At 37.2% G+C, this 63510-nt stretch overlaps 4 protein-coding genes across 6 annotated transcripts in view; 3 read left to right on the top strand and 1 right to left on the bottom strand.

The window, feature by feature from the left end:
- Positions 1-7617: 7617 nt before the first annotated feature.
- On the top strand, positions 7618-24856 carry LOC132104066 (voltage-dependent calcium channel gamma-7 subunit-like). Its single transcript, XM_059509266.1, has 6 exons — positions 7618-7841; positions 14362-14557; positions 16652-16738; positions 17392-17532; positions 22464-22609; positions 23470-24856. The coding sequence occupies exons 2-6, from the start codon at positions 14362-14364 to the stop codon at positions 23923-23925; spliced, it is 1026 nt and encodes a 341-aa protein (XP_059365249.1). The 5' UTR covers positions 7618-7841; the 3' UTR covers positions 23926-24856.
- Positions 24857-27578: 2722 nt separating this feature from the next.
- LOC132104065 (voltage-dependent calcium channel gamma-4 subunit-like) lies at positions 27579-37699 on the top strand. 3 transcript variants are annotated; one of them, XM_059509263.1, is made up of 6 exons: positions 27579-27781; positions 30174-30458; positions 32501-32728; positions 34714-34797; positions 34953-35093; positions 35754-37699. In XM_059509263.1, the coding sequence occupies exons 2-6, from the start codon at positions 30428-30430 to the stop codon at positions 36539-36541; spliced, it is 1272 nt and encodes a 423-aa protein (XP_059365246.1). In that variant the 5' UTR covers positions 27579-27781; positions 30174-30427; the 3' UTR covers positions 36542-37699. The 3 variants fall into 3 exon arrangements, with proteins under 3 accessions (XP_059365246.1, XP_059365248.1, XP_059365247.1); XM_059509265.1 differs by lacking the exon at positions 27579-27781 and adding an exon at positions 29912-30045; XM_059509264.1 differs by lacking the exon at positions 27579-27781 and having other exon boundaries at positions 30062-30458.
- Positions 37700-47348: 9649 nt separating this feature from the next.
- Positions 47349-50928, bottom strand: cacng6a (calcium channel, voltage-dependent, gamma subunit 6a). The gene is made up of 4 exons (XM_059510216.1): positions 50177-50928; positions 50007-50081; positions 48749-48886; positions 47349-47642 (listed from the first exon to the last, which is right to left on the bottom strand). Exons 1-4 carry the CDS (start codon positions 50571-50573, stop codon positions 47422-47424), a joined length of 831 nt encoding a protein of 276 aa, XP_059366199.1. The 5' UTR covers positions 50574-50928; the 3' UTR covers positions 47349-47421.
- An 11096-nt stretch (positions 50929-62024) lies between these two features.
- Positions 62025-63510, top strand: part of LOC132104857 (zinc finger MYM-type protein 1-like) — a 2915-nt gene continuing 1429 nt past the window's right edge. The window contains exon 1 of the mRNA XM_059510384.1: positions 62025-63443. Coding sequence (XP_059366367.1) covers positions 62245-63443 — 1199 coding nt within the window. The 5' untranslated portion in view covers positions 62025-62244. The remainder of the gene's footprint in view (positions 63444-63510) is intronic.

Below are 63510 nucleotides of genomic sequence, written 5' to 3'. Positions count from 1 at the left end.
TTGGTCACCTTCCTCCTTGTTAGTAATTGATTGTTCCCCACCTGTCTCCTGTTCCCTCATTATCCTTCTGTGTATTTATACCCGGTCTGTCTGAGTCTGTGTTACGGAGTCCTTGTTTAATGTTGAAAGTTTATTCATGTCCGTCATCTTGCCTTGCCTTGTCTTTGTGTCTTGTTTATGTTTGGATTTGGATATTCTGGTTTTGACCCTGCCTGGACTGTTTTCCCCTTTTGGATTACCCTTTAATAAATGACTTACCTGCGATTGGTTCCTTCTCCTGTGTTTTCTGTAACACCGATCGTGACAGAAGGACTCCGTCAAAGTAGGAACCAGCGGTATGTCATTTTTCCGTTCCCCAGCCAAGATGGCGGAGCGGCGAACCAAGTACCTTCGGTTGATCGCCCTCCGCCAAGAGGGCAATGAAGTGGGTGCCCTGGCTCAGGTGTTCTGGTCCCTGGCCGAGGGCATGGGCTACAACGATGTGGCCCTCAAGGACTATTTCAATGGCGGGCTGGATGATCCAGTGTCTCAGGAGAAGATGGCGCAGTTAGAGACACTGGAATTCTGGGAATTCGTGCGCTACCTGCAGCATCGGCTTCGGTGGGATGCCCCAGCCACTTCTGTCTCTTCCGGCGGGGTGGTCGTCAGCCCAGCACCACTGCCCAGGATGGCAACCAGCCAAGCGCCACAACTTAAGATGGCCGCCAGTCCAGCACCACTGCCCAGGATGGCTACCAGCCAAGCGCCACAGCCCAAGATGGCCGCCAGCCCAGCACCAATGCCCAAATTGGCCACCGGTTCAGCGCCACAGCCCAAGATGGCCGTCAGCCTAGCGCCACAGCACAAGATGGCCGTCAGTCCAGCGCCACAGCACAAGATTGCCGCTAACCCAGCGCCAATGCCCAGATTGGCCACCGGTCCAGCGCCACAGTACAAGATGGCCGCCAGCCCAGCGCCAATGCCCAAATTGGCCACCAGTTCAGCGCCACAGCCCAAGATGGCCGTTAGTCCAGCGCCACAGCACAAGATGGCCGTCAGTCCAGCGCCACAGCACAAGATGGCCGCTAGCCCAGCGCCAATGCCCAAATTGGCCACCGGTTCAGCGCCACAGTACAAGATGGCCGCCAGCCCAGCACCACAGTACAAGAGGGCCGCCTGTCCAGAGTCATGGCCCAAGATGGCTGCTTGCCCAGCGCCGTTGCACAGGATGAGAGTCTCAGTTGACCCTCCGGAGTCGAGTCAGGTGCCAGTTGACCCTCCGGAGTCGAGTCAGGTGCCAATTGACCCTCCGGAATCGAGTCAGGTGCCAGTGAACTCTCCAGAGTCGAGTCAGGTGCCAGTGAACTCTCCAGAGTCGAGTCAGGTGCCAGTGAACTCTCCAGAGTCGAGTCAGGTGCCAGTGAACTCTCCAGAGTCGAGTCAGGTGCCAGTGAACTCTCCAGAGTCGAGTCAGGTGCCAGTGAACTCTCCAGAGTCAGGGCTAGTCACCGCTGATCCTCCAGAGTCAGGGCTAGTCACCGCTGATCCTCCAGAGTCAGGGCTAGTCACCGCTGATCCTCCAGAGTCAGGGCTAGTCACCGCTGATCCTCCAGAGTCAGGGCTAGTCACCGCTGATCCTCCAGAGTCAGGGCTAGTCACCGCTGATCCTCCAGAGTCAGGGCTAGTCACCGCTGATCCTCCAGAGTCAGGGCTAGTCACCGCTGATCCTCCAGAGTCAGGGCTAGTCACCGCTGATCCTCCAGAGTCAGGGCTAGTCACCGCTGATCCTCCAGAGTCAGGGCTAGTCACCGCTGATCCTCCAGAGTCAGGGCTAGTCACCGCTGATCCTCCAGAGTCAGGGCTAGTCACCGCTGATCCTCCAGAGTCAGGGCTAGTCACCATTGACCTTTCAGAGTCAAGTCAAGTCACCGGTGATCTTCAAGGACTGAGTCAAGTCACCGGTGATCTTCAAGGACTGAGTCAAGTCACCTCTGATCTTCATGAACAAAGGCAAGTCACCTCTGATCTTCATGAACAAAGGCAAGTCACCATTGATCTTCATGAGCAAATGCAAGTCACCAATGATCTTCATGAGCAGTGTCAGGCCAGCACCAATCTTCTGGAGTCCAGTAAGGACACCAGGGGATTACCAGAGTTTCGTTGTCCCATTGATCCAGCCGCACGGAGGTCTGCTCCGCCTTGGGGGGCTCTGGTCCTGACCACATGGCTGTGGTGGTCTTCTGCTCCGCCCTGGGGGCCTTCCGCCCTGACCACACGGTTGTGGGGGTCTTCCGCTCCGCCCTGGAGGACTCTGGCTTCGTCCACAAGGACGTGGTGGTCTTCTGCTCCGCCCTGGGGGGCTTCCGTCCTGACCACACGGTTGTGGTGGTCTTCTGCTCCGCCCTGGGAGGCTTCCGCCCTGACCACACGGTTGTGGTGGTCCTCTGCTCCGCCCTGGGGGACTCCAGTCTCCACCACACGGACGGTGTAGTCTTCTGCCCCGCCCTGGAGGGGCTTCATGTTGTTTTTTGTTTTTGTGTTCACTCCTGTCCCTGTTCCTCTCTGTGAGCCTGGCCCTCCATCCCTCCCCCTGAACCTCCTCCGGTCCTCCTCCCTCCTGGTCTCTCTGTTTTGTGTCTACACTTCTGGTTTCTGTTCCCCATGATTTTTTTTTTCTGGCCCTCCGTCCCTCCCCCTGAGCCTCCACCTGTCCGCCTCCCTCCTGGTCTCTGTTTTGTGTCTGTCGTGGAGCGTCTGGGAGCCGCTCCGTAGAGGGGGGGTACTGTCACAGTGTCTGGGTTGTGTCCCTGGGTTTCCACTAGATGTCCCCCTTTCTCACGGTGTCTGTCACCTTATCACTTCCTGTTCCCTTATTTGGTCACCTTCCTCCTTGTTAGTAATTGATTGTTCCCCACCTGTCTCCTGTTCCCTCATTATCCTTCTGTGTATTTATACCCGGTCTGTCTGAGTCTGTGTTATGGAGTCCTTGTTTAATGTTGAAAGTTTATTCATGTCCGTCATCTTGCCTTGCCTTGTCTTTGTGTCTTGTTTATGTTTGGATTTGGATATTCTGGTTTTGACCCTGCCTGGACTGTTTTCCCCTTTTGGATTACCCTTTAATAAATGACTTACCTGCGATTGGTTCCTTCTCCTGTGTTTTCTGTAACACCGATCGTGACAATCAGGACACAACTCTGTATAATGACATGGGTATGACACAGGTATTACAAGGAGAGGGTGACTTATGAGGACATAACCCATGTCCCCATTTTTCAAAACGCTTATAAATCATACAGAATGAGTTTTTTTGAGAAAGTAAAAATGCACAAAGTTTCCTGTGAGGGTTAGGTTTAGGGGTATGGTTGGTGTAGGGCCATAGAATATACAGTTTCTACAGTATAAAAACCATTACGCCTATGGGATGTCCCCACTTTTCACTAAAACAAACGTGTGTGTGTGTGTGTTTGTGCATAATTGTGTTCAAAACATTGTTGCATGTTCCTATAATCTGTCCTCATTTATATAACCTTACACGGGTACTTATGCATTTCCCGCTCTCCATTCACACTGACTGGACTGTGGGCTTCTCCTTCTTGCCTCCCCCTGTCCTCTTCCATCAAACTCTGACTCTCTCTCTTTCTGTTGATTTCATGTTTTAACTCACCCCTACTTCCCGCCTCTCTCTTATGAGACCTCTTTGAAGTCACGGTTGTCACAGCAACCAAATGATAGTGAGGGGATGTTTGCGAGCCATTTCTTTTTGAAACGCTGGGGATTCTCTGATGGGCCTAATTCTATAAATCAAACTCAAAATTAGACTTTTTTTCTTGGCAAGTGAATAATCATTCAAGCACAATGGTAAATGTTCACCCAGATTTGTCCTATTTCCCCCACTAATACGTTTAAGGACATGTCTGTAATCAATGCGTGCTGTGAAAGCCGTTTCAAATGTCACTACAGTCGTGACCAAAAGTTTTGAGAATTACATAAATATTAGTTTTCAAAAAGTTTGCTGCTAAACTGCTTTTAGATCTTTGTTTCAGTTGTTTCTGTGATGTACTGAAATATAATTACAAGCACTTCATACGTTTCTAAGCCTTTAATCGACAATTACATGACATTTATGCAAAGAGTCAGTATTTGCAGTGTTGGCCATTCTTTTTCAGGACCTCTGCAATTCGACTGGGCATGCTCTCAATCAACTTCTGGGCCAAATCCTGACTGATAGCAACCCATTCTTTCATAATCACTTCTTGGAGTTTGTCAGAATTAGTGGGTTTTTGTTTATCCACCCGCCTCTTGAGGATTGACCACAAGTTCTCAATGGGATTAAGATCTGGGGAGTTTCCAGGCCATGGACCCAAAATTTCAACATTCTGGTCCCCGAGCCACTTAGTTATCACTTTTGCCTTATGGCACGGTGCTCCATCGTGCTGGAAAATGCATTGTTCTTCACCAAACTGTTGTTGGATTGTTGGAAGAAGTTGCTGTTGGAGGGTGTTTTGGTACCATTCTTTATTCATTGCTGTTGTTTTTGGGCAGAATTGTGAGTGAGCCCACTCCCTTGTATGAGAAGCAACCCCACACATGAATGGTGTCAGGATGCTTTACTGTTGGCACGACACAGGACTGATGGTAGCGCTCACCTTTTCTACTCCAGGCAAGCCTTTTTCCAGATGCCCCAAACAATCGGAAAGGGGCTTCATCGGAGAATATGACTTTGCCCCAGTCCTCAGCAGTCCATTCACTATACTTTCTGCAGAAGATCAATCTGTACCTGATGTTTTTTTTTGGAGAGAAGTGGGTTCTTTGCTGCCCTTCTTGACACCAGGCCATCTTCCAAAAGTCTTGGCCTCACTGTGCGTGCAGATGCGCTCACACCTGCCTGCTGCCATTCCTGAGCAAGCTCTGCACTGGTGGCACTCCGATCCCGCAGCTGAATCCTCTTTAGGAGACGATCCTTGCGCTTGCTGGACTTTCTTGGACGCCCTGAAGCCTTCTTTACAAGAATTGAACCTCTTTCCTTGAAGTTCTTGATGATCCTATAAATTGTTGATTTAGGTGCAATCTTAGTAGCCACAATATCCTTGCCTGTGAAGCCATTTTTATGCAACGCAATGATGGCTGCACGCATTTCTTTGCAGGTCACCATGGTTAACAATGGAAGAACAATGATTTCAAGCATCACCCCTCCTTTTAACATGTCAAGTCTGCCATTCTAACCCAGTCAGCCTGACATAATGATCTCCAGCCTTGTGCTCATCAACATTCTCACCTGAGTTAACAAGATGATTACTGAAATGATCTCAGCAGGTCCTTTAATGACAGCAATAAAATGCAGTGGAAAGGTTTTTTTTGGGATTAAGTTAATTTTCATGGCAAAGAAGGACTTTGCAATTCATCTGATCACTCTTCATAACCTTCTGGAGTAAATGCAAATTGGTATTATAAAAACTTAAGCAGCAACTTTTCCAATTTCCAATATTTATGTAATTCTCAAAACTTTTGGCCACAACTGTACATCTGTGATATTTGATAGTGCAATAATTCATAGAAGGAGGTTTGACTGCAGATTTTAGGCTGTCCTTGAATGGTGATATCAGGTCAGTCAACAGCACTGTGAGTTATTTTTATCACACATGTATTTGGTTTCCCCACCAGGGGTCTAAAAATAGACCAAAAAAAAAAGTAGGAATGGGAGGGATGAAGAGGACAGAAAAGAAGAATGAGTGAGTGAAAGACTAGCCTGTTCCTCCTCCTCCTCCTGTGATCTCTCTACTGGAGTGGATCGATCACGAAGACCATCGGAGGGTCTCAATCATGAGACCACCATAAAGTGAATTCTTTATTACATACTGCCAGTGGCGAAGCCTTTTATTGATTGATTGGCCATACAATGAAAGTCTAATTTTGTTAACACAAATTTTTCAATATACTTTTGTGTTTTGAAAAAAAAAAATCATACAGGTTTATTTGGGTAAATAAATAATGACAGTGACAAAATAAATTTTTGGGGTAAAATTTCCTCTAAGTTAAAACTATTTTTAACATCGCTAAATGAACCTTACTCCATTAGATTACACAACAAAATTGTATGATTACTATAATTCTCTGCTGTTTGGCACATTTCTTACCCATACCTTCTTTTTCTTTTAATCTTCATCTTTGTTTTTGTTTTTTAACTCTGTGAGACAGTCAGAATGATTACCAAAGCATAAAAATGAGAATGCCTCAGATTATCCAATGAATTATTAACTCTAAATCTATTTTTCATCTCTGTTATTGATCCTGGCAGAACTGACTGAATGTTAAATGTCTTGAACTCAGACACAAGACGTACCCAAGGAAAAAAAGGTGGGTATGTGATTGTACAGTACACTGTCAGAAGAAAAAAAGAAAAAGAAAAAAATACCTTTGCTGTACCCCTAAAGGTAACAATTTTGCTTGTTTTTTTCTGAATGTGTATGTTGCATATGCATTATGTTTTGCTGTAATCTAAATATTTCCCCCTGACCAGATTTTATTCACCTAACTCATCCCAATGCACACATGCACAAATGCACCACAAACATCAGAGCTTCTCTGCTGCATGGACAGGTTGGGAGTAAAAAAGCCCAAGGCTGTGCAGTGCAACACCTTAAACCACACACACACACACACACACACACACACACACACACACTTTTTCTTTAGCACATATTGGTTTATCACATACAGACACACATAAGCTGCATACAACACACATGCAGTGTTGTAAACATCTGCTTATGGGCTGCAATCTAAAACTCTACGTTTCCCACAGCAGAATTATCTTTCTTTAACTGCGGTACAGTGGGCATCTGCATTGTGAAACGAAACATCTGTTATTCACCATACTTTCACATGAGTTTCACACAGGAGTTTGCAGTTGATCTCTCTAAGAGAACATAGTTTAATTTAAGACATTGTACCTGTACATTTTGGGCAATTTTGATATTGTTCCTCATTTTCATCACCACGTAGATTTTTATATTTCAAATCACTTATTAATATTCTGCTTTTCTTTTTTTATGTTAATGTGCACTGTTAATCATGCTTTGTTTTGTTTTAACAAAAGTGCATATATTATTTTCAAATATATTTTATATTAAATATAAAACACAAACTTTTACGGTAAAAGAATGTTTCTTATTATTTTTTATATCAGTTATGGAATTTGGGTTTGTGTATTTTTATTATTTTGTACATTATTTGAATGTCTTGTGTACATAAAAATATATTTTACAACAGTCAATATATGTAATCGTATGAAATCTATATATTTTCTATTATATGTTTTTAAGACGGACATATAAAAACAGTAAAGTATATTGTTAGAATTAAGTTTTTGTACGTAAATACACACACACAAACACAGACACACACATTTAGTAATTCCAGTAGTTCTTTCACTTTGTGAACACACGCGTAAATACGTATGAGCACGTATGCATGTTTGTTTTGGACACAATTTTTGTTGTTTCGGGAACAATCTGCCTATTACATGTTCTCCGTATTTGACTCGCATGCCTTCACCGACACACACGGACCAAAAACTAACCATGACCTTATTGAGCCTCATCAGCGTCAAACTACATGAGTGAAACTCTCTCTTCTGTCATCCCATCCTCACACCGTTCAGCCAAATCACCGCAGTGCTGAAAGAGTGATAGAGCGAGAAAGAGAGGGAGAGAACACGCGTGTGGGGTGTGTGTTCGTGTGTGAAAGAGCGAGTGAGGTAGAGAGAGAGGAAAACTGCTAAATCTGTCAAGGTTTCCCAGGCGATCGGTTATTCCTCTCGACGCCTGTGCAACGCTGACTCGGGTCGGGTCGCGTGCAGGAGGGTGAGTGCTCGCGCTCTTCGTTCTTTATGCACGTTACCATCGCCGTGTGAGCGGCGCGTGATTAGACGGCATAGTTTGAAGTCGAGAGATCGATTTTTTTCCCCGGTGCTTTCGAGCCAAGTATGAAAGATTCAGTCAGTTCATATTCTATATTCCTTAAATTTGAGTATTTCGACTGTGGACCACGCCATATAGCTAGTGAAACGCTTATTTTATGTTGTTATTTTTGTTTGTTTTCAATCATTTTTTAATTTTTGTAACCATGACGGAATTTTCTCAGTTGTTAAATGTGAGTTTTGCATCCTTTATGTGTCCATAAATGTATTTTTTTATTGTCGTACGTAGCGCGATGCTCCTAGTTACGCTCATATTTTAGGCTCGTGTCGTGGTGGGACTGGGTCTGTATGTGTCGTGGATGTTCTACAGTTCTCTAGTGCTGACTTTGGTAACGCCACGAGGAAAGAGTATACTGCGGTTGTGAGGATTTAAGAAGGTGTAGTCACGCTGTTTGTATGTGTGTGTGTGTGTGTGTGTGTGTCCCACTACTACATAGTGGGGACCAGTTTACATACTGTAGATATGATAAATAATGTCCTAACGAAATGTAATTATGCAGAAATGTTCAGGTCAAGGGATAGAAAATAGCATTAGCTGAGTATTTAAACAAATAGGAAAGTCCTCTTAATAATAGACATTATTTATAAAATATGTGTTTGTGAGGGTCACATTTACCTATGTTGTAGGGACCAAATGGATGCAAGGATAGTACAGTCTTAAATCACATGCTTTGTTGTCCATCGAGCTGGTCTTATGAAGAAACTGGCTTAATAAGTTTTTTTTTTTTATGTAAAACTGCAGAAATGTCACTGTGAGGTTTGAGGTAGAGGACAGAAAATATCATTGCAATACATAAACAATAGAACTCCACACTCTTAGAAATAAAGGTTCTTTTTTGGAATCAGTGGTACAATGAAGAACCTTTAACATTCATGAAAACTTTACATTCCACAAAAAGTTCTTGGAAGTGGAAAAGGGGGATTTAGATTTTTTTTTTAAATGTTCTTCAGACTATGACAAATTGGTTGTTTTGAGAACTGATTACTCAAAAATTCATTGGGGAACTAAACTGGTTCTTCTATGAAATTGCTCTAAAAAAAACCTTTTGGATCCTTTATTTTTAAGAGTGTAGGGAAAACCTTCTTTATAATAGTGTGTGTGTGTGTGTGTGTGTGTGTGTGTGTGTCATTGGGAGCTCTCACATGCATGCAGGCCTGCGCATGTGTCTGTCCTCTGAGATATTTTAGGCCAAGGTCTTTCCCCAGATCCTGTCCTTTTTTTTCCCTCTCAGTCCTTTTGCTCTACTTGAATTCCATCCTTCCATAAAGCATGCATTTCTCTACTAATTTTCCTCCTACACTCTTCCCACATGCCAGTTGGCCTAACCTACTGACAAGGGAACGTATTGCCATCTCAACAGAAAACTATTCCCCCTGGGCTCTTGCTCCCCAGCCGAGTGGACACACCATCTGTGGAACCCACCCCGTACATCACGAGGGCTGTCTTCCGAAATTTGGTCATGTCTGGCATATATTGAACACCCTCTGATATAAGACCTGTATTGCCCATATCCCCTGGAAAATATAAAGGATGACTGGATATTGTTCTGTTGTGCCGTATGTCTATTAGTGGCCAATATTATGTTATAGTGTTGTTAATGGTCACATCAGTCAGGGTTTTATTATGTTCTTAAAGTCTTTAATGGACTGCCAGATTTTCCACCCAGTGTAGATTACAACACTGTACAGTTACTTTATATACCTTTAGGATGACATTCTTTTAGGGTGGGCATAAAAACGTTTTTTGAGGTTTTTAAACTGTAGGTGTCATATTTGAATACTTTTTCTAGATTGTATTTTTGTTATACACAAATATGTTATGGTCAAAAATAAAATAGTACATCTCTAAACCTCCAGAAACCCTTCTTAATCAACATTACAGAGCATTCTGCGAGAGAACACAGGTTTGTGTGTCGCCTGATTTCAGCACCACGATGACGGACAGCTCCCAATTCCCTCACTGTTTTCTCTTCCACCCTGCAGCCTTGATTCATTATCTTTTTTCTTTCATTGAGTGTCTTTCTACTCACTTCTCCCTTCATGGCTTTTAAAAAGGGTAACATTTGGTACCTGGGCATTTACATTTCAATAGCCGTATCACATGACCAGCTGATTCTGCAGTATGCACATATTGACCTCTATGATTTATTCATGTATTTATATACATACATACAGTGTTGGGGAGTAACTAGTTACATGTAACTTAATTACGTAATTTAATTACAAAATAAATGTAACTGTAATCAGTTACAGTTACTAAGAAAAAAATTAGTCATTCAATTACAGTTACAGTACTAATGAAAATGTTAAAGATTACAGTGGGGATTACATTTGAATATTTACACACATCCACATACAGATTTAATTGATTTCTTTCCCAAATTGAACCGACTATTCTATACCGGCCCTATAATTTCCGCGATGCAGAAACATAGTCTGGTTAGTAGAATCCAGTCATAAAAACGGGATTGCTATTGCCTAACGCAGACGGAATATGCCACATTTTGGACAAATATATCAAAAGTACACTTGAATCAAAGCATATGCAAAGTTTTAATATTTTGCTATAAATCCAGAGACAAAGGTTACTGTTGTTAAACCATGCCACAAATTTACATATTTATTTATTTAAAAATAAATACAAATGGTAATCCATTTGCAATAATAATAATAATAAAAAACATGGTTACTGTACTTTTACGTAATAAAAGCAGTACATTTTTGTGAGGGAAAAACATGACTCATGTTCAGTATTAGGATTTTATATTGTAGTGATGCACTCATTTTGACATGTAGGCAATTTAGAAAGTATAGTTTTGTTAAATCTTGAGTGTTAAAGTCATGAGGTAGATGGATAACAGGGCAAAATAAAGAGACTGAAAAGAAAAATGAAGTGAAGGTGAAGTTCAGGAGAGAACTTTTAATTATTTTGCATGTCCCCAAACTAAAGATTTAGATCTTTTTTATATCAGGTCCATACAAAAAATAGTGTTGTCCATGAATTTGTTTGTATGAGTTTGAGATTTCCCGGTCTGAAATTTTATCCCAGTCCGCCCCATGTGGAAATTAATGAAGCAGACATGCAGACATGTGTTCAAATTTGATCATCTTAATTCAAGTGATGAAGGATTGTAAAAGTCTGACAGTATTGAGCACTACTGTAAGGTTAAACCTGAATGGTGTAAATGTTTGAAGATGATTAACAGTTGCAAATAAACATTTATTAGAGATTTTGAAAAGTAATCAAAAAGTAATCAAAAGTAATTAGTTACATTACTTTAATAAAGTAATTGAAAAAGTTACACTACTATTACATTTTAAATAGGGTAACTTGTAATCTGTAACCTATTACATTTCCAAAGTAACCTTCCCAACACTGTGTGTATATATATATATATATATATATATATATATATATATATATATATACATACATATCTGTTTAGAATGACCATAGTGCAAATGTTAGCATTTTTATTATACTTGGCATTAGGAATTTGAGCAATAATTTATTATTATATATATAATAATAATAATTATAGTAATTGTAAATATGATAGTAAATAATAATAATAGTAAAAAAAATATATATATATATATATATTATTAAACAGTTTGTTAAAATATTTTAATATTTAAATTAAGTCTAATCTGATTTTACATTCTTTTTATTTTACATTTTCTAAATTTTTAATTCATTTTGAACAATACAAAAAAATATTTAAATTGACTAAAATTATTTAAATTACTAATTATTTTAACTCAATAACTTTATTTTAAATATTCTAAATATTGTTTAAATATGAAATACACATTTCCCTCGTTTTTCTATGGGCACCGAATCCAAACGTAGTTTGAGCAACTAATTTTTTTCAAGCAATGAAGCAATTATATATATATATTTATTTTTATTTTATTTATTTTTTTGCTGACTGGATGATTTTTATTATTATTATTAATATTTTATTTGTATTGATTTATTATTATTATTTTGTGCATGGCTGACATTTTATTATTAAAAAGTACTACTGTTACAATCCTGGTACCCCAAGTGCTAATTCTTTCTTCAGAGTAGCTTCATTATTTACCATATTATCTTTCCCGAAGCCATTTTTCTTCACCTTTAACTTCTTCAAAACACCCCTTTTCTCCTCAGCTCTGCTCTGTCAATGCTCTATGGATTATCTTAACCCTCACACATTACCACCATTCAGTATGAATCCTTCATTCAAATCAAGCAGGCTCTCAACAATAACCATAGAAGATTTCACCAACAATAATTATTGTGTTCTCTCCCTGCCAAAAACCAAGCCCCCCCCCACATTTTTTTTTACATTTCCAGGCCTCTAGTCCACCAGCTATATGGTGCCATTCAGTGAATTAAGGGAATTGTGGGTTATGTGGAGGCATGCCAGACAAGTCCTTACTCGTGGTTCAGAGCGTGAGAGTAACAATCCAGGAGGTATTTCACTGCAAAAGCTTTCTGATACAGTTCACATTCTCTACATTTCTCGATTTGTCTTTCTGATGGACTCTTTCAGTGTTAACCTTCAAGCTTGGGTGTGTAGATCTATTCAACAGATATACATAAGTGCAGTAGGTAGCTGTGATGTGTTTTTTTTTACCACAACCCTGGGTTCACCCTTGCCCTTTAACCTTAAAGGATGAATTAGGCTAGTGATCTACACCTATTTGTCAGAATGCAGTCCTTGTAGGGACTAGTTGATTAATAGTCAACATTGGCACAGTGGGTAGTGCTCATGCTCACATGGGATGCAGAATACAGTTTGTATCCCAATCCTATTCTTACTCTCTTCCTGGACTTTCCTCTCTATTCCATGCTATTTTTTATGGCAAAGCCATAAAAATAAAATGACTAATGATACATAGTGTCTTTAAGCCCTCATTTTATTCTGAAGATGTGCCTCACTGCACATTTGCCCCTAATCATTTTAGTCATTCACTGATTAAAGGACACTGTTTGTCCTTCATCTGTTTCTGTTGATGAGTCACACACTAGTTCAGTAGTCGATGGAGAGGAGTTTTTCATCAAGCCCTTCAGGCAAAGCTAATATAACAATTCTTAAATTGCAAATGGGTTGATAATGAAACAAAACCCAGTGTTTTTTTTTTTTTTGCTCAAATGAAGTACTGTAAGAATGTTGTATCATCAACACTTTACAATAATTTTAATTAGTTAATATGAGTTAACTATTTTAGTTAATATGAACTAAGCATGAACAACACTTCTACAAAATGTATTAATCAGAGTTAATTTCAACATTAACTATTGCATTATTAAAATATAAAATTTTGCTTGTTAACATTAATGCACTGTGAATTAACATGAACTAACAATGAACAACTGTATTTTCATGATCTAACATTAACAAAGATTAATAAATACTGTAATGAACGCATTGTTCATTGTTTGTTCATGTTAGTTAATACATTAACTAACATTAACTAATGGAACCTTATTGTAAATTGTTACCAATTTATTTTTTTATTTTTTTGACTATTTGACACTACAAATGTAAGCAGCAATATTATTAAACAAAATGTATCTGCTTAATTTCTCAGTTGCAACACCAATCATTGGTTTGATTCTTCGGGAACACATATATTACAGGATGTGACTGTCAATATATGTCATGTGCTATTTTAACATTAATTTTAGGTGTAATAATTTATTTATTTGTTTCTTTATCTAGTAAGTCCTATATGGGGAAGTCGTGGCCTAATGGTTAGAGAGTCAGACTCCCAATCGAAAGGTTGTGAGTTCGAGTCCCGGGCCGGCAGGAATTGTGGGTGGGGGGAGTGCATGTACAGTTCTCTCCACCTTCAATACCACGACTTAGGTGCCCTTGAGCAAGGCATCGAACCCCCAACTGCTCCCCGGGCGCCGCAGCATAAATGGCTGCCCACTGCTCCAGGTGTGTGCTCACAGTGTGTGTGTGTGTTCACTGCTCTGTGTGTGTGCATTTCGGATGGGTTAAATGCAGAGCACAAATTCTGAGTATGGGTCACCATACTTGGCTGAATGTCACTTCACTTCACTTCAATGTTTTTCACCCAGGACATACACTATAATTCAAACATTTGGGACTAGAAAGTATGTATTAGAAATCTCTTGTATCATTTTAAATGTTCTTACTGTCACTTTTGATTGAATTAATGCCTCCACACTGAAATTATTATTATTATTATTATTTTAAAATAAACAAACTTACTGAACCCATACTTATCAACACTGAATGTGGTATCATTTGACTAGTGCCACTTACCAGCAACCCAGAGCACCCATTCAATGCCCTTTCAATGCAACCATCTACTATATATTAAACATTATGTTATATTTTAAAATATTTATTTACGTATGTTCTTCTCTCCCATCTTTCTAGATGAGTTCATTTAGCACAAGGGCACTGACGCTCCTGTCGTCTGTGTTTGGGGCTTGTGGGTTACTCCTGGTGGGTGTGGCTGTGTCGACGGACTACTGGCTGCTAATGGAAGAAGGTATTGTTCTGCAGCAGAACCAGACCACAGAGGTGAAGATGGCTCTGCATTCTGGACTCTGGAGGGTCTGTTTTGTAGCTGGTAGGTGCCATTACAGCTGCATCATCTTCTTGTCATCACCTGACAAGTGTGTTGCTGACACAGATGACTGATTACAAATCAAATGGCAATTGATTGCATCACTTGGTCTCGACTTCGACTCCTGCATCAGGTGTTGCACGCAAATCCACAGTTGAATCCCTATGCATCGGTGTATCATCAGATGACAGTGTTTTGGTTAAGTCACGGTTTATTTGCCGGGTGTTCTGCTGTGTTATGCAGCTGGTCTTCAGTGTCCCTGTACAGCACTGGTGTGGCATCCTATTGCATCAGCCTCCCAAATCATGCCAGACATTGAAACAGGAACTAGTGATGCTGTGTGGGCAAACCACTGTGAGATGCCAAATCAGTAACCACATCAAATTCCTAGGCTAATAAAAGATGCATTGAAACATGCATTTTCGACTTGCTTATGGAAATTACATTTTTATGTTGCTTTGCATTGCATGCTGGTTTGTTTTCAAGACACTGACAGGAAGTGCTGAGGTGGACTGAAACGATGCCACACCAGTTGGCTGCGAATGGCTGACTAAGAGAAGTGTGAAATAGATCTCAAACAGGATCTATTTTTTTTATATGTGTGTGTGCCGAGAGGGAGGTCTAGCATGCCCTGCTTTTCATGTTTGTTATGCAGAAGTGTCATACTCATTTAGTGGCCATTCATTTTTGATCTTAAAAGTATCTTTGAAAATTAAATTTAGTAAAGTTAAAATAATTAAAATGATAAAATATTTTGTCTAAAATAAGGGTTTTCGAAATGAGAGGAAGGGAAAGGAAGGGGGTGCTAGGATAGAGAAAAAAACTGCTGAGAAAAAAAAAATTGACAATTTATTTCAGACGTTAAATCTTCAGTGTCAAAGTTTAAGATTTTAAATATGTTTTAAATATTAAGAATGATATGTGTAACATAATTATGAATATTTTCCCTACTAAAGATGGATCAGTCTGAATTGTGCTTATTTTAAACTTTTGACCAATTTTAGGAATAAGAAGAAACTTCCCCCAAGATACTTTGCATTCACTTGCAAAAGTACTGGCAAAACCTTTGCGTTCTCCTACAAAACCTTTGCATTCTTTTAGAAAACGTTTACATTCCCCCAAGAAACTTTGCGTTCACTCTTAAAACATACAAAAATATTATTCCCCTGAGAAATTTTGCATTCACTTGCAAACCATTTGCAGTCTCTCGCAAAACGCTTGCATTCCCCCAAGAAACTTGTAAATGTACTGAAATACTGTATCTTATATTATTTCCATCACAAAAGTTTTGCGAGCTACTGCAAAGTTTCTTGGAGTAATGCAAAAGTTTTGTAAATATTTTATGCTGTAAAAAAAAATGTGTGAGCACCAATGTTCAATACAAAATTTTGTAAAGTATTAGAAATTGGAATATTCAGTCATTGAATTATATTCTGTATTTGCAAATATACAAAACATGCAAGTTTTGCGAGCGAATGCAGAAGAATTGAAATATATTTTGCCCTCCCATTTTATTTCATTTTCTGTCTTTCTTTTGTTTCTTTTGTTTCTTTCTTTTGTTTTTACCATCACCATGTCCCTTTAGAGGCTCTGTACAGATATACTGTAAACTTAATTAAAATAAATATTTTCAAGATAATATTTTAACAGATATTTCTAATAATTTGTAAATTATTTAATTAAATTGTCTTGATATCAACATTTTCCACACTAAATGCATACATAAAAATTATTATATTTTAGGAAGGGGGCCTTATATTTGGGTTGTCCTTAGCATCAGCAAGGGGGAAAAACTTACATGCATATAAGGACAGCCACTGGTGCAAAAAAATAAATAAAATGCATGATGCTTCTGTGGTGCAGTGTATATGTTTAATGCATGTGAGTTTTCTCACCTCTCTTCTCAGTGTTTAAACAAAAATCATTGCTGTGTTTCTCTCTGTTTGTCCCTGTCTCCCCTACTGTCACTGTCAATCTCTGTCCTGCACTGCCTCTACACTCTCTCTGTCTCTCTTTGTGTCCCTGTCTCTCTCTTTCTTTGTCTCTCTTTGTTCCCCTGTCTGTCTCTCTCTTTTGCTGTCTCTCTTTCTATCTCAGGGCCAGAGAAGGGGAGATGTGTGGCATCTGAATACTTCACCGAGCCAGAAATAGAAATCACTACTGAGAACACAGCCAATATACTTAGTAAGAAAAAGAAATGAACATTATTGTGTATGGAATATGAATACAGATGGTAAAACGATGGTGTCAGTATAAGATATTAAATACAATATAGTTTATGTCAAGTGCTGTAGAGGAGAATATTCATTCTGATATACAAAAAAAAAAAAATGTGCATGGACAATGGCCATTATATTATTATTTAAATTTATATATATCTATTATTTATTTTCATGCACGTCGTGGATATTTTAGGTGCTCTAACTGGTGATGTGCCTTAATATTGGAGCATTTGTAATCACATTTTAGTATTTTAAATAGTCAATTTTTATATGTAGAATTTAAAGTTTTTCAATATAATATATATAAAAACTTATTTTAAATAATTACAAATTATTATATTATATTACATTATATAATATAATATTTAAATGTATAAATATATAACATAATGCTATATTTTAGGTGGTGTAACTTGTAATTAGATTTTTTTAAAGTGTTTTAAATCATCTTTTAGTTTGACAGTTATTTTGAATACAGTTATTATTGTACAATTATTTATCAATAAAAAAAATGTAAAAAAGTTAATAAAAAGTTTCAGATGAAGCAGCTCACACTTGATTCAATGACTTTGAGTGACTAATTCTTTTTAAAATATTTTTTTCTGTCTCTGTTAGAAATGGTCAGGACGGCCACCCCCTTCCCAATGGTCTCACTCCTCTTTGTCTTCACGGCCTTTGTCATAAGCAGCATCGGCCACATCCGTCCCCAGCGCACCATCCTGGCCTTCATCTCTGGAATCTTCTTCATCTTATCAGGTAAGTTGTATGTACTTTGTTATATGTAAATGTAATGTATAAAAATCTGCTAATCAGTTCTTGTTTCCCATGATGCTCCTACTTTTGTAGCCCATAGTTGTGTATCTGTTTACATACTCTAGATTAGATACTGTTTGTTGATATCCAGTTTCAGTGGTGAGCCAGGTAATTCTCCACAACTCGTTCATTCCAAATCAGGCTGAGAATCCCATTGAGAAGTTTGCATATTTAATGAATGGTGTTCCCGATATCCAACTATGGTAATGTGTGGTACACAACATCAATAAAATACTCCTTTTTTTTATCACAAACTGTAATTAATAAGAGGACTCTCTCTGATCCAGTTGACAGAGCTCTGCCTAACATCTGTCATTTGCATTCGGCTAATAGAAACAGATCGTCAAGAATGTCAAAGTGTGTTAAGATTTGACTAATTTACATCCAAAATATGTCTTACAATAGATCTGGTATGCATTAATGTTTTGAAAGAAATCTTTAAGCATTAGACTAAATACATAACAGATATATGTAGGTCTGGATTGATACCAAAATAATAGTTAAATTTTCTCAAGTTCATTCAGACTGTGTTGGAGAGCTGTGAATTTCACAATACTTAACGTGGCTTGAAGACAGCTATGTGGCAGAACTATATCAGTTGATTGTATCAGTTTCCTGCTGACACCTGTACAAATCAGCCTCAGGAACAGATTTCCCATGAAGGGTCAAGAAAGCCTGTGTTTGAACAGTTCTACAGTAGTATGCTGGAACGGGACATGTTTTTAAAAAGCACTCTGGAATATTTCATTTTGATTGCGGAATGCTGAATTCAGCCATATATTTTTGTATGACTTTTACTCATCTGTGTAAGTGATTGTTGTCCCAGGCTCCCTGTTTCCTACATAGCTGTGCTTGTTACATGTCTTTCATATTACTCCATGGTCTCTTCTCAAATAATAAAAAGTTTAAACTCATATCAGCTCCATACAGGATGCAGCAGTGGTTCTCAACCATGTTGACTCCCTCGATAGGCTGAGATAATTCCTCTGGTGTGTCTGCCATTGAACTTTATATAAAGTCAATCAATCAATCAGTCATAAAGAAGGTATTTTCTTATTTTTAAGAAATCATATCTTTTTTTACAGAGTGTCAGTAATGAACAGTAATGAAATGTGATTCATTTTGATTACAGATGTTCTATGAATTTTCTTCTTAATTAACAAATTAATTGGAAAAAAGAAATATGATGTCAGTTTTTGGCAGTTTCCAGCATTTTTTTTTTTTATATATATAATTGTAAGAAATCAAGGTGAGGACCCCTGGTGGCCCAGCACCCTAGTTGAGAACCACTTGAACACAGAAAATTATTATTATTTTTTATTTTTTTTGAAAGAAATTAATACTTTTATTCAACAAGGATATATTGGACTGTGTTGGTCTAAAGTGACAGTAAAGGCATTAATAATGTTAAAAAAGAATAATATTTCCAATAAATGCTCAACTTTGTTCATCTAAAAATCCTGGAAAAAATTACAGTTTACACAAAAATACTAGGCATAAACTGTTTTCAACTTTCATAATAATAAAAATATTTGTTTCTGAAGAATCATGTGACACTGAAGACTGGATTAATGGCTGCTTATAATTCAGCTTTGCCATCACAGGAATAAATTACGTTTAGAAATATATTACATTTCCATTTAGTCATTTTGCAGATGCTTTTATCCAAAGCGACTTATGACTTGGGATACATAAAGCAATTGTTTTTAAAGAGGCAAACAGACCAAGGACGTGCTTGTAATACCAAGTTTTAGACATTGTTCAAATAAGTACAAGCTTGAAAGAGAAGGAATAAATAAAGAGAAATACCTGTTTTTATTTTATGATGACGTCAAGTAGCTTCGAAAGCGCTTGAAAATTGTCAGTTATTCAGCATTCCGGATGGGGTGGGAGAATCATTCCACCAGCCAGGAATGGTGAATGAGAATGTTCTGGAAAGTGATTTCGAGCTTCTCTGTGATGGTACCATGATGCGTTGTTCACTAGTGGATCTCAAACTTCTGGGGGGGGGGGGGGGGGGGTGGTGTATATTTCGTAATAGTGAGTGGAAGTACTGCATTTGAGGTTAAACTATATAATTGATCATTGTCCCAGGTAACTTATTTGCCACAGGTCTTTGCTAACTTAATTTATCTCATATAACTCATTGCTTCTTTATTCTCACATGATATGAAAATTTCAACTCAGAAACTTTATAACATTCACAGTACAGCATTGTTATCTTGCATAATTTATTGATTAATTGCAGCACTTTATTTGCACTTTGTGACACCATTTACACGCCAATCAAAACAATCAACATTTGCTAATTAGAATACAGTAAATTGTTGAGTGGCTGTTAAAATCTAATTTGCTTCAATGTCTTCATTAGATGTCAGGAAGTGAACAAAGAGGCAAAATCAAGGAATCAGCAGCAGTGAGAGAGTCAAAAATTGGCAAAGCCTCTCAAGCATTTGCACAGAGCCGGGTCAACATGTCTCATGTATTGCAACCGATGTGGCTTTAATGCACGCACCACTGCAGTTTAATAATAATGGATTCAGTAGTATGACTGCAGATTCCTGTGGCAGCACCGCCAGCCGTCCAGCGCTGTTCCGTGTAATGCTGCATCAGGCGCTAATGTTACATTTAGCTCAGCATTTTGTACTAGAGAATTATTAATAAAGCACAAGACACCACAACAGCGTTGTTGCAAAGTGCTGAACACAGACATGCACAACACTGAAAAAACTAAAAATGCAGAGTCTGTGATGTTCTAAACTGTAGTATACAGTAGTGGTATAGAAGCAGGTAGATCCAGTCTTTTTGTATTCTGTTTGTTCTTGGTTGTTTCAGAATATATACCCTAATGTGATGCAGCAGTTTAATATCCAGTGTCTTGCATTTCTAATGCAAAAAGGAAATATGTAAGCACATTCCTTGTTTGTATTCGCAGCATAGACAGCTGGCAGTGACAGACTGCAATAATGTGTTTGATTACGCTAGAGGCTTTTCCTTACCGCTGTCTCCCTCTCTGTTTTTTCCCCCTCCTGCACTCCATAATTACCGCAGCAGAGCTTTCTTCATCATAACACAGCAGCATTTGAGCACGCTATAAATGTTAATGCCTCCTGGTATATGACAGGTTTCGTGTTGGTGTGCTGATTTATCATTCCCTCTCCACACAGAGCTTTCATAAGAAAAAACCGTTGCCTTTTCAGTGGTGTGATAGGAAAACACTGTGGCATCAAGTGCGCTTTTATCTAAATATATACAAGGCATATTTGTTGCTTTCATTTGTCATATTCATTAAATTCTTTTAGTGAGTATATACTGTAATAGTTTTTTTCCCTTTACTAATGTGAAGGTGATATCTCAAATTGTGCCGCTTGTTGAGGAAAAGTGGAAGCACATTAAGAAACCACATGACAATCCCTTGGCAACCATACACAACTGCATGGCATGGCAACTTCTATTCAAGCACTATCACGTTTGCTGAGTAAAAATAGTAATCGTGTCAGGATTATGTCACAGTAACAGAAGCTGTGTTCTATCTTGTTTTGCCCTAGTTAGTCTCCTTGGTTATTAATTAGTCCCACACCTGTTTCAGTTCTCTTTGATTACATACCTTGTGTATTTAAGTCCTGAGTTTCCCTTGGCTTGTTGCTTGTCCGATCTTTTTTATGCTAGTGAGGTTGTTTCTTCCTAGTGATCTCCTACATGCTACCTGTGTGGATTTATCATTATAGACTATTTATTTGTATCTTTGTCATTGTGTGCTCTTTACTACAACCACCCAGCTGTAACACATTGCTGGTACCAAAGTTATTTTCAAAAGACTTTTCTCTCAGTAAACCAGTAAGCAGCCACAAAGAATGCTGTAGAAACAACACAGTTATCACCCATAACACCCTGAAAACCACAAAATAATGCACCAACAGCACGTTGGTACACCTTTATAATGCCTTATAACAACTTTATAACACCTTATACATAAATAAATAAATAAATAAAAACTCCCCAAACCAGCATAAACCAGGCTTTACAGGGCTTTATGGTTTATGTTTAGCTGATCAGGCTACAAGTCCAGCTAAGCACAACTTAAAAAAAAAGAAAAAAAAGAAGGAGGAACCATCATAAACAAGCTTAAAGACATTACATCAGGCTGGTCTTCTGGCTGGTTTTAAAGGGTTTAAGAGGACTTTTCAGTTGGTCAGGCTAGGAGTCCATCTTAAACAGAAGCTTGGTCAGGCTGAGAGACCATATTGTGCTAAGACTGGTTTAAACCATCTGCAAACCAGATCCTTGTCAGGCTAGTCTTTTGGCTAGTTTTTGAGGGTCTTGGAGGGTTTTCATCTGGTCAGGCTAGGAAACAATCAGAAATTTTGTTAAAAATCCTTTATCTAATTTGGTGTTCCCAGTAAAAAATGACTGGCCTTTTAAAAATTTCTTGTAAATCTCATATTATTCTAGATTATTGCTAAATATTGCATTCAGTTTTTTGTCAAATTCTTTCAATTAGCACAGATTTTGTATTTCTTTTCAGCATTATTTATCTGAGCTTATGCACCTCAGTTTTTAAGGTAAAAAAATAAATCAATCAATTGTGGATAATTTTTGTAATATTCACTCATAAACTGAGGTGCATAAACTCAGATCAGTGTGGTCTATGATCAGCCAGTTATAAAAAGAAATACAAAATCTGTGCTAATTTACAGAAAACAAGTGTACAAAAATAACAAAATAGAATAACAAGAAATTTACAAGCGTTTTTTTGAAAACCGATGATTTTACATGTTGTTTCCAATGCAATCTTTTATTGTTTATATACTTATCTTGATTGCCCCCTTTTCTGCTGTGATTGACTGCCTTTTCCTCTTTTCATTCTCTCTCAGGTTTGAGTTTAGTGGTCGGTCTGGTGCTGTATATCTCCAGTATAAATGATGAAGTGATGAACAGGCCTCGGGAGGCAGAGCAGTTCTTTCACTACCATTACGGCTGGTCATTTGCCTTTGCTGCCAGCTCCTTTCTGCTCAAAGAGGTCAGTCACAGAGACAAGCGACTGTTAACACTTGAGCTGACTGCATGTGTACTCTTATCACAGAGCTCAGTTCATTAATATGCAGCTGTGCTTCACTGCTGTTAGCTGCTACACCAATAGGTTTTCCCTCATCAGTTATGCATTCATTTTAGCCTTTTGCTGGGGTGAAGGCAACACATTTCCATTATGCTGCATATATGCTAATTCACTAAGTTCAGTGCAGCAATTCATAAATGCCAGCATCTAATGTCTGCAGCAACCTCAACTTAAATTATTATTATTTATCAGAAATCTTTTGTAGCATTGTAATAGTCTTTAGTGTCATGTTTGATAAATTGAATGCATCCTTTCTGAATAAAAGTATTAACACCTAAATTAAATGTACTGATCCTAAATCTATGATTTTACCATTATTTATTTTTCAGTCCTTTTATGACATTTAAATTGCACTTGAAAGAACCCAGAATCAAATCATTACAGAATTAAGCAGTAAGTTGACTATGTTCACAAAATAGCATGGCCTTAAATGCCTTATTACTTTTACAAAATGACTACTACATAATAAAAGGACAGAAATTCTCTTTGAAATTGTATCACATGATCACAATCTGCTTCAACTCTTTTTAAGAGTGCAGTCTGCAAATGTCAACTTGCAGTAACATTTTGGCTTGATACTGTACATTGTGATATATCTTTTTAGGATTCTTTGATTAACAGAAAGTCCAAAAGAACTGCATTTATTTTAAATCGAGGTCTTTCATAACATTTTAATATAACAGTTTATTCAATACCCCACCCCAAAAAAAGACACTTTTTGAGTTTTAAATGAATGTTGTGATTGACTCGTTTTGTTTTACCAGGGTGCTGGTGTCATGTCTGTCTATCTCTTCATGAAACGTTATGCCGAGGAAGAGATGTATCGGCCCCACCCTGCGCTGTATCGCCCTCGCCTGTCTGAATGCAGTGACTACAGCGGCCAGTACCTGCACCCTGACTCATGGCCTCCTCCTCAGCGTGGACGCAGTGGCTCCGAGGTGTCCAGTGACATCTCCATTCAGCTTAACCAGACCACGCTGCCTCATCCGCCCAAAAGCAGCGGGCCCTCCAATCCACCCTCTTCCTCGGGTCCCTCCTCCAGGGCCAGCTACCACCTGCCACCTGCTTCCTCCTCCTCATCCACTTCCTATCCTCACACTGTCCACTCATCCCATTCCGGTGGCCGTGCCCCTCAGTCCCTCCCAATGGCCACACCCCCATCTGCTGTCCCGCCCCCTCTCTACCACACGCATATGCGTATGAGCGCCTCCCCGTGTTAGAGTTTCTCAGTTAAGATACTTAAACAACAGAAATATGGGGATAACATGAGATAAGAGGATCAAACTCCAGAGACTATGGGATCAAAAGGGTGCTAAGTTGAAAAGAAGTAGACAAGGAAGCACTTCACTTAAAATTCTGTGCCTGAATGAAGTTTAACAGATTCTCAGAGCGAGATTAATAAGTGAGGGAATAGCATTTATACATATAGAAAGAATGTACGGTGGAGAAAGAAAACAGGAAAAGGTACAAAATACTGACTTTCTGGAAATAGTTGTACACATTTAAATTTGTATGTAAAATGTTTAAATCTTGTTGCACACCCTAACAGGTTTCATCCCTTCATACCTCATATATCATGAGCTCCATGAGGTTATTTATACCACTTCTTGTTTATACTAAAGCAAAAAGACATGAATGTGCCCCAAAGGTGGCAGATTTCTTTAAATGGTGTCGCAGATTTATTTCAACAAGCAATTTCTGTATATAATGTATCAAGAGCAGTAGTCATCTAGCGTAGTCCAACATATTTACTTGTTTTATCATGTGGGCAAAGAAAAGATTTGTCCTTTACTATCAATTTGTAATGTTTTTAGATTGGTACATCAAGGAAGATGTGCTACAAAGCTGGCTGATGTTTCTTTACTGGGATGTTGAGGGCTTGGCCCCATGGCCCTCGATATGCCTTGTGTTCTCATATAAAAACAAAAACAAAAAAGTTTTAAAAACGTTTAGCGGTGGTATAGCACGTTTGGAACATTTTAAACATATTTACCTTGACCAGGAATGAAGGCTGACTATATGAATTCACTGTTCAATCATCATCTTAAAAATCCAGTCGTTTCTTCTCGTTTATTATTGCTATTATTACTACAATGATTAATTGAATTGTTTATACAAAATTAACAGTTAACATACATATATGTATTTTAACAGAAGCTATTGTACATTAATCCTGTGCATATTGCAGCAGTGTTTCTGAGATCATGATTTAGAGTTGATGAAAAAATAACAGATTCAAAAGCACAAAACAATGTGCTGTGGGTGTTTCCCACCTTGAGAGCTCCTGGGATATTTCGCCATCTACTGGCCAAGCAGTATTAGTGCATCAAAGAAGCACTGAAGTACCTTGTATGGTACCAAGATATATGAATCTGTTTTCGATTTATTGACTCAAATAAGACAGATGAGTCAGCACTTCCATACCTTGTGCCTGCGGATGCTGCATCGATTGAGCAATGCAGTAAAGACAGTTTAGACCAATAAATCAGTCCCTTTTCCCAATGCATAAATGTTGACCTTTGTAGAAAAATATCCTTTAATAAATATTAACTCATAGATATTAATATAGTGACCTGTGATGCCCTTAAAACTGACATTTTAATGCACAAAAGCTTGAGATATTTTCCAGTGTGTTATAACTGATAGAGTTCATTATTATGTGTAAATAAATACAGTATTATAATCATAAATAGTTATGAAATATGAATAGTTATGAAGAACAGGACTGGATCCTGCTGGATAGTAAAGAAATACATAGCATAACAATTTATATTATAGCCATATTACAAGTGAAATTTGTATTTTTAGAATTGAAGGTATGATTTATGGAAAATGATTTTTGAATCCCAGTATTTATTCAAGCATTGCTTGAACAAATTTGGTTTGCTTTCAAGTCTAAAATGTGAATAACTGTTTGTTTCGTGTCTTTTACTAATAATTGCATTATAATGAGCTTTCTGCTATTACAGTTCCAAGTGACATTTGTTGTTGTTGCGGTCTGCGCTGAGGGTCTGGCTTATAAATATGTATGTACCATTTTGCATGACAATTTTTCATCTTCATACCCCTTTCCTCTCAAGCGTTTTTATTTTTATTTATTTATTTTTTGCCTTTTCCTGGTTGGCTGTCCTTTGTCTTGATTTGTCTCTCTCAATGTCCCATTAAGCTAAAGCTGCCTAACTCATTTGACTTGTCTTTTCCTCTTTTACCCATCATTTCTCTCTCTTCTCTCTCTCACCCTTCCTGTCTTTAGTTTTCAGTTATCAGTATTGCATGCCTTTCATTCCATAGTGCCAAAGCAATTGTGCCTGATTTAAGATGATGATGATGACAGTTATTATTATTATTATTATTATTATTATTATTATTAAAACTGTGGCATTTCTTCTTTGTAATCTGGAATTTGCTTAATAAAATTAAAAAAACAAAAAATGCATATTAAATTATTATTTTTTTATGTCGAGTGCATTTCTAATACATTTACTGTATGCTTGTTCATTAATTTGATATAAGCAAAACAAAAATACAGAAATAATTTTTATATGATAAAAAAATTATAATTAGAATGTTATTATTGATGAGAAGCAAGTGTTTTGTGTTTTTTATTTAAACAAAAAATTCTTTAAAAGAAGGACATATAAAAACAAGTCTAGGTCACATTTTACCCCAAAACATATAAATAAAAATGAAAAAAAAAAGTTTTTTAAGACTATTAAGTTTTTGAAGTTTTTAAGATTTGTATAAGGTGTATAAGGATTCACGGTCTCTAATACATGCATCTCTCAGTGAGGGATGTTTGAAGCACTACACAACTGAGTGCTGATAATCAGCATTTCTTCTCTACCTGAAGATGTGTAGGCGAACAGTGGCTGAAGTCTCTCTCTCCCTTTTTCTCTCTCAGAGGAAAAAACATGGAAGAACATGAGCAAATAAATACATGAAGCATATCTTCAGCATTTGCCAAGACATAAAAATAATTACATCACACGGCGTACTAGATTAAATAGTCACATCAACCTGCTGGTGTCCTTACAATTTGAGAATGCCACTAATCGAAATATATACTGTATATTAAACCCAGCTTATTTCCACCTTGATCCATTAACAATCTTGCGAGTTTGGTTGATCAAGTCTGATTAATTGGCCAATATTTGACTATTTGGAATCATAAATTGTTGCCATTATTAATCTCCTGTAAAAAATAATATCCCGAGTAATTTCTTATGGGGGGGGGGGGGGGGCAAACTCCAGAGCCTTACCTTACCTCCACCTGCCTTATTGATATCAGGTGGTGTTATTTCCTCTTTATGTGTGTAAATTGATATTGTGAATGCTTTTCTTTACAAATATTATAAGTAGGCTAACTTCACATGTTGCAATTTTGTATATGCTCTAATTGCTCTATTATCAGTTGAATTTCTCTACATATAGGCTTTGTGTGTGTGTGTGTGTGTGTGTGTGTGTGTGCGTGTGTGTGTGTGTGTGTGTGTGTGTGTGTGTGTGTGTGTGTGTGTGTGTGTGTGTGTGTGTGTGTGTGTGTGTGTGTGTGTGTGCGCGCGCGCGCACGCGCGAGGGAAAATTTAATTAAATATGACTTGGGCTAGTAGGGCTACCATAAATAAGGTACATTCTGACCAAAGCATGTCATATAGACTGTCAAATCACTGTCATTGCTCTCATTAGTCATATTAAACTCCCTTTCCCTTTCAGGTTTTAAATGGCTTAAAATGTGTGTCAGGTAATGAAAAAACAAACAAAAAACAATTACAAAGAAAAAAATGTTATGTGCCATTTTAAAACTAATTCTGAGATGGTCAGTCTGCCTACAGTCAGTCCATTCTTCACATCCTTTGTTCGATTAGTTCTGGTCTTTTCATCCTGCAGACCTGTTCCTAGAGAACTGGGATTTGTCTCTTGAGCAATAGTAAGCAAGTCCTGCTAACTCCTGCTTCTCCGTCGTTTATTCATATGAACACAACTGTCTCTTAACGCCCCCTCACTCACTCACCGCCTCTCCAGAGCCGCCTCAAGAATTACTACCAAAAAGCAACAGGAATACATGTCTAAACTGCAAAGGTAAGGCGAAAAAACATCAAGCAGTAACATTTTTATACAATTTGGCAGATTTCAAACAGATTCCTTTAGATGTTATTATAGAATATCGGAAACGTGAAATTTAACTGAAGCTCTGTGGTCGCTTTGCTTGACTCGTGAAAGCTTCAGTCGATTTTTAAGCGATTCATTCGACTCCGTTTTTTTGCTTTTTATGTTTAAAGAACGTGTTTATGCTGTTTCTGTAGACAGTTGTTTGTGAATATTGTGAAATCGCTAAATCGTTTCGCGTCTCGATGGTAGATGATGCGCGGACTGAACGCTCTCAGGAGAAACATCTGCCTGTCATTTTGAAGGCTGAGCTGAATCAGTCATTTGTTTATGTTGTATCATATCCCTTTAAGGCCAAAACAAAAAATCATTGATCGATTGAGTGTCCGTTGGCTCTGCAATATCGCTACGTGTTGCACTAGTCAGGTGGCACTGACTTATACAACCAAGAGATGTGATGTTAATTGACACGTTATACTTGACCATTTAGTTGATAAATTAAATTTATGCACGTATATTATATCATAATAAATGTAAGTTCACTTCAAAATGATTGGATGCTTTTCCATTAATTTATTCATTCATTCATTTATTCATTCATTTACACCAAAGATGCAAATGTCTCCTGGTGCTTAACCTAGTGCCAATGTGTTGTATTAAAAATGCGGTTACGTTTAATGGCTCTAAATGTTTTTATATGTGACAACAGCAATAGTGGAAGCAAGGGGAACTGGCACGTGCAGTTTAAATCACTGGTTTAGAGAGGATTATATCTCTATCTTGTTGTATGAGAGGCAAGGTTGAACCATTCCTGCAATGCGCTTGAATCCTCAGTTGTTTGATGTTTCCATGCTGGGAGGCCATTAGTGCCCTACAGAAGTTCATTCATATGTGTCATTAAAACACTAGCTAGCCTTTTCTCCACAAACTAGGCTAAAATGTGGACAGAGGATGGCCTGCTGTTTAGTTCCCCAAAGTGTTTTTATATTATTTCAGCATTGTATAACCTAATATATACAGTATATATATATATATATATATATATATATATATATATATATATATATATATATATATATATAGTAGCTTAATAAAAATATGATTAAAAATAGAGATGAATGGATTTTTTTATAGGATCTTTGCAGGGTCCAAAAGTTTTGTGAGCAAAAACTGGATGAACTATAATGAGATTATAGTATAAATAAATAAAAAAAAGTAATTATATTGTATTTTTCTTAGTTAGAATAATATATTAAATCTTATTATTTAATATAAAATCTTTAATATTAAATAATAATAAAAATCTCCTTATTTCTAAATTTTATAAAATCTTCCTGTCACCAAGGTATATTATATGGTAATTAATATTAAATGTATGAGAAATTTCTTAAGGATCTTTGCAGAGCTCAAATTTTTGTGAGCCAAAATTATTTATATTATATTACTTTAATTATAGTATAAATTAAAATATTATTTAAATTTACATTACATTTAGTCATTTAGCAGACGCTTTTATCCAAAGCGACTGACAAGTTATTTAAAAATATTATGTTAATATAGTTACAGATATAATCTTCTTCTTAAATTCAGTACATGCATAATAAACAGAAATTTTCAATAAAGAGACTGAACGTTGCATTCATTTATTATATGTTATTAATTATTAATAAAAGTATGTGTGAGGACATTTGTATAGAACTATATTGTGTAAGGATGTTTTTTATCTTATTTTATTAATCTTCCTTTGTGTGTGTTCAACTATGGTGTTTGTTAACTCTTTGGTTTCCTGTTTCAGAGAATGACCATGAGTGACTAGACTCTGAGCAGACAGAATAAAACTCTAAGTAATCGCCTATTAGAGTCTGAGCTTGTCATGGGGGACAGATCTGCTGTCCTCACTGTGCATGTCATTACCGCATCACCACACGGTCAGAAAAGTGGCCGGTGAATTCAGAACATCTATGACAATCAAGAGTTTGGCAAATCATGTTATGATGAATACAGTCCCCCCCCCCCCCACACACACACACACTAGCATCGCCTCAGTCACCAACATCACACACACCATCCTGTTCTGTTCTCGACTTCAGAATGCGCTGTTGCCATGGTGATGGAATTGCGCACGCTCTGTCTTGCTTTCTCTCTATTCTCTTTTTCTTTATATATCCCTTGCTCTTCCCGCGGATGTATGGGCGACAGAACTATCTAGATTCACCGCTCGCCTGGATGAAATACATGTATTGCTGTCATGATAATGATCTTTTAATGGCTAGAATGCAATCTCAAGCTGTTTTTTTCCCACAGCATGCACCTTAAACATGTTGTGTCTCTTTCAGCTCTGTTCTCATTGTTTGTTTCTCCTCAGGAGGAAAAGCAGTAGGATTCCTGCCATGAAATCTCTCTAAGAGGAGAAAAGCAGCGAAACCTAGAAAATCTACATCCACCCACGGGCAGGAGACAGGGGGAGAGAGAAAGAAAGAAAGAAAGAAAGAAAGAGAGAGAGTGGAGGGTAACGTGAAAGAGGGGAGAAAGAAAGAGCGAGGGATAACAGTCGATGGATGCTGCTTGGACACTTTGGTCGGTACAATCTTCAGTGAAAAGGACCGGAGAGCTGCAGGGATGGATGGGAAGGGAAGACACATTCCTCCAGGTAATCGGATCTCATTAATGGCTGCCGGTTGTGTGCAGAGACCACTGTGTCTTATGCTTGTTGTCATGTTTAGTGAAATGCACTTGAGTGAGAATCTGAACGTGTTCTGCTGGATGACGGCATCATTTTCAGCTTACTGTTGTCTAATCAGGGAACTTTCTTGCAGACATCTTCACATTTTCCAAAAGTGTTCATTGCCAGTCTTAGTTTATGCGTTCTGCTTAGTTTCGCATGAGTTCATTGTGTTCTTTATTTCTCCGATCTCTGTTAGGAATACTTGATTGGTCAATTGTGGAACTGAGCTGTAAAATGTTCTTTGGCCGCTAAACCATGTATTTGACTGTTGTCCATGGAAACATGCCGGTGCTACTTTCATGTCACTCAGATCATAAAGACATTGCTATATTGAAACATTTGAGCTAACTAGTCCATAGAAAAAGTACCTTGAATTGCAGAATAATTATAATATAGAAATTCATATTATAAATATATAATTATAATAAAACTAACACATTTTAATATTTTTTAATATGTGTAATATTATATGAATATGTATTATTACTTCCAGAATAATAATAATGAGATATATATATACACACACACACACACACACACACATATATATATATATATATATATATATATATATACTATTTCCCTGTTATAAAGCTAATCTATTAATCTTTTTTTTTTATAATCTCTCAAATCAGTATTTCATATCTACATATATTTTTATTGAATAATATACTATTTATTTTATAATATTTATAAAATAATATATTTCATAAGTAATGTACACTCTGGACATTATTGCAAAAAGTTGGGGTTTATTTTGTGATAATGACTGGCTGGCTGTATATATGGTGAACATGATTTCACCAAGAATAATATGTTCCTTGATCAACATCCTTATCAACCAATCAGAATTGAGCTATAACTTTTCAGGAAATGTCAGATTTAGGTTTACAGTCAGGGTTAGGTGCTTCTACACTCTTGTTAATCAGCTATCATTTCACACTGATTTAAGGAATAAATTATGGGTAGGGTTAGGTTTAGGGGTGGGAATTGGGTTAAGTCTGTATTTTTGGACAGTAATGTTGATCCAGGAACATGGCAAAATCACAGCGACCGTATACATATATATATGTGTGTGTGTGTGTGTGTGTGTGTGTTATTTTGTAATGGTCAATACAATATGGGAAAACTCTCCAATGAATACCTTAATATGCAATAATTAATTTTGTTCTTTTTGAATTTGCACACAAAAAAAGAAGAATCAGAATATGGTGGCCATGTAAAATCAATTGAATTTCTATCACCAAAATAATTAAGTTGTATTAAACATAACATGTCTCATGATTGTCACATGTTCTTGTAGCACTATTTGAGATTCACTGAACAGAGATTTGGGTACAACTATGTATTTTTTGCAGAATGCATTCAGTCAGCTGACATATTTAGCTTTATTAATCAGAAACAGTAGAATCTTCTGCAAGAAAGCACTGGACCATAGCCCTAAATATCTTTCGTCCAGATCAACATGCTTGAATTGCTTCTTATAAAAGATCTATCCATGCAGAGAAATGCTCAGTTGCAACATGACTGTTCACAAGAGGTGTCTGGCAACTACGTGCCCAATGGGACTTTAAGCAGTTTGGTTATGATCTAAAAGCCGTGACCCTTTTGACCTCTGCACTTTATTCAAGTATTTTTTACGCAGTTTTCAACAGTGTTGCATTGGCATTTGCTCACCATCACAGTAACCTATATTTGGACACACTGATGTCATTTTGATTGCATCTTGGTTCAAAATGTCCTCACAAAATTCAACGTGAACTGATCTCCCAACACTTGATGATATGTTCTGCAGGATCACACATTCATCTACTTCTTCCTGTAACCTTGGACTCCAATTACAATCCTTCATCATGTTTTTTTTATGTACACCCATCTTTTCAGCACTGTCCACTTCACTCAGCTTTCTGTTCACACTCGTTTAGCTCCTCGTTTAACCAGAGCCGTGTTTCTGTTCATGACTTCAGCCATGGTGTGGTGCGAGCGAGGAATTCAGGTGCTTCTCACCACTGTGGGAGCATTCGCAGCCTTCGCCTTGATGACCGTGGCCATTGGCACGGACTACTGGCTGTACGCTCGGGCCTTTATCTGCAACAGCACTGCCAACTCCTCTCAGGATGACCCCCACAACAAGGACAAGAAGGATCCTGGAGCACTCACTCACTCCGGCCTCTGGAGGATTTGCTGCCTGGAAGGTAAGTAAATGGCTGTGTTTGTGTGTGGGGGCGAAGGAATGGGATGTGTATGGAAGGGGAAATGGTGCATAAAGAAGGTCCCCACCTGAGCAGGTTGTGCTAGTGATTCATGGAATTCATATTGCAGAGGGGAAAATAGCTGGATTTGAGATTGTATTATGTGTTATACGGTCCGTGTCACACGATTCTTCAGAAATCAATATACAGTACTATACTGATATGATGCTTAAGAAACATTTATTATTATTATTATTATTAATGTTGAAAACAGTTGTGCTGCTTGATATTTTCTCCAGGTTTCTTTAATGAATAGAAAGAACAGGATTTATTTGAAATAGACATTTTTTGTAACATTGTTAATGTCTCTTTTGATCAATTTAATGGATTCTTGCTGAATAAAAGTATTGATTTCAGCCTTTATGACATTTCAATTTAAATTGTCCTTTTCTGAACATTTAAATGGCAAAGAAATCAGAATCAAAGCATTTTAGAATTAAGCAGTAAGGAGACTATATTCACAAAACAACATGGCCTCAAATGCCTTATTGCTTTTACGAAATGAGTACAACATTATGTCAACATCATTTTTTAGGTTTAGGAAGATTGTTGTTACAGAGAAAAACAAAACCAGGCCAGTGAGTCAGAACTCTGACACAAACTGATTTCACTGTCTAGCTTTAGGGTTACTTTAAAGCTATCAGAAGCATTGTGGGAAGTGCTGCCTCCAGATCCTTTTAACCATTTTAACCACTGGGCTCTGCAATGCGGGGTGTCCATGTTAAGCTAGTTGTTTTAACAGTACAGTACCTCCTTTGCTCTAGCCAGGTCTCAAGAGACAGGTTTGAAACAGAAATGGGCTGTATTATTTCCATTTGCATTATAAAACCTAGAAGAGTACATGTCAATGGCTATGATTATGTGGTGACTCATTGCAGGTCAAAGGTGCCATGCTGCTTTTGTTGCATCTGCAGCATAATCAAACCACACAAAAACAAAGTCATTTTGACTTATTATATTGCTCACTTTGGTTCTCTGCTTTATATAGCGCAAACTGATGTGTTTTCTTAAGGGAAATGTTCTTTATAAAATTGATCTGTCCTCTATATAATAAATGTAAAAATATTCATAAGTTTTGCAAAAAATAACTCTGTTGCAAAACTCTCTACACAGTTTGTGATTCTTTTTGAACAATTGATTAAAAGAACTGGTTCAAAAGAGTCATTTGTTCACGGATCAAACTACATTGGTCGCACTATACACATGCATAAAAAAATATTTCAGTAATTAAAAAAAATAATGTTTTATTATTTCACTTCTCTGGCTGTTTTTATTTTTATTTTATTTTTTCATTTTTTTTACACTAATTGATGATCATGGCAGTGCAGATTCTGTGTTCAAAGTGAAAACATATTCATATTAATGTTAATGCCTTCTTAATCATCCTTAGATAATAGAACATTTCTACAAAAGTAAAAATAAATATATAAATATTTTATCCAAAAAAAAAAAGGTTTCATACAGAATTCCTCAAGATTCTTGGCACACAAAAAATAAAAGGCTTGTTTGCCATCCTGTGGTATGAAATCAAAATATCAAGCACTGGGAGACACTGGGCGTATGCAGTAAACCAACATGTTGTCTTAAGTGAATGGTTTATATCACACGGGAGAGCACTCCATGACGCCTTTGACCTGGGGTGACTCACAGCCATTGACATCTACTCTGAATCCATTTCCAACAAAACACCTCAGCGACTGTTTGACTGAACTCCATTCATACCTTTTTTTTTCTTTTCTTGTAGCCTTTTGTCAGTTTTATTTATAGGGACATTGATAAATAAGATAGGAAATGATTAAGTGAGAGTGGATTGGGAAATTTCAAACAAGTCGCCCAAACAAGTGTTGCATCACCGATGCCAAATACTACATTATTTAGTTTTTCAGAAACCAGAAAATATGGTGACACTTTTGAATGATTCTCTTTAGGATTAAAGAGAGGAGTGTGTTCCCAGATTAATCATTTCCCAGATGAGGCTGATTATGACCAGGATGCTGCAGAGTACCTTTTACGTGAGTCAGGAGTGTTGATTTGTGCATGTTTTATAATTAAAACTAATTTGTGCATTATAAATATTGGGGTACAAGAAAACCAATGCATTTGAACATACTTGTTTTTTATTTTATTTTTTTTTAATTTTTGTCTCTGCTTTATTTTTTCTTCTCAGGTGTAGTCAGGGCCTCCAGTATATTTCCTATCCTCAGTGCCATATTATTGCTGCTAGGTGGAGTGTGTGTGGCTTCTAGTCAGTTCTACAAAACCAAAAGACACATTATTTTGGGAGCAGGCATTTTGTTTGTAGTGGCAGGTAACATTTCTCATGACACATGTTGGATCCTAATTTACAGTCGTTTGTATTGGGGTGAATTCACTAAACTTTTTTTTTTTACGCTTTTGTGTGCCTTATTTCAGTACCTATCTAAAATCCAACATATTAGTATTGTTAGTGTTAACAAAAACTAAAGCTTTAAAAGATTTTAATTTTTCATTAATTGAAATGAAGCTGAAATTAAAAAAAGAATAAAATGACAGATGAAAAACATTGATGATGAAAATGTTGCCATGGATGAAATGAAAAAGTGCTAAAATTACTAAAACTAAATGAAATAAAAATAAATTAAAGTTAAATAAATCTAAAGCCAAAAAAAAATAAAAAATGACAAAAGCATTACAAAATTACAACATTTTAATATTAAACTAAAATGAATCTTTTCGGAAAAATAATTTCTATGCAAACTAGATTTATTATAGCGGTATTAATCAATCAGTGCTGTTAGTCTGATGTAATTAATATTTGGCTGGTATGGTTAGAGGTAGATTTATTAAACAGATTTTAGAACTATGGCATCAGAGGGTGTGATTCATTCTTAGTGAATTCACCCCAGAGCGTTTGAATCCTTGATTTTTATTAAAAACAAAACTGTTGATCTGAACAAACAAACAAACATTTTGTTTTGAATTGATCCAGGCCTGAGCAACATCATAGGTGTCATCGTATACATCTCAGCGGCGCTCAGTGACATCTCTCCCAAAAAGGATGAGGACAAGAAGTGGCACTACTCCTACGGGTGGTCCTTCTACTTTGGCGGCCTGTCGTTCATACTGGCAGAAGTGGTAGGTGTGCTGGCCGTCAACATTTACATCGAGCGCAACAAAGAACTGCGCTGTCGTTCGCGTACTGACCTCTTCCGCAGCACAACCTCGGCTGTGTTACGCCTGCCGGGATATCGCTTCCGCCGGCGCTCCTCCCGCTCCAGCTCACACTCCACAGCGGAGCCGACCCGCTCCCGCGAGCAGTCCCCCACCTCCACCATTGCTCCCAAGAACTTCGGCCCGCCCCTGGCTGCCGGCCCGCCACCATTTTCAGTAGCAACGCTACCCAATCCGCATACGCACTCCGGAGGGGGGATGGGGGATATATCCATGTACACGCTAGGCAGGGAAGGTAAGCCGCCCATGTACGGTACAGTCGACCGTGCAACGCTCTACCAGCTGCACAATTACTTTACCACAAAGGAGGGTGGAGGAGGAGCGCACATGACAGGAACACTGCCTTCTCAGTCCAAGTCGAACCTGGCTGCATCGACCAATGCCACCCTCAGTACCTCGTCTTCCTCCGGCCCCCAGCAGCAGCCACTGTCTACCGGCTCCTCCGCCACCATGGAGCGGGATCGAGGACTGGGTACCTTGGATCGACTTGGTAAAGGAGACAGTTCAAACACTAACACTCTCAACAGGAGAACAACACCTGTGTAACGAAAGGCTGGAGGGGGAGGGAAGAGAGTGATGGGGAAAACAAGCGATTACATGAATTGAAAGTAAACTGGGAAGGGGGGAGGGACCGGAGATTGGAAAAAAGCAAGAAAGGGCTGAGAAACAGAACAAGGTCCACTTGCAAGACAACAAACAAGTGAATAAGAAGGCAATACATCATTTTTTTTCTCATTTTTGAACATGGTGACTTGAGTAACATAATTCCATCCGCACTTCTTATTGATTCATGTTGAAATAATCGATGTGTGTGATGGTGATCTTTCGGTTCTTCAAGCTCTTTCAATTCCAGTGCTTTATCATCGGGTTATGCCTGTAACTTATTTAGCATTCCAATAGAGTTGTTGTTTGTTTATTTTTTTATTATGCTAACTGTCATTGCTGGGTTAACTTATTCATTATACATTTTAATCAAGGTATTTTGTTTTTGCACAATTATTCATCATCATTTTAATTTATTTCCTTTCGATTGATGAAGTCAAACTGTGATTTTTTTTTTTCTTGCACATGTTGACACTTTATTTCACATGTCATTCAGTGTCAAGCATGTGTTAATTTTGCGGGAGAGTAACGACTATTACTATTATTATTATGACTTTTTTAGTTTTTACAAAGATTGTTAATATCTAGATCTGTGGAATCTTTCATTGTAACCGTAAGTGTACAAGTAGTTAAGTCTTCATATAAATATATTTGATTTATTTATCATATTAACAGTCTTAATATTGCTATGATGGCATAATAATTGTAAAGAAACTGCTTTTGAGACTGGAAGTCAAAAAAAGAGAAAAAGAAAGAGAATACAGAAGTGAAAGACATTTATTCCAGGGGAGCAATACATATACCTAAAAAACCTCACAAGAAAAGACAAAAAAATCTATTAAATATATAGTATATTATGATTATAAATATATATATATATATATAATTTGGTGTGCGTGTGTGTGGGAAAAATTTTTTTTTGGTAAAATAAAATATGATATATTCTATGAATGTGTAAAACAGATCTATGTGCATACTGTTAGCAGTTTTGACTGCAGCATATCATTTTCATGTTTATTTGTAACTTTGTATGCATGATTCATATCTAATATATGATATATTCATAATGCTCTGCCTTTTGCATCACATTTATGTGCTCATGTGGATGGATTTGGGATGACAGATGATGGTCAAAGTTAGGGTCTTCATCAAGACCCATAAGACCAGAGAGAGATTTGATACACCACACTTTATACACGCATATTATTACACGAAAAACAGGCATTTTCCAGTCAACAACTATGGTAAGTGCATAATGTGTATCCAAGCATAACACATACAGAAATACACAAATTAGATTAATTTATTTTTTACTTTATTTAAAGAAATATATTTGCACTTGATATTTCCCAGGAATCTGGCATCACCTGCAGTACCTCAAAAATACTCTCTAGGTAGACAGCCAAACACACAAGCCTTCTGGAGACGCACACACGAATAAAGTAACTAAAAGAAAGCAACGCATTATTGCCTACGTCTAGCTCAAGGGAAGGACATGACTGAAAGAGATGATTCTCTAGAGAGTCACGTTCACTTATATTTATATTATATATATATATATAATCTGTCTGAGGGGCCTCTTTTGTGTGTGCGTGTCCATCCACTCCTTCACAGATATTTATGTTCAAAAGAGCTGTCATTAATCTGCTTTACAGTTTAAATCCGCACCAACAGCACTCCTGTCCAAACCAATGGGCACAAAATACAAACAGCAGCACACATCTTAAAGGGGTCATATGATGCTATTTCAATTATTTTTCCTCTCTCTTTGGAGTGTTACAAGCTCTTGGTGCATAAAGAAGATCTGTATAGTTGGAAAGTCTAAAGTCTCAAATCCAAAGAGATATTCTTTATAAAACATAAGTCAACCACTACTACCTAAAAGGGCTCATTATAACATGCCCCCACGTGTCTATGTCATGATGTGGGAAGATTTGCATAAATCCGCCCAAACATTCACGCAAAGAAAGAATGCATAACTTTTATTCTCACTGTTGCCCTAGGCGCCATATCGTGAAAACGCTGTGTGTTTCATTGTGTAAGCGAAACTACTTTGTTTGGCCTTCCAAAAGAGGACAACTAGAAGTCAGTGGTTCAACACTGTTCCAGAACAGTTCAAACCAAATATTCAGATGTGTGCAGTGCATTTTGGGGAGGACGAGGACTGTTTCCTGTGAGAGTAGCCTATCACTGTAAATAATAACCAGCAGCTGTTGTTGCCAGAATTATATCATAAAAAATACAGTAACACCGTTTTCTGTTTAACAGTTTTATACAGTAAAAATACAGCAACACCATTTTAGGTTTAACGGTTTTACCTTAAATTTAAATTTACAATTGGACGGTAATGATATAATAATAATATGCCAACTTTTTAAAGTAATGAAATCTGTTTTGTACCTTTGTATTACACTGGTAACCACAGGTGGTGATGAGAAAAATCAAGTGATGAAACAAAGCCCATTACAAGCAGCTTTTAAATAATAAGATACATAGGAGGTGCAGAGTGTCATTCACACAGACACTAAATACCATCATGGTGAGACTCAATAAACTGGAATATGCAATAAACATTAATTTAACAACATTATATGTAACATACAACCCTAATAAACATAACAGATAAGAAAAAAATAAGAAGAAACAGCTATTTCAAAGAAAAAACATAAAATTCAAACAAAATGCAACGCAGAGAATTCTGGGAACATAAGTTTACGGTTTCGCTCTGTAAAGTTTACAGGAAATTACCGTTAACCATTTCACAGGTTTGTACTGTAGCATTTTCACAGTTTTTTACCATTAAAAAATTTATAATTTTTTACAGTGTACAATGCCAGTGTCTGTTCCTATAAAGTGGGGCAGTTCCAGCTTTGCACGGACAGTCTGGTGCTTCTGACTCAGAGGCTGTAAGTATGTTTTCATATTTAAATGATTTGCCACTGATGATTCAAATGTGAGTTTTGAACAGTGTAGATGTAAAACAGAGTAACAGAGAAATGTTAGCATTTATTGTTTGTTGTTTCTCCGATCTCAAATGCAGACATGGTTTTATGTTTACGCAGCGTGATATGCAACACAACTTCTAAAAAGTATAAGTCAGTCATTATAATCAGTAGTTATGTCCCCACTGGATGCAACAAATGCCTCGTTTGTAATAGGTTTTATTGGTTTTGTCTTATCATGCCTGAACACATGGCATCACAGTATGTTAAGGAAGCATATCATTTTTGTCACAAGCTTGAGGTATTCAGCCAATCCCAATGCTCTGGAGAGCTGGCCAATCAGTGTACACCTCGCTTAATAGAACAATGAGCTTTGTAAAAAATCTATGCATTTCAGAAAGGCAGGGCATAGAGGAGCAACAATAATATACAGAATGTGTTTTTTAAACCTTAAACCACACAAACACGTTGCATTACACCAAATACACACACAAAAAAATATTTTTAACAACATCATATGACCCCTTTAAGTGACAAGAAGTTTAGGATCAAGCTCTAATGCCATATCACACTAACAAGCTAATAATACATATAAAAATAACAGCACAACAAAAATTTCATGCATCCACGCCAATAGGTGTCAGTATAAAGATCCACCAAAGGGATGAAGAAGAGCCGGTAAAATTTGAGTTTGTTTGCAAGTTACTGGCTGAACTGATCTGAAATTGCTTTGAAAAACTGTATGTGAACAGACTAGCATGTTGCATGAATTTACAGTATTCATAAAATAGTAATATCAAATGGACCCCCACATGGCCATAGAACAGGATTTGTGAATGGCGGTGAATTGATGCAACTGACACTTGTAGGTCACATGACTGTAACAGGAAGCAATTGTAAAACACTCAATTCATCCAGTCAGAAACAAGATGACATTTGTGATGACACTTACTGTATCTGTACATGCTCAGTATGATAATCTCTCTGCCTGTGAAAAAGGCACACAATCATTTCACCTCAGCAGACATTTTTAACAAGAGGTATCACTTTTTGGATGTACAGTATTTTTCTTCTGCTGTCTTAAGTTTAGATGGAAGAAGCAAAAAAAAAAAAAAAAGAAACGCACTGCAAATACCCACAACATAACCAAATACAGAATTTTATTTGCAGTGAGTTTCTATGTGTTGTGAGCATTTGCAGCACGTGATGTCAAACTGGTGAAATTGTTTTCTTAATTTGCAGGTGCTTTTTTCTATGTGCAGCATGATGAGCTCTCTCAGCCACCGTAATCATCAGCTGATTAATGTGTTTAAGTAAAAAATACAAAGTACACAAGTCAAATACACAAAGTACACAAATCAAGTACTTGGGTAAAAAAAAAAAAAAGTATTGATTTATAAATGTTTATTTTATTTTTATTTTTATTTTATATATCCTTCTGCTAAAGGTAAGTCGTTAGCCTACTGATATTTAAGTGTGCAAAAAAGTGAATCTCATATAGTAAATATAAATGTGGAAAAACTAAATGTTTGTTGCCAAATATAAATAGCATTGGCTCAATGGGCAAAATGTGTTAACATTTTAAGAAAAACTTTATGCAAGCATACTAATTTTACATCATTTGAAATTGCTACAGGGAGATACATGGGTATTCATTTGTGTTATTTTAAAGTTATATTATTTAACGTATATAGCAGACGCTTTTATCCAAAGCAACTTACAGTGCATTCAGGCTATCAATTTTTACCTATCATGTGTTCCCGGGAAATCGAACCCCCAACCTTGCGCTTGATAACACAATGCTCTACCAATTGAGCTACAGGAACAAACAAAAAGAACAAACAGGAAAATAAAACAAATAAAACATATAACAAATAAAACCTACACCATTCAGATGGTAATATACAAATATGGACACATTCAAGCATTTCATATTGTGTTCTTAAACAGCCCTTTACGGCAGCTTTAGTTCGCAAAGAATGGACAATCATGACCTAAATATGATTTTAATTTACTATAACAAATTCTAAAATTCAGCATTAGTAACTTTCTTTTAATGCCATCAGTTGTGCCTGCACTCAAGCTTTGAGGACCACCAGTTCTTGGCTCATTTTAAATCAGAGTTGTGAATTCACTGAATTGTTTAACTGGATACTCTAACCAGATCATCTGAATCAGTGTGTTGTGGATTCGAGAAATGCTGCAATCTGCTCGATTTGTGAGCCAATTTATCAGGTTCATTTTTCGATTTCTCTAGTTCAGAATAACAAGGAACAACATGTTTTGATGAAATTTAGAAGAGTAAAAAGCACTGTGATTTGGAATGTATGAAGTAAAAGTAAAAGTTTCCAAAAATAAAAAATACTCCAGTCAGGGCCGTCCTAAGCTAACAAGGGGCCCGGTGCGAGGTTGGAAGAGAGGCCCCTCACTCAGTTCACTTTCCAGGGGAGGACGGCTGTTTACACCTCTGGCTACCACTAGAATAGTATTCTGCAAAAATAGTAACAGACTTTTGCTTTTTGAATGCATATGATGCCTGACATCTAAAATAATAATAAATAAATAAATCTTAAGTAACATAATTATATACTACAGCAGTAAATGATTACTTTGAGATAGGCTTTCATTTGAGATACAGTGGATTAATATGACTTATTTTTCAGTGTTACAATTTCCCCCAAACTGTGTTACAATCACCCTCACCAAGGAGGCAACTGTAACACTCTGGCTTCATGCATTTAATTTAATATTATAGTCTTGTCCTTATTAGTGAAAATATATCAATTGTACACCTATAGTTGTTTCTTCACTATTTGTTTCTTGACTAGTGTATTTCAAGCCGTCTGTGAGTTAAGGAAAATTTAAAAAATGTTACAATTGCCCCTGGTCTCCTGTAGTTTGCAAGAGCCAATTATACAACACACTGAGGCTATAAAAGTGGACTAGTGAAAAGATTTGTTTACCTGTTCAGCATGATGACGTTTAATGTCCCTGATAACCTCTGTAGTCCCATTTAGCCACTTGCAAGCAATCTCCTTTTTTAAGACACATAAAAGCTTTAAAAAAAAATCACTGATGTTATTACTGATGTATTTCATTTCATAAATTAAGCATGAAAATATCTTGGCTTGTGTTCACCACAGATCTTATTTTAGGCTTTTTAACCAGAAACTCATTTTATTGACTTCAGGATGTGGAACCAGAAGGGCTAAAATGTAAGCCATGTTTAGCGCAGAGTTTCAGAGGTCAAACCAACAAGGGCAGAGTTTAAAGATAGGCCAGAGATAAACAAGCTGTAGCTCATCAGAATATTCAGTTGCTATGTGGCCTGCAGATTTATCTAGGTCACACTGAAGGTAAAGACACCTGATATGAAACCAAAGCTGAACTTAAGTATAACATCCACGCCATACTGGGGTCAGTCAGTGTATAAGTGTGAATAAAATTAGTTTACACTGACGGTCACTATTTTACGAGAGGTTTGGGTGGCTTTGTTAAAGAGGGAAACCACATTTCTAATCCATGTTTGTGTTGCTTACGTCCTCTGAAACACGATTGGCCACGCTCTAAATTTAGAGGAAAAAGAAAGGAGGAAATGAGATGAGTGGGATGAACAGGGAGATGCAAATCTGGAAGGAGGTCAAAAAAGAAGAACATATGTCTCTGTGTGACAGTGACAGAAAGAAACAAAGTATGAAGCAAGGTGATTGAAGTTTTATTCTTTATAGAATATCACTCGATGATTGGCACACACAGTAACGTATATCAAAAGAGCATGTCAAACATCCAAAATGGGTGGACGGAAATAGGCAATAGAATCTTGGCTTCGGCTGGGATGTCATTTCACATATCTGATAAATACTGAAGTGCATGTGTAGTCTGCACATATACAAGTGTACTAATACAGGAGAGATCAACAGCGGACAAAAAAAAATGGTTTAGGATAAGAATCAATGCATACTCATATTTTCACAACTCTTTTTTTATTTATATAAATTAAGCATTCATGTAACACTTTGTTTTTAATTCATTTATTAAAATGCATGTGTACAATAAGACCTCTGAAGTAAAAAATTATACAACTAAAAGAAAGTACTTGAAAGTATAGATATCTTACCAGAAAATGACTTTGGTAGAGGTTAAAGTCACCGTTTAGAATATTACTTGAGTAAAAGTTGTATGCAATATTTATTGTACTTAAGTATGAAAAGTATTTTTTATATTACACTTAAGTATTGAAAGTAAAAGTACAAGTAAATTCAAAATAGAAAAGGAGTAAAGTAAGGAGTAAAATAAATATAAAAAATTGTTCTATTCACAGTTTGAGCAGCAAGATTGAGTTCACTTTGGGTAAGCATAAGAGCCACTTCACATGGTATGAAAACTCTTTAATTCCCACATAAGAAAACGGTTTTTGCAAATATGGAATCTGCATCTGAAAAGACATTTGATTCATTTAACACCGACTGTTTAATGCAGCTCAGAGGGGACATGGATGCATTTAAACAGCAGTTCCTACATATCCATATATAATGTTTCGTTTAAATATAAAATGTTGAATATTGATATTTGAAAATATTTAAAATATGAAAAGATACTTGAAATGCTAAATTAAAGTCACCTGTAGGTGGCAGCAAGTCACTGTTAATGAGCGAGTCATTGGGCCCTATCATATACCTGGCTAGTTTCAGCCCTGCGCATTTTCCCGTCCTGCACCGTGTTGTTTAAATAGCAAATGCATTTGCACCCATTTGTGCACCCATGGGAGTGCTGGTCTAAAAAACAGCTGTGTTCAGGTGCATTGTAGGCACGTTGCTATTTTGAGGAACTGAAATTAGCGATAGACCAACTCAAACCTGGTCTAAAGTCTAAAGTCAATGGCGCAATATTTATATATATGCACCTCTGGGCATGTCCACAATGTAAGTTCACTTTGCTTATTACACACAGGGACACGCAGAAGCATACAAACATTTTTAAATATGAAACAATAAAATATTAAAATGTAAAAGATTATTATTGTGTAGGCAACATGAATATAAAAATGCCTGCATGTTATAAAGGATAGCCATTGCATATATCAGAATTAGGCTACCTACTTGTTCGCGCACGAGCAACTCCGTTTCATCTCTGGAGATGAGTTCGATCTTTGCGCTTGCAAATTTCGCTGTGTAAATAGAAAATCCACCATGGCATGAGCGCAACTTCCTCTTAAAGGGAATGGAAGATGGTACTGAAAATTCGAAACAGTTATGACATAACGAAGCCTCATTTAGTGAAATCACGTGACTTTGGCAGTTTGATACACCTACCCATGCTATTTACCTGCTATGAATCTCTCTCTCAGTAATCATCTGCTTCCATCTTCTGTGATCTGTTAATGATTCCATTTACATTACATCTAATCATTTAGCAGACGCTTTTATACAAAGCAACTTACAAATGAGGAGAACAATAGAAGCAATCAGACCAACAAGAGAGCAACAGTATACAACTGCTTTGACAAGTCTCATTTAGTCTAGGACAGTACACATAACAAGGTGTTTTGTTGTTGTTGTTGTTTATTTTTAATAAATTAGAGCAAACAGAATAGGTAAGTGCTAGTATTAATTGGTCAGGTGCTGGCGAAAATGGCTAAAGACTGCTCAAATGGCTGCTCAAATTGAGGCAGGTCGTTCCACCAGCTGGGAACAGTACAGGTAAATGTCTGTGAGAGTGATTTTGTGTCTCTTTGGGATGGCACCACGAGGAATCGTTCACTTGCAGAACGCAAGCTTTTGGAGGGTGCATAAGTCTGAACTAGCGAGTGTAAGTATATTGGTGAAGTGCAAGTGGTTGTCTTGTAGGGAAGCATCAGTACCTTGAATTTGATGCGAGTGGCTATTAGCAGCCAAACTGATGAAGAGAGGTGTGACATGGGTTTCTTCGGCTCGTTAATGATCACTCTTGCTGCTGCATTCTGGATCAGTTGCAGAGAGGCTTACTAGTACATGCTGGAAGGCCCACCAAGAGAGCATTACAATAGTCGAGTCTGGAGAAAACAAGAGCTTGGACAAGGAATTGTGTGGTCTTCTCTGATAGGAAAGCTCTAATCTTCCTAAATTTAATGGCGATTTTCTCAATATTTAGATTTTTTGCACCCTCAGATTCCAGATATTCAAGTACAGTAGTGGTATCTCAACCAAATATTGTCTTATCCTAACAAGCCATACATCAATGGACAGCTTATTTATTCCGCTTTCAGCTGAAAATTTGACACTTATGACTGGTTTTGTGGTCCAGGGTCACATATATTTAATATACCAATGTAATATAATATGAGCAAAATGTAAATACTTACTAAAATTTAACTTAAAAATATTTTCAATCAGTTCTGGAAATCAAATTAATCAGTGAACCAAAAAAAAACTGATAATAATAACAGCAACCAGAAAGAAATAGCTTAATTAGGTAGAATCTGTCCAGTTTTGCATGGGGAAAAAACTCTGAAAGGCAAATTATCTGTTGAAAAATACCCAGACTACATCATTGCGGAGTTGGATGTCACTGTAGACCTACAAAAACATTTTCAACAAAGAATAAATCTAACAAATAAATACAACGCACACGTTTGATTTTTAAACCAGCACATTCCTAGTTCAGATTGTTGCATAATCTAGCCCAACTCAGTAGGAATGCTATTTCTGTCATGCACCAGAGGCAGCCAACAATGAAAGTTCCTCATTTTTATGATCTGCTTTCCTCTTACGCTTTCAATAACTGATTTTAGATCTGAATCAATGTCAGCATTCACAAAGGGACGCAGCAGGAGCAGCGGCAGCAGACATTGGGGCTTTTAATTAATGCTTTTGATTTCGGTTCGTCTCTTCATCAAGCGACCACCTCCAGATGAAGAGGGCTGGTCAGAACCGGAGATGAATCAACTGGGCTTTTCATTGGCACTGTCAGCTGCCAGACTCAAACCACAGCTGAAACCAAAAACTAGATTTTCATTATAACTGGAAACACCATTACGTAACTGAAGTTCCATTTCATAGACTAAATTGCCCTCCGTCTATGAATTTGATGACATATTTCCGCAATTAAAACAGAACATATCTTTTTCCAAAATATCAGTTTCTCAGTATGTGTACCCTTGCAAATCAGCCGAAACATATACATTTATATTCCTGTAAATAATCATCACTTTATTTGTTATTTATTTACAGTGCTACAGTTTTTTCCACTACTCAAAAAAATAACTAAATAAAGAAAATAAATTGAGTGATTGTTTTTCAAATATGCAATATCAGATTCCATTTGGTTGTGTCTGGATATCCAATCATGCCAATAATGACATTTATACCACAATGATATTTCAGCATAACTACAGTATTGCTTCAGTAGTAGTTAGACTTCTGTTTCCAATTATAGTCTTAGACATTATAATTTTACCTTTAATTGTACGTCAATCTTCATAAAAGGTTAAATGTAATAGTTCCCAGAACCTCAGTTTTTAAATGGCCTGGGTTGTATATAAAGTCCACCAAAATATACAAGTTTAACGATGTAAGATTTATTTGACAACATGTAAATATTAGATTATATTAGTCATATAGTACATATGTCTTATATAATGTAAAAACATTAACAAAAGGAATAGTTCAACCAAAAATGAAATATTGCACATGAGTTGAGTTTTACACAAAAAAGCAATTGAGCTATTATGTTAAAGTTATGAGCTTATATGTATTATTATTTAGGCTTGATGATCACACCACTGAACAATTCCATTCTAATGGTACATAAACACTGCCAAAATGTTCCAACAGCATCCTCTCTGGTGCCAATTTATGCACAGTATCATGTTGCCTTGGTTCCTGCACTTCAGCCCCCACACCACTAGATGTCACTCTTCTTCTTAGGCAAGCACTTTTCCCAAGGACTGTATGGAAGAACAAGGACTAAAAACAAGGCCCCGGCAACAATCACCATAGCCCCGGCACAGCCTACACATGTCACTGACCATGACAATTCATGGTGAAGAGGTATGGATTGGTCACTTGCTAAGAATGAAAGCACTGATTGGTGGAAAACTATGAGGCAGAGGAATATTAAGACACCTGTTGAGAGATAGAGAGGAAGAAAAAAAATTATCAGATGTATACAAACCTATGTTACTTGGCTTATATTAGCAATATGGATAATAAGTGCATTGTCTTTTCCAAATTTCTTGCGCTTAACGTTATTACTCCAAAGTGCCATGCTGCAATTTTGTGTGTTGATTCTTTGCAATTTTATGAATTTCCTTGCGGGTTCTGACTAAAAGCAGTCTTTACACCATTTGTTAAGTGTGTATTTGTGCAGTAAATGTCATTTAGCATAGATGTCTGATTCAAAGTGATAGGAGTAAAACAACTCTGAAACATGTATTGTAAACAAACAAAAAAATCAGTGTATACTTTACTGTTCAAACGTTTGTGGTCAGTATGAATTTTTATTTTATTTTTTGTAATTTTTATAAATTAATCTTTTTTCAGCATTAATGCATTAAATAGAGCAAAAGTGTAGTAAAGATATTATATATATATATATATATATATATATATATATATATATATATATATATATAAATGCCGTTCTTTTGAACTTTCTATTAATCAACAAATCCTGAATGCACTGCATCATGGTTTCTACAAAAATATTAAGCAGCACAACTGTTTTTAACATTGATTATAAGAAATGTTTCTTGAGCTGTAAATCAACATTAGAATAATTTCTAAAGGATCGTGTGACACTGAAAACTGGAGTAATGATGCTGCAAATTCAGCTTTACCATCACAGTCATAAATTACATCTTAAAATATACAAAAATATAACACGGTTATTTTAAATCCGCGGGTGCCACAGCAAAAATGGCTGCCCACTGCTCCGGTTGTGTGTTCACTACTAACTGCTGTGTGTGTGCACTTGAATAAATGCAGAGCACAGATTTCATGAATGGGTTACCATACTTGGCGTCATGCCACTCACCTTTCCATTTTTTTTTTACACATCAAATAAATGTAGCCCTGGTGAGCATAAGAGATTTCTTTCATTAATATTCTAAACTCTTACCGACCCCAGACCTTTGAACAGTATAGTGTATGAAGATTCCAAAGAATGATCATGTGAAATGCATTTGTATTATTTAGTTTAGAGGTGCTGACTAAGAGCATAATGATGTTACCTGACAGTATGAAGCAAACTGCGGCTGGCTTCAGGAAGAATTGAACACCCTTGCTTATTGCCATGATAATGCAAATAGATCCCATCACCATCAGGAAAAGACTAATGATAGCAAACATGGCCGACACTACTATCAGATCTGATGGGAGAAGAGGAGTTTTAACAGATAGCAGTAATATGATGGCACAATGCACACATACTGAGCTGTATACCATTTAGAACATGTTTTACTTTAAAGGTGCACTCTGTAAGGTTTGGTTTACATTTACTTCTTTCTTCAAGTGTTTTTAGACTTTACATTGACACAGATGCATAAATGTGCCTTCATACTTTTTCTTTGTCTATATACTGTTTATAGCAATTTTTTCCAGCTTTTTTTGTTTTTGCTGTCAGTTTAAAGACACTCGTGTGCAGTAAGAGTACATCATCTTAATGACATTTCTTACAAGCACAATTTTTTGTAAATGTAGAAATTAATATTAACCTAGATTAATCAATGCTGTAGAAGTATTGTTCATGCTTAGTTCATGTAAAATAAAGTAGTAAAGTGTTACCAAATTATTGTAAAATACAACTGTTCATTGTTACTTAATTTTAGCACAGGTCCATTAAATGATATTAATAGACATAACTTTTGATTTTATCAATGTACAGTATTAGTAAATGTTGAAATTAAAAGGCTAAGATAAATAAATCCTTTATAAGTATTTTTCATTGTTAGTTCATATTAACAAATTGAATCTTACTGTAAAATGTTACTGAAAATAGTGTGATGTTTCATTCCTTAATTTATTGTAAAATGTTGCATACCACCCTCATATCTTAAAACCACCATAGTATCTTATTTTATCAACAAATAAAAAATGAATTGGTTGGGGTATGAACGACGTCAAATATTTTTCAATAATTTATTTTCAGTAATTGCTGGGATCAGATAATATATAATGCCAATATCTAAAATATTTTATTAAATTGTGCTGGGTTAAGTTCTCATAGGAAATTATATCGCTCTGCAAACACTTGAAAATAGCCAAGGAAGCAGGCCAGGCATGGCATTAAAACACCTACCATCCAATCATTAATTTATTTTATTTCCTTTATATTATCATTCGTTCTAATTGGCGCTGCTCAAACAACATATACGTTTCATGTTTAGGTGAAAAATGTGTATATGGCATCAGCATTCAGTGATGACGCAAAGAAACTCACATTAGTGCTATGGGATCTAAAGATAGAGAGGGGGGTGTTGGATGACTCACCCTTTTCTGGCGTTTTCTGAAATAGGACAATGTTCTCTCCAGTGGTGTAGAACTTAAAGAAGGTGCAATTGGATTCTATAATGGGATCCAAAAAGGTGATGTTATTCTGATGGATTATTCCAAATTCATCTACTCCATTTGAGACATTTATTTTTAAAAAAAGCTCTTACCTCCCTGTAAGTGCAAATGCCCACAGATCTCCTGCTTTGGGTCCATATCTGACACCCAGATCATCTTGGTACAGCATTTCCATAAGCCATAATGTGCTACTAGACACGTCTGATTGTTGTAGAAGCTCTTGGATGGTTTAAGCTCCACCCAGAACTCTGTTCCCATCCCGAGCACAGTAAGCATGATGCCGGTTACAGCCATGAATAACGTCAGCTTGATTTTGCCCTCTTGGCTTTCGCTAATGCCATCTCCAGAACTGGAGTGTGTTCTGTGTCTGCGTTTGTGTCCTCCCCGTGATCCCAAAAACCCTTCCAGCCCACCAGAAGGTTGGTGCACTCCAGGAGATGCATTCACCGTCCTTACCTCTTCATCCTGAACGATGAATGTGGACCACATGATTGACTTGTAGGCTCAAAGATTCAGAAAATGAATGAGAGACAGTGGCTTTTTTTGAAAGGACATTTAAGTCTTAGATGTTTGAGATCAAAATAATCAGATGAGAGGACAAACAAAGATTTTTAGTGCTGGAGCAAGATCAGTCTAGGCCAGTCAAATGTGTTTCTAATATAGGACTTGTGAGAAGAAGATGCAGCAGAGGATGTTAATAATGGAGGCGTTAAGGCCAGATAGACAGCTGAAGGATGCTGGGAGCTGCAGGACAGGGGAAGGCATTGCCTATTCACACAAAGAGTGCTGACATGAGGGCTAATACAGCTTGAAGATGTGAATGATGAAATGAAGAAGTCAGCGATTGGGGCTGGTTACTCTAAAAAAAAAAAAAAAATGAAGAACATGATGAAACAGTAGATCAAACTTTGATGACAAAGTTTGATCACGGTTTTATGAAATGGAGGAAAATGTTGACCAACTACCCCATGATTTACTACAGTATATGTCACAAAACTAAAAAATATGTCATGATTCAGTTTATTGCGGAATCATAACTGGATCAATATTTTGAACATATGATTTTTTAAAATGTTTTTTTAACACTTAAGAGTGTTGAAAAGATAGTTTACCCCAAAAATTTTATATTTTGAGATTTATTCCCCATACAATGGAAGTCAGTGGCCACCAAAACTTTTTGGTTGCCAACATTCTTCAAAATATCTTCTTTTGTGTTTCATGAATACATAACTACTTGCTGAACTACAGAATTATATTTACAATTAACAATTATAGTCTTAATTTAATTGATTTAATGTGTCAGTCAGGACTTTTACAGTACATTGTTACAAAAATATTTTGTTTCAAAATTATTTCTATATATTCTATATATATATATATATATATATATATATATATATATTATGTAAATATAATCTATATTTGCTATATTTGCATTATCTACTATAGTCTCTATTATTTCTATTAATCCTGAAAGAAGTATCATGGTTTACACAAAAACATTAAAGGGATAGTTCACCCAAAAATGAAAATTTGTTGTTTATCTGCTTACCCCCAGGGCATCCAAGATGTAGGTGACACAAACAGTGATTTTTAAAACAAACCATTGCAGTCTGTTAGTCATATAATGCAAGTGGATGGGAATCATGGCTAAAACATACAAATAAATAAATAAATAAAACATACACAAACAAAACCAATGGAAACCCTGTGGCTCATGACTATACAGGTGGCTCCTTCTTCTTGCTTTACGGCAGATCGCAGACTCATAAGTGCATTACCGCCACCTATCTCTCACATTGACACTCTATCTACAATCTCCATTAGGAGTGTCAGTAGTCCACTTGAGAGATAGGTGGCAGTAATGCACTTATATGTCTGCGATTTGCTGTAAAGCAAGGAGAAGAAGACTCTTCACACTGTGTTTTGAGGAGGCGCTCATACGGTTCAGACAGTACAGGCATTGCAATGCATCAGAGGTAAAAAACAATATAAATACTGTTCAGTTTCTTGCACAGACTGATCGTTTTGTGTCTTTACACATCAGTGTATCATCATGAGCCGCAAGGTTTATTGAGGGTTTGTTTGTGTATGTTTTTTTTTTTGTATGTTTTTTCTGCGATTCCCATTCACATCCATTATAAGACTGACAGACAAACGGTTTGTTTTAAAAATCTTTGTTTGTGTGCCACTGAAGAAACAATATCACTTACAGATGCCCAGGGGGTAAGCAGATAAACATCACATTTTCATTTTTGGGTGAATTATCCTCCTTGAGCATCACATCTCTTTTCAACATTAATATTAATAATAATAAAAAATTCATGAGCAGCAAATCAGCATATTAGATTATTTCTGAAGGATGTGAAACTGAAGACTGGAGTAAATTCAACTTTGCCATCACAGGAATAAATTGCATTTCACAATGTATTTTTGATTTTTATTTGGTCAAATAAATGCAGCCTTAGTGGGATTAAGAGACTTCTTTCAAAAGCATTTTCTATGCTGAGCATAATCACGTCACAGCAAACCCCCATGATTTTGATTTCAAAATAACGGTCTTACGGTAGCACCACCCACAAAAATAAATAAAAACAATTAATTGTTTGACTTTTAATAGTAACAGTGTTTCAATGTAAAACTTAAAATGTATTTGTATGCCTTTTTTACCATTTTATGCTGCAAAAGCTAATTTGCTGTTGTGGCAGAAGAAGAGACTCTGGATAAAACATGCAGCGTACATCTAAAAATGTTTCATGCAGCTCTTGATTAACTTATTAGCTTTATTAATTTACAGAAAGTAATAGCCAAAATTGTTCAGATGTGAACTACAGCACAATTGAGGAATAACAGGACGTGCTAATACTGACAAACAGCAAAAGTATATATAGAGAAAAAAAACATGAAACATGACTTGCTTTTCAAGCATACCATATTGTACCTAGTATGTTAGTAATAAAGAAAGCACATACTGTAAACTCCAGATTGACACAGATTAAAGTTTTCTGCAACAAAAACAAATATTATGACTTTTAATTGTACTTTAACAGTGCTTTAACAAAGCAGGTACTTTTACGGTGAATCACAAGAGCACAAATAAGCAGCTGACCTGTCGAGTGTTGAATACGTGTAGGCTGGTTTGCAGAGGGGTTTCCTCTAAGACCGACAGAAAGTACGTAAGAGGGGGTTAAAGAGGGAGGATGTTGATATAGAACGCCGCTAGTATTTGGGGGTGGGGGAATCTGAAAAAGATCACGCCCATCTCCTGGCAAAATGATATCAATGATTTTGTTTAGGGACGTTGGCACTGGGTCGGTTTCTGTCAATTGTCATTTCATGGCTGCCCTGTTGTGTCTGAGAGATTTCAGTGTGCGTCTCTATGCCAGCATGATGTTTTTTATCTTCTTGCGTCTCTATGTGTGTGAATACGCGCGTGAGCCTTTCTTGATTCTATTTTAGAAAGCCACCTGTTAATGACATTAAAAAGCTTGGCACCAAGCCCACTCGAAGGCTAAGGTTACAGCATGTATGTGTATAAGTGTTTGTGAGGGTAATTCTGGGAAAATGAGGCCTGGAATTCTGAAGCACTGTTAATGTCAGTATTTCAAGCATAGCAATTTACTTTAAATATTGATTTAGACTGCCTGCACAGCACAACGGTGCAAAATTAAACGGACCCGCTAAAACAATGCAGGTCAAACAAAGTATTTATTTAATCCATCGAGGAATTGTTAAAATTTTAGTTTAGAAAACTTAATCTGAAGATTTTATGCAGATTAAATTTATAATTAGTTATTTATTTATGTATGTATTTTTATTTTATTTCACTAAAGCATCTCCAGATGGAAGGTTGTGTTTATTTATTTATTTAAAATATATATACTTTATTTTATTTGTTAGTGAATTAATTATATTGTTAAAACTGCATTACTAAATTGATAGTCAGACCTGCAAGTTTGCTAAATTAGTGTCAATTTTGATGTCTTAAACATTAGTTGAAAATGGGAACAGGGAAACCGATCTGTTACTAAGAACACAAACAGAAACGTCCTTGATGCCACAATACAAACTTTCTTGACAACTACAGTAGTTAAGTAGGGTGGTTAAGGCTATTCACAGATGTTATGTTAATGTGAGTTATGTGGATTAGCCAAATGTAAAGTCCCCTTTTGATGTCACAGTGGCATGTCAAGTGAAATATGACCATGGAGATGTGCTAGGGGTGCCTACTGGACAGTGTCCCACTGGGTTAAATACAGTTACATTTATGTCCTTTAAGAGCATTATATATATTCAGTCAGTCAGGATTTGGGTTAGGGAGAATGAACCCCTCAGTCACCAGTCTTTTTTTTTTCAACAAAGTAACATGGCAATAATTTTTTTGAACAAAGAACATCAAGAGGCTTTGTAACAATGTCAGGATGAGCAAATGATGAACTAGTGAACTAGAACAGGTGAACTATTGTGCATATAACATTTTGTTGCTTTGCAGCATGAAATGAAGACAGACACCATTTTTGTTACAAAAAAGGGAACAGATACAGTGTCTATAATGTGATATTTAGGTGAAAGTCTCTATGTGCTGAGAATTAATTGATTTCTGTGGCGTGAGGAGGCTAGCAGATGGTTGGTTTAACTAGTCCGTCTGTGACCTGATCTGGGCCCCAGTTAGTCAATGGCAAACTCTAAGACTATGTGTGAGAGAAGAACGGCACCACTCCAGGAGGGATGAAGACTCTCTTTTTAACAGGTCATGTCTGCCCCAAAACTCTTCAAATTGTCTATGAAACCAATGTTATTCTGCGGGCACCACTTAGACATCCAGCCATTGAAAGACAAGAGTCTGCTGTGTATGTCATCACCACGGTAAGCAGGGAGAGGACCAGAGCGTATTAGTTTCTGACATCGTACTTGCAAGTTCACACACCTCTCTTGTGATCTTCGACTGGCGAAGTCGAACATCATTAGTGCCAATATGAATAACAATCTTATTGAATTTATGTTTAGCATTAGCCAGCACTTTTAAATTTGCCAAGATATCAGGCACTCTGGCTCCAAGTAAGCTTTTGACTATGGTGCCTCCTGTCTGTATTTTCACGTTCCGTACAATAGAATCGCCAATAACTAGAGCACTTTCATCAGGTTTCTCAGTGGGTGTGTCACTGAGTGGGGAGAACTGGTTTAATCTTTTGATCGGAACAGAAGAGCGGTGTTTTGACCCGTGACTGTGCCACCTCACAGTCACCCAGTTGCCCTGCTGCAGAGGAAATTGAACTGGAACCAAACAATGTACAGGACTCCCTGAGCTAGTCACATCCAAAGCAATATCTACAGCCCTCATATTCTTACTGTCCTCAATTAAAGTTTTGATGCGTGTCTCTAATTCTGAAACCTTCTCCGTCAGCCTAACTATTTCCCTGCATTTATTACATGTGAATCCCTCGTTACCAACAGAGAGAGCTAAACTGTACATGTAGCAAACGGTGCAAACAACAATAGCAGGAGAAGTAGCCATTACTCACAGTGATTGAAGAACCATTGTGACTTACCACTGTTGTTTGATGAACTTGTGAAAAACGGATTGAGAGAGAAAAGTGATGATGCAAAAGAAAGGAAAAAAAACGGCAATAGATGCAAATAGTAACAAGGATGGAAACGTGAATGTCAAGCTAACCGGCTGTAGGCACGGTACACTCGCGGTTTAAAATTTAAATTAAACGCTCAGATTAGTCAAATAAGTTTGATAGATAATATCCTATATATGGTGTGAATTAAGTTTATTTTTTATCACTCTAAACAACAGAGAGTGATAGAAAGCTAGAGATTCAACAGAAAAGCGGAGCTACAATCACAAACAATTCTGTAGCACGCAGACAAGAACCGGGAGTATACTGCATGCTGAAAAGGTGAATGTCTTTGTATGGCATAGTCAGAACCCAGACTTAAACCTCATTGAAAATCTGGGGAATGACTTGAAGACTGCAGTCCACAAACAGTCACCACCCTATTGAAATGAACTTGAGCAGTTCTGCAAATATTACAACAAAGTCTTGATGTGCAAAAATATTAGAGATGTATCCCAACAAACTAAAAGGCTGTAAAAAAAAAAAAAAAGAAAGAAAAAAAAGCGAAAATTGGTTCAACAAAATACTGACATAAGCGGGTGATCCTTTTTCCTTTCACCAACCCTGTTGATGTTATGTCTTCCACTTGAATGTTATACGTAAGTAGCACTGAGTAAATACAGCTGGATAAAACAAAAAACTGTCTGTCTTCATTTGAGGCTGCAACGGAACAAAATGTGATTATTTTAAAGGGGGGTGATTCTTTCCTATACCCACTGTATGTGCTGTTGAGATGATTGCAGCTTAAACATGCTTGCAATGCAATCTATATTCAATTCATTTAGTGAATCTATGATGTTCTGACATGGCTAGTGCTCATTTGTATTATGTAGCCTTATCAGACAGAAGGAAGGAGAGCCAGCGAGAAAGAGACAGACACTGTGCTGCAGTCTTATGTGCTCAGCATGGCGATGGCTCTGATTTGTGTACTCACTAACCTTCATAGATCCCGCTGCTTTACCAACACTGTCCAGTAAGTGGCGCCACCAGACAGCGGTGCCTCAACAGAAATCCAATCAGCCTATTAAACAGGGTATAATATAACATCTGCCTATTTTTATATTGGCTGTCAGTGTCAGGGAATTAATCCCCTATTACAGGGGTCACAAACTCAGATTACTTATGTGCCACAAGCCAGATGGTTTCAGTTGGGGGCAACAAACACAAGTGCTTAACAAGCATGAATTTTAACTGCAGCATTGCTGTTCAACAGTTTGTGGTCAGTGCGATTTAAAAAAAAAAAAAAAGAAATGTAGCTGTTTATTTATTTTTGAGAAATAAATGAATGCAGTTTTTCAGCAAGTATGCAATCAATTGATTAAAAATTACAGTAAAGATATTCATAATATTACAAAAGATTTCTATTTCAAATATGTATTGTTCAGTTGAATTTGTTCATCAACCAATCTTGAAATAGTTGTATCACAGTTTTGATCAAACATATGCAGTGCAACGGTTTTCATTGATAATAATAATAAATGTTTCTTGAGAAAATCAGCAAATTAGAATGATTTCTGTATGATCGCTGAATTGTTTTTTTTTTTTGCTGTCACAAGAATAAATTACATTCAAAGAGAAAACTGTCATTATAAAAATTATAAATTATAAAAATATTTTGACTACAAAATACTACAAATTGTGATCAAATCGATGCAGCCTGGATTAGTGTAAGAGTATAAAATATCAATATCTTACCAACTTTAAAGGGGTCATAAGATGCAATTTCAATTTTTCCTTTCTCTTTGGAGTGTTACAAGCTCTTGGTGCATAAAGAAGATCTGTAAAGTTGCGAAGACTTAAGTCTCAAATCCAAAGAGATATTCTTTATAAAAGTTAAGTCAACCACACCCCCCTAAAACGTCTCGTTCTAACACGCCCCCACATCTTTATATCACTGTGGGAAGATTTGCATAACGCCGCCCAAATGTTCACGCAAAGAAAGAAGACATAACTTTATTCTCTCCATTTCGTGGAGTCGCTGTGTGTTTCCTTGTGAAAGCAAAACTACTTGTTTGGCCTTCCGAAAGAGGACACGACTAGAAATGTATTTCAAAACTGTTCCAGAACTGTCCAACCCAAATATTCAGATGTATGCTGCGCATTTTATGGAGGATGAGGACTGTATCCTGAACCAGTAGCCTGCAATGCGTTTGTGGCATAATGCTGTTTATATAAAGTGGGGCAGTTCAAACGTTGCAAGGACATTTTGGCGCTTCTGACTCACAACCTGTGAGTGCATTATTTATATTTAAATAATTTGCCAGTGATGATTCAAACAAGAGTTTTGAGCAGTGTAGAGTAGGCTGATTTGTTGTTTCACAGATCACAAATGCAGACATGGTTTTATGTTTATGCAGAGACATTCCCAACGCGTAAAAAGACAGTAGAAGTAGAAGTAGAACTAAATGCAACAAATGCCTCGTTTGTAATGGGTTTTATTGGTTTTGTCTCGTCTAGTGATGTCCGGATCGTGAAAGAAATCTTTCTGTTTAACAGGATCTTCTTAGTGAACCGGTCGAACCAGTTCACCAAATCAAACTGAATCATTTGAAACGGTTCGTGTCTCCAGTACTCACTAATCCACAAATTACTTAAAGGAGCATTGCGTAGGTTCTGAAATTTCTAACCGTTACTGACACCAGTGGCCGTTAGAGGAACTGCAGCCAGTCTCATGCTCGTTCTCAGTGCGCTCGCTCTTTTTTTTTTTTTTTTTTAATTACGAGGAGTGTCCGTGGGTGTCTGAATTGTGCTGGAGGCTGGTCGCTTCTTTCCATCCGCAGAGTCCATTTGAAAACACTATTGCCGCTGCTTACTATAATGGCTGGCGTGCCGTATGGTTGTAAGCCCAAGTAGACGAGAACGCGCATGACGTCACATTTTGTGAATTTTTCTTTTTTTTACATCATGGTTGGCTCATACAAAATGAAAACTCTATCTTAAAGATTTTTTTTAAATAAAAACCTCCACATAGCTCCTTTAAGTTATTCAGTTTATAAATGTGCTTTACACTCCCTCTGACACAAAATAAATCAATATCAAGAGTTATTCAGTTACTCCTAACAGTACATTGACTGAACTGCTAAAAGGGAACCGAGGATGAGATTTACACAAGCAGCAAGCATAGCAGCTGGACTGAGTCTCGTGCTGCTGGCCTGGGAGACTGCATAGGCCCTGTCCCAAATGGAGCACTTCATGTGGACTTTTGGTTTCGTAGACTTAAATTGTGCGTGCTCGCAGAGTCTACGTGTCCGTAGGCCATCCCATTCAGCATTTTAATGCTCTGAAGTGTGCTCAGCAGTGCCCCCGGTCTTCCGCACACTTTAACTACCCAGGTATCCTTGCGAAAGCCAATCAGACAACGGATGGGAGGTGATTTTGCTCAAGAGCAATTGATGACATGGCTGAGAAGAAAAATATTTAAGTTTAGGTATCATTACAGTTTTTATGACCTAGGTGTAGATTTTATCAGTTGTTACCTACAGTTTATACAAATATTATGGTCAGCAACCAGTGGTTGATATCTCAAACATAATAATAGCACGTTGAATAATACGATCGCATTATGATTCATTAAATAAATAGAACCGAATGTCAGGGCTTTACTGAGTCATATGTAAACCTAGTATTTATATTTAAACCTGTAGATTCATCTGAAACTCACGCACATGTTTATTATGGGTTAAAATTGTAATCTTACATCTGTATACATTATTTAAATAAGCATGTATTGTCTAATGCCCAGGTGGCATAAGCAAAAGCAGGCTGTGTAGTTGACACAGAGATAATATTTGGCAAAAAAAAAAGAAACCTGTTCTCGATGCTAAAAGGGTCCAGTAAAAACACTCACACATTTAAATAATAATTTAAGAATGTATAGTGTTTTAAATGTATATTCAATAAAAAATAAAAATATAAAAACTTTGCTAGATTTATGAAGCTAATAACTGTGGGAATGTGTTATAACAGTCGGTGAAAAGGGTCTATTCATCCAAGTCATCCAGAATTTTGTCTTACAGTAAATGTGTGCTTTATTTTGACATTAATGCATTTTCAAATATTTGGTGGTTGTGAAAATTTAATAGAATTCCACTTTCAATTCCAGTGCAAAAAGTACTGCATTCTTCACTTTTCACTCAATTCACGACCTCAGGACCGATCAGCCATTGTGGATAGTGGGCAAAAAGGTTAATTTCCCAACCTGTCTGTAATGCTTCACTGCCTCTGTGTGTGTGTGTGTGTGTGTGTGTGTGTGTGTGTGTGTGTGTGTGTGTGTCTGTGTGTGTCTGTGTGTGTCTGTGTGTGTCTGTGTGTCTGTGTGTCTGTGTGTCTGTGTGTCTGTGTGTGTCTGTGTGTGTCTGTGTGTCTGTGTGTCTGTGTCTGTGTGTGTGTGTGTGAGCATTATCCATACTCCTAAACAACGCTACAGTCCACTAAAGTGCATATAGCGATTGATTAATGGTAAGAGCCGAAAGTCAGGGAGTTGCTTTAGCTCTTACTAAACAGAGGAGAGCTACAGTGCAGGAGCTGTTAATTAAGGATCAATTACAGCTGTAAGTGAATGATAACACAACACCAACAGCATAAGCCATTCACCTTACCCCTTTAAAATATACTAAAATAGACAAAATTACTTTTAAATTGTAATAATATTCACAATATTACTTCCTATTTTTGCTCAAATAAATGGAGCCTTGATTCATCCCATTAAACTGTATATAATCATGAACATATTTGTCAAAAAGTACCATACTAAAACAAATTCAAAGATCTCTAAATTCAAAATGTGCTATAAAACTGTTTAACCATCATTATATACCTTTTTGGCAGTCCTATTAGTTATTAGTCTTCCTGTTTATCTGTTTGTGTTTGTCTATCTGTATTTCACTTTCTCTCCCTTTTTAGGCCAACTGGTATCGTTTGTGTGTGTGAATAGCTTTAGGACTGATCCCCATTATATCATCGAAGGTTAGGGCTGCCAGCTGTCCCATTTCAGATTCAAGTATCATTGTTACAAATTACAGATTACAGTAAAAAATGCTAATGTAATATAAATAAATTTATACATTTTCCTAAAAGAAATCAAGTTCATCCATTATATCCTTGTGCTGAAGGCTCAACTCTGTTGGTGTGCCAGCAGATTGATTCACAGGTCACCTGAGCCGTATCTTTTATCAGGATGCCATAACCAGACTGAGTGGGGTCAGCAGTGAGTACATAGACTACGTTTAGCACCTCGACAACACAATTAGTGTGGATTGTGAAATATAGTTAAAGGGATAGTTCACCCAAAAATGAAAATTATGTCATTAATGACTCACCCTCATGTCGTTCCAAACCCGTGAGACCTCCGTTTATCTTTGGAACACAGTTTAAGATATTTTAGATTTAGTCAGAGAGCTTTCTGTCCCTCCATTGAAAACATATGTACGTTATACTGTCCATGTCCAGAAAGGTAAGAAAAACATCATCAAAGTAGTCCATGTGACATCAGAGGGTCAGTTAGAATTTTTTGAACCATCGAAAATACATTTTGGTCCAAAAATAGCAAAAACTACGACTTTATTCAGCATTATCTTCTCTTCCGGGTCTTTTGTGAGCGCATTCAAAACACTGCAGTTTAATGATATCCAATTTGCGAACGAATCACTCGATGTAACCGGATCTTCTTGAACCAGTTCACCAAATCGAACTGAATCGTTTGAAACAGTTTGCGTCACCAATAAGCATTAATCCACAAATGACTTAAGCTCAGCAGCGGCTCGCCCATAGAGGGCGCTGGGGCGCCGACCTCCCTGTCAGTTTTTATTTTTATTTAATTTTTTATTTAATAATAATAAGCTTTTAATAATCTCTCGTTTTGAAAAATAATATGTGTTAATGACATGCTATTAATGGTTTTACTTTAGAATGTGTTTAGAACTCTCCAGAATGATATTTGTATTCGCTTCATGTTGGTGTAGTAGTAGCCAATAGGCTGTCTTCCCTGGGCTCCAGTTCGCTCAGCCCTACAGTGCTGGAATTTAAGCCAATGGTTCCCCTGTTGCTATGCAAAAAAGTTTATATTTTGCCAATCATCGTCGTCGAATTTTATGGTTTGGGGGCTCTGAAAATATCGCCCGTGGTACAGATTAGAGCAGTGCACCTGCTGCAGCACGGGATATTTACCTCAGAGGAGTGCGAGTGCAGTATGGAGGCGCCGATGACGTCGAGTAGCATTAATTTAGTCGTGGGAGTTGAGCTAGCCCCAAATTCAGTTAAATCTCTACACCTGTATCCCTTTGAAAGAAGAACATTAGCGGAAAAAACTAATTGTAAAAGTACTCGGACCAGACAAGCCAGAAGTGAAAATAACCCAACAGGCGCGAGAAAAGGAGAAAACCTACAAGAGATCCTTTTCCCGAGGTTGGTTCAATCGAAAGCTTTGGCTTACTAGCTGTGGTTACGCCAATGCAATCTTTTGCTTCCCTTGCTTACTGTTTAAAACAAGTGCTTGTGATAGCTCGTGGACACAGACAGGGGTAACAGACCTGAAACATATGTCAGAACGCATTAAGAAACATGAACGGGCAAGAGTGCATATGGACAACTCTGTGAAGCTAGCCATGCTAGGCCGAATTAGCATAGCCACACAGCTAGATGAGGGACACCGCATTGCCATAAGAAGGCACAACGAGGAGGTGGACAGGAATCGGCATATTTTGTCAAAGATCATTGATGCCGTGAAATTTTGTGGTGCCTTTGAACTTGCTTTGCGTGGTCACGATGAGAGTGACGCATCAGAAAACCCTGGCATTTTCCTGGGTCTAATTGATCTCATGGCCTCAATCGACCGTGAGTTGGAGGTGCACCTGGAGAACGCCACTGTTTTTAAAGGCACTTCGAAGACCGTGCAAAATGAACTGTTAGACTGCATGTTGTCAGTTCTCAGAGACCGCATTCTGGAAGAGGTGAAACAGTCGGACTACATTGCCATTCAGGCAGACGAGACAACCGACATCTGCACTCATTGTCAGCTTGTGCTTGTGCTACGGTACATAGATGGCCACAACAACATTCAAGAACGCTTTTTTGAGTTTATCGCGCTTCCAAATGCGAACGCTGATACGATTGCCACTGCATTATTGGAAAGGCTGAGCACCATCCTTCCAGCGGGACAAGAGGGAAAATTAATTGCCCAGGCCTATGATGGTGCCGCAGTGATGAGGGGTGCTACTGGTGGAGTGCAGCGTAAAGTGCAAGACGTCTACGGGAGTGCATACTACGTTCACTGTTATGCGCATCAGTTGAACCTCATTATGCAGCAGGCAACATCCCACATCGCAAAGATCGGCCAGTTTTTTTCAGACGTAGGGGGGTTTTCGACATTTTTTTCCAAGTCATTCAAACGAACGGCAGTGCTGGATGAAGTGGTGGCACACAGACTTCCAGGTGCTTCAACAACGCGATGGAACTTCCACAGTCGAGCTGTTAACACAGTTTACGAGCACAAAGACGAACTGGTTAAGTGCTTCCAAACCATTCGAGACAGAGGAGACTTTGATGCCATATCGAAGAGAGAGGCCGGGGGTTGTATGAGAATGTTGGAAGATGAGGTTTTCTGTTTCATCCTGGCTTTATTCCACAAAATCATGCCACATGTAGACATGCTGTTTAACCATCTGCAGAAGAGGAACATAGACTCTGTCTTCATCGCAGGGATCACCCAGAGGTTCACTCACAGCATACAGGCCATCAGGTAGGCTATGATTTTGCATATTGGCTGAAAACATGCTTATGTAGCCTAAACAATAAAAACATAAATC

Source organism: Carassius carassius, chromosome 25, assembly GCF_963082965.1.
Source record: "Carassius carassius chromosome 25, fCarCar2.1, whole genome shotgun sequence".
Classification (NCBI taxonomy): Eukaryota; Metazoa; Chordata; class Actinopteri; order Cypriniformes; family Cyprinidae; genus Carassius; species Carassius carassius.
The sequence above is the reverse complement of the archived record's forward strand: the minus strand, read 5'-3'. Positions and strand labels throughout refer to the sequence as shown.

Coding starts and splice junctions, on each gene's coding strand:
- LOC132104066 (XM_059509266.1), top strand. CDS start 14,362: ATGAGTTCATTTAGCACAAGGGCACTGACGCTCCTGTCGTCTGTGTTT. Junction 16,739..17,391: donor GAACACAGCCAATATACTTA/GTAAGAAAAAGA, acceptor TGTCTCTGTTAG/AAATGGTCAGGACGGCCACC. Junction 22,610..23,469: donor GCTCCTTTCTGCTCAAAGAG/GTCAGTCACAGA, acceptor TTGTTTTACCAG/GGTGCTGGTGTCATGTCTGT.
- LOC132104065 (XM_059509263.1), top strand. CDS start 30,428: ATGGATGGGAAGGGAAGACACATTCCTCCAG. Junction 32,729..34,713: donor GAGGATTTGCTGCCTGGAAG/GTAAGTAAATGG, acceptor GATTCTCTTTAG/GATTAAAGAGAGGAGTGTGT. Junction 34,798..34,952: donor TGCTGCAGAGTACCTTTTAC/GTGAGTCAGGAG, acceptor TTTTCTTCTCAG/GTGTAGTCAGGGCCTCCAGT.
- cacng6a (XM_059510216.1), bottom strand. CDS start 50,573: ATGTGGTCCACATTCATCGTTCAGGATGAAGAGGTAAGGACGGTGAAT. Junction 50,082..50,176: donor GCATTTGCACTTACAGGGAG/GTAAGAGCTTTT, acceptor ATCCCATTATAG/AATCCAATTGCACCTTCTTT. Junction 48,887..50,006: donor TCAGAAAACGCCAGAAAAGG/GTGAGTCATCCA, acceptor TTCTCCCATCAG/ATCTGATAGTAGTGTCGGCC.